The sequence below is a fragment of the Azolla caroliniana genome, unplaced genomic scaffold (assembly GCF_043228905.1).
Source record: "Azolla caroliniana isolate FFs.n. ecotype wild unplaced genomic scaffold, voAzoCaro1.0.p SCAF_16, whole genome shotgun sequence".
In the NCBI taxonomy this organism is placed as follows: Eukaryota; Viridiplantae; Streptophyta; class Polypodiopsida; order Salviniales; family Salviniaceae; genus Azolla; species Azolla caroliniana.
Genome location: NW_028230451.1, coordinates 15,968,290 through 16,040,378, shown reverse-complemented (window position 1 = coordinate 16,040,378; position 72,089 = coordinate 15,968,290). Strand labels below are relative to the sequence as shown.

General features: G+C 43.3%; 2 protein-coding genes and 1 long non-coding RNA gene across 3 annotated transcripts; 2 read left to right on the top strand and 1 right to left on the bottom strand.

Moving 5' to 3' along the window:
• Positions 1-50,795: 50,795 nt before the first annotated feature.
• Positions 50,796-52,109, bottom strand: LOC147854077 (uncharacterized). Its single transcript, XR_015531159.1, has 3 exons — positions 51,980-52,109; positions 51,804-51,888; positions 50,796-51,046 (listed from the first exon to the last, which is right to left on the bottom strand). It is a non-coding gene; the product is annotated as an uncharacterized LOC147854077 (long non-coding RNA).
• Positions 52,110-53,097: 988 nt separating this feature from the next.
• LOC147854076 (G-type lectin S-receptor-like serine/threonine-protein kinase SD2-5) lies at positions 53,098-56,333 on the top strand. The gene is made up of 2 exons (XM_087332026.1): positions 53,098-53,995; positions 54,107-56,333. The coding sequence occupies exons 1-2, from the start codon at positions 53,586-53,588 to the stop codon at positions 56,211-56,213; spliced, it is 2,517 nt and encodes an 838-aa protein (XP_087188152.1). The 5' UTR covers positions 53,098-53,585; the 3' UTR covers positions 56,214-56,333.
• A 5,860-nt stretch (positions 56,334-62,193) lies between these two features.
• Positions 62,194-65,785, top strand: LOC147854075 (G-type lectin S-receptor-like serine/threonine-protein kinase SD2-5). The gene is made up of 2 exons (XM_087332025.1): positions 62,194-63,378; positions 63,478-65,785. The coding sequence occupies exons 1-2, from the start codon at positions 62,291-62,293 to the stop codon at positions 65,468-65,470; spliced, it is 3,081 nt and encodes a 1,026-aa protein (XP_087188151.1). The 5' UTR covers positions 62,194-62,290; the 3' UTR covers positions 65,471-65,785.
• The last annotated feature ends 6,304 nt before the right edge of the window (positions 65,786-72,089 follow it).

Genomic DNA, 72,089 nt, shown 5'->3' with positions numbered 1-72,089 from the left:
TGGGGTTTGTGAAGAATTGAGAGAATTGAGAAGGTATAAGGCTTATTGTTAATTATTGGAATGAGAGGAGCGTTTCTTTCATTATTTTTTGGCTCCACCATGCCACCGCCACTATTGACATCATTACGATGAGCCACCTCTATGTTGCCTTCAACTAGTATGTTGCCACCAACTTCTCTAGCATCACCATCTACTTCTCCAACATCGCCACTAGCTATGCTTGTGGATGTGCCCTTGGTATTTTATTTTTATTTATATTGTCTAGTGAGATTATTTTGTAAGGATGTGGGATATTTTGAGGATAGTGTTGTTTATAATAAAAAATCGGCTACAAATAAATTACCTATTTTGTGTGTTAAATCATTTATATCCCTTTATACCATCGTATTCACCATACACTACTCATATACATTTTATACTATGAGGATCCAATTTCATTCACACATTGGGAGTGGTATCAAAGGTAGATCATAATGTAAGCATTTGACAAGGATAATATAGATAAATAGATAAGAGAGGAGAGGGAGAGAGAAAGAAGGGTGTCGATCCATCCCACCACCAATGAGCGAAGGGATCAATACAGTCTCAAGCCTCGATAGGCGTCCCATACCACTGTCGTGGCGTCGAGTCGTACCTAGTACTGGCACTCGCTACAAGAGTTGATCTACCACAAGGACAGAGTCTCGACGTAGTCAATAGATGTCAAATGAGGGTATCTAGGCCTCATATTTATATCCAAACCTAAGGCCCCTAGGCAAGTTCACACTTTGCCTTAATGGGTTGTCTCAATCCCAAGGATTAAAAGCAATCCTTCCCTTCTTTACACTCTCGTTTAACCCTCACACTTTATCCATGTGTATAGAATACTACGGTACAATCTCACGAGATATTATATGGCCATTATTATTGGTTTAGGGTTAGGGGTGATGATGATTATGATGAACGGTGTGACGATGGAGATATTGTGGGGGGATGGAACCAAGATTGATAAGAATTGTGGGTAAGGAGGTGATGCATAGAATGGCTCCACCCAACTCCCAAGGGGTTTCAATGTAAGGGGGAGATAGATAGATAGATAGATAGATAGATAGATTATACTATCGTCTTCGGAGGTCAAATATGACCTATGAGACCAAAAATATTACATTTCATGTGATACGTGTGAAAGTGAGTAGGAACTCTCGATGTTCAAGAACTTTACCAATGAATGTTGCAATCGAGAGTGCACATTGTGGTTGTGAGAGGAATTCATGCAAAGATTGGGCTCGGTTGAAGAGATGTGGAAAGCATGGGCGACTATGATCAAAGGCAGAGCATTGTATCAAAGTGTGATACTCAGACTCACGAACTTGTTTAGGGCAAAGTGTGCATAGCCGACCACTCTTATCACTTGTGCCCCAACGCCCTGTTTCACATCGCAATGCATGTGAGCTAAGTTTCATGGAAGCAATGGTTCGAATGGCAGATAACGGTATGGGCTCTAACATGTATCTATGTGTACGATTTCCCCGTTCCACAAAGAATATGGTTTTGTAGTTAGGTGCAACATGTGTAGTATAATGTGTGAAGCGTGAGCCTCCACATTTGTCCCATGTCATGATACATTGGCATTGCAAGAAGGCCTCATTTACAGAGGAATCTAATGATGCATCATAAAGCAAGTGTCTCGCATCCCATCTACAAAACCATTTTTCAATATCTTGCATCCAACCGGAACACAAAATTTTGCTTTTATGCGTCTTTTGGATCTTTTTTCTTGCTTCCCACGCAATTCTAGGAAGTCGATGTGAGGGACTTTTTTGAACCTTAAGCATGCATTCAACAATCCTTTCGATGGCCATGATCTCAATGGGAAGTGATCCCGTCTCAAGGAGGAGGGTGTAGGGCATTTGTTTCTTAACTTGTAGAAACTTTGTAAGAAAATGTTTTTGGACATTTTCAAAATCTTTCCACATAGATTTAGGGATGCTACTGCCACATACTGCCACCCCATAGAGAAGAACCATTGTTACCAAAGTGTCGAAAAGATATTTCTTGAGGACCCAACACTTAATATCTCTAAGATTGCATGTGTTCTCAAATGCATAGTATGCTCGCTTACCCGCCTCTAAGCGGCGTGTAGCACATTTATTCCATCTATGATTTGAAGGAACTTCAAGGCCAAGATATTTGAAGTTTTTCACACATTCAAGTGGCTCATTGTTGTACATAATGCATGGTTTATCTCTTTTTTGGCTCTTCACAAGGATAATCTTTGTTTTAGAGCTATTGACACTTAATTTAGTATGCATGCAAAAATTTTCCAATGCCTTCATAAGCTTTTGTTCATCTCCTTAAGTATTTGCAAAAAAGCACTACATCATCTGCATATAGCAAAAGCATAATCACAACATTCCCAATGGCAACTTCTTCAACACATTCTTCCTTTGCAAACTTGGTAACCATTTCTTCCAATTCATCAATGCATAGACCAAATAGTGTTGGTGAGAGTGGGCCTCCTTGCTTAACACCAATAGTGCTTTTGAAAAAATCTGAAAGTTTATCTCATGCACACAGAACATATAACCTTCTCATAAATTTGGGAAATTGCAAGCATATATTCACTTGGCACCTCAAGTTCTTCCATTCGCCTCCAAAGATGCTCACGAGGTACCATATCAAAAGCTTTCTTGAAGTCTACAAAGCAACAATATAAACCTTTACCTCTAAGGCGACTTTCCTCCATTAAGACTCGAAGGGTGATAAGGTGAGAGAGAGAGAGAGAAGTCTCAAGAGAATAATAAAGAGAGCACTTCCTTATGTTTCATTCATTCCCCATAAGGGGGTTAAATAGTTACAAAAGGGGTATATAGATAGGGGTGCAAGCACCCTTGGCCATTCACATTAATCACTCACTCACACCTTTTCGTATTTGTCAACATGCACACACATGTCAATGTGTTCACATACGTATCTACTCACACTCACAATTACACAGGTGCACATTTATACATACACAATAACAATTTACTTTTCCATGCTTGTCACACTCAACTCTATGTACAACAGTAACACATTATGGCACACCCATGGGACAGTGCCTTGCACGTCGATCCAACATGCCTTCATCATCTCTAATTGACCGGAAACTTCATCGCCCTTCTCATCGGTTGACGCCCTCGATCAGAATGCTTGACTTAAACATCTCCATCTATTAGTGTATCTGCCTCGACACGAACGTTCCCGTTCTTTCGGCACTTTCACATTCAGGTATCATCCTTCTTCTGGTCTTTAAAAAAGCGTTGTGTGTATGTGTGTTCTTCCTTTAATTTTTTGTGATTTCTCGTAGTCTATCACGTCCATTTCTTTCAGGCTGATGAGTTTTAAAAAGGATGTATTACACCCTCAAGTTTTTCTAAACTTTTGACAATGCCCTTAGTTTTTTCAAAATTTTGTCAAATACCCTCATGGCACTCGGTCGACATCGTTCTGGTTGGCATTCGGCCTCAATCTAGTTTGGCTATAGAATTTCAGATTCCCATCTTGCGACTACAAGTGCGTGAACGGTTAAGCGAGCAGTAGTCAAAACGGGTCTAGTTGGAGACATTCTCCGAGCTCGAGGAGCACTGGATCCTGAGTTTAATGCAATTAGAGTTAGAGCATTGTCGACTAACACCAACAAGGCAATGAGAAGGAATTTCAAATTGGCAAACCGATGTTTCAGACATGGATGGGGAATATGTCGGGAAAGCTCTTGTTTCGCTGGACATGATGGGGAGTATGCCGGGAAAGCTCTTGTTTGGCTGGACAGGACCATACTAGATTATGAAGGAGTTCAAGGGGTCGTACTAGCTAGGAACATTAGCCGAGGAACTACTAGAAAAATGGGTAAATGGTTTCCGGCTTACACCATACAAGGGACCCATGCTTGCAAACCCATTCAAAGCACCAGAGCAAAATAAAGAACAACAGGCTACCGGGAAAGCAAGCATTGGAGATCAACCGGGCGTGCCTACCGTTTGAAGTGAGGATGCCCCTGAAAAAGAACCGACCGCACCGGGGCCGGAGAACCGACACGACCAGACAAGGTCACAGGAATCAATGACACCCGGGGATAATAAGTAGATTATGTCGTACTTTCAATGTATAGCTGAAAGAAAAATAGTAATAGTGTTGAGAATCAAGCTCAACATAGTGCAACGTGTGAACACACCGTTTGAGAATCCATGATTACTCAAAGGTAAAGAGTCACACCACTACTCTCTACACATTAACTATGTGTCATAGAATCATATTCTATGATACATAACTAATGAGTTACATATTCCCCATGACTATGAGTCTTCAGATTCGCCAAGAGAGAGAGTGGTTGTTGTAAAGTTAATGAAGAGAGAGGGTGACTCTATATAAAGCACCCTCCTCATACTTCATACTAAGTCGGTTGTGACTCCTTATTATGCTACATTTTGTAATTCTTATTCTACTTGTGAAATATACACCTTCTTCTTGAGTATTTTATTTCTCTTGTCTATCTATCTAGTGTTCTCTCATCTCTCCTCTAATTCCTCTCACACATACACATAACACACATCTCTTCCGCTACACAAGAATCATACCCGATTCTTTACATGGTATCAGAGCGATTTGGTACCTCAATCTAGCCCAATTGCCTCATCGTGATCGTGTGTTGTGCTCTACGTCGATGTTCAAGAAGAACTGGCTCATCGCTATCATAGTGCGACTACATAGCTCGTGTTCGAGAGAGAAGGAAAAGGGAAGAAGGAAGAAATATACGTCGACAATGCATACTCAAATGGGGAGCGCTCTCCCTAGCAAGAAGTTGGATCGCAACAACTTTGCATCTTGGCAATACAAGATGCACCAATACCTTGTCGGCCAAGGCTATTGGAGCTACATCAAAGGAGCACAAGAAAATTAGCCCAACCTGGAAAACGCCGACTATGCTACGTGGGACGAAGTGGCAAGCCGAGTGATGTATTGCTTGGCGAAATGTGCTCACGACCACATGCTCGGGTACACTCGAGAAGCCAAGACGCCGAAGGAAACGTGGGAGAATCTATGAAAGATTTTCCTCGCCAACACTACCGTGAGAAAGCTTCAACTCCGCCAAGAGTTGAATAATATCCAACAAAGGGATATGTCCATCACGAGCTATAGCTTGAAGATCAAGGAGCTTTGTGATTCGCTCGGCTCGATAAGCGTAAACATGGAGGATGACGAGATGGTGCAAATATGTCTCGGCGGCCTTGCACCACGATTCGGCGCGATGCGGACTGCCGTACTAGCACAGGAGAATCCACCCTCCTTCAACCTTCAATCCATGTTGTTGGTCAAAGAGTATCATGTTCGAACAAGGAACAACGCCTCAAAAGGCCAAGCGCTCTACACGCATTCGGACGGAGGAAGAGGACGTGGCCGTGCAAGAAGAGGCCGATTCAGCCAAGGACGCGGCGGACAAGGCGGACAAGGCCCGATTTACGAAAACAACTCGCAATTTCGGCATCAAGACGGAAGCCATTGAGGAACCTTCAGAAGAAGGGGGAGCTTCCATTCCGGTCCGAACCGACAAAGCTCGGTCGAATGCGGATATTGCGGAAAAATCGGCCACCACGAAGAATAATGCCGTAAGAAGATATGAGAGTCGGCTTCCACTTGCCGACAACTCACCAACTATGCCATCAACTCCGATTATGACGATCACGGCGGAATGTTCGTGATTAGACATAGAGTGAATTCTATGTCGGCCTCTACCTCTACTAATGCCTCCGGTCCGTAAGACGTATGGTTCGTCGATTCTAGTGCCTCGAACCATATGACGTTGCATCAAGAATGGTTCCGAGAACTTCGAGAGCCGGACCAACCCGGCTATGTTGAAACCGGAGACGATACTACGCACCCAATTCGGCACATCAGAAATATTCCATTCAGAGAAGAAGGTAAGCAAACTTATATTAAAAATGTCTTACATGTACCAACTATCACGAAGAATTTGGTCTCCATCGGCCAAATTGTAGAGCAAGGAATGCAAGTACGATTTAATCAAGGCGGTTGATTCATCGAAAAAGAGGGCCTACTCATCGCACGCGGACGAAGGCAGGGCCAAATGTTCATTCTCGACTCACACGAGATTAAATCGGCCATGTTCGAAAGCCGATTCCGACATAGAGTTATGGCACAAGCGGATCTGGCCATATCAACCTCCAAAAGCTCAAGGCAATGCAATCGAAAGGAGTCGTCATCGGGCTCCCGACATTCACAGAGAAAGAGATTGAAGGCGTGTGTGCCGCTTGCCAATTCGACAAGCAACATCGGCACCCATTTCCGAAGGAGCGGAACCTGAGCAAATGCGTACTCGACGTAATTCATTCCAATGTATGGGGTCTAGCTCAAACGGCGACATTCGGCGGATGCCGATACTACATGACCTTCATCGACGACTTCTCTAGGCACACATGGATCTACCCAATGCGACAAAAGAGCGAAGTGTTCGGACACTTCCAAAAATTTAAGAATAAAGTCGAGAAAGCCACGGGCCGACATGTATGATGTCTTCGGTCGGATGGAGGCAAGGAGTACTTCTCCGACGAATTTTCAGCGTTTCTACTAAAAGAAGGAATACGGTGAGAGTTTTCGTATCGACATACGCCACAACAAAACGGAGTGGCCGAACGCAAGAATCGGCACATCCTCGAAGTGGCATGGGCTATGCTTAACGAAAATCACATGCCGAAATCGTATTGGGCGGAAGCAGCTAACACTGCCGTCTATCTCATGAATTGGTGTACGACATCGGGTGTGCACAAACTTACTCCGCACGAGAAGTTCTTCAGAAAGAAGCCGGACATATCGCATGTTCGGATATTTAGCTCCATTGCGTACATGCACATCCCCGATGAGAAGCGTCAAAAGCTTGACCCGAAGTCAAAGAAATGTATCCTCGTAGGATACTCACTGGAGCAAAAGGGTTACAAATGCTACAACCCCTCAACTCGAAAATCTTGAGTAAGTCGAGACGTCGTTTTTGACGAGTCCGCATCCTGGTACGCACCAGAGACAACTTTGACTCCGATTCTGCTCGACCCGGAATCCGCTGAACAAGAGATAGAGGATGAAGATCGTTTTACGCACATGTTTGAAGAAAGTCTGATCACGACCCGACTGAGCGGACCACAAGAGCCTCCGAGCGATCAAAGCACATTTTGGCCGAGTCCGAAGCTAGACAAAGGGAAGGCAAAAATGCCGGAATATGAAGACGATCACTTCGACAACAATGAATCGACTCACTCCCTCGATAGTGAGTTCGAAGGCCTTGAGATCTGGACAAATGGAGCAGAGAAAGTTGTAGTATCCGCAAACGAGAAGCTCCGCCGATCCACCCGTGAAAGGAACCCCGTAAGCCGATTCGGCTACAACGATTACATGGCATACCATTACGCCATTATGATGAAGGTTGCAACAGTACGGGAGCCGGAAACCTTTTCCAATGCCGCGAAGGACCTGCGATGGATCGAAGAAATGAACAAGGAGATCCGTGCACTACACAAGAACGACACATGGGATATCGTTCCCCACTCACCACATAGGAAGGCCATCGGATGTAAATGTGTCTACAAGGTGAAGTATAATGCCGATAGCTCCATCAACTGCTACAAAGCTCAACTCACAGCGAAAGGATACGCACAAACACATGGTGTCGACTACGAAGAGACCTTTGCCCCGGTGGCAAAAATGACGACGGTGCGAACCGTGATCGCACTTGCAGCGGCAAAAGGGTGGCACCTCCACCAAATGGACGTCAAGAACACCTTTCTTCAAGGCAAATTAGACGAGGAGGTGTACATGGTACAACCACCCGGCTTCGAATCGCGCATTCATCCAAACGCCGTATGCCAACTCAAGAAGCCTCTCTATGGCCTCAAGCAAGCACCGCGTGCTTGGCATTCAAAGATTATGCAATACCTTCTTCAAATCGGCTTTCGAATGTCGAAATCCGACAACTCCCTCTACATACGACATGACTCTAGAAGCTTAATTGTCATCATCCTATATGTGGATGATCTGGTCATTGGAGGTGAAAGTCTAGTCGACATCAACAAGGTCAAGTCCCTCCTCTCCGGAAAATTCGAGATGACGGACATGAAGGAGCTCCATTACTTCCTTGGCATCGAAGTAATTCGGATTCCGGCCGGCATTATGATCTCTCAACGGCACTACATTCTCAACTTGTTATACAAGTTCCAGATGACTGAGTGCAAATCGGTCGCTACGCCTCTCGATCGAAACCTCAATTTAGATGCTAACTCCGGCACAGATGAGTGCGAGCCGACCAGATATCGTCAACTGATCAGGAGCCTCATCTATCTCACGATCACTCAACCCAACCTTAGCTATCCAGTCGGACTCCTCAGCCAATTCATGCAAAAACCACACGACATTCACTTGGATTGCGCTAAGTGAGTATTACGATACGTGAGCGGCACAATGGATTAGGGCGTTCTCTACGCATCGGCCACACCAATACAACTTGAAGGGTACACAAACACGGACTAGGTAGGCTACAAAACCGATCAACAATCGACCTCCGAATTTGTCTTCTCGCTCGGTAGCGGAGCAATATCTTGGAGTAGTAAGAAGTAGCCTACCATCACCCTTTCGAGTATGGAGCCCGAATACAGGGGTGCAGCCGTAGCCGCATGTGAAGCCGTATGGCTCACGAGGATTTTGAAGGATCTGGGTGTCCCCATCCAGGATCCAACTCCCATTTACTATGACAATATGAGCAGTATATATTTAGCTCGGAACCCGGTGTTCCACGCACACACAAAACACATTGAAGTGCACTATCACTTCAATCGAGAGCGCGTACAGGCCGGAGATGCTGACCTTCAACACATCAACACGAATCTTTAGACGGCGGATATCTTCACCAAAGCCTTAGGAGCCGACAAGCTTCGGCAATTCATGTCAGGCCTTGGATTGACGATCCCTGACTTGCCAAGCCTGAAGGGGAGTACAAGCGAGAACCGGATACCGTTCGAACCGGATACCGTTTGAACCGGGTACGAGTTGAAGCGGACACCGGAGATCGTTCGAACCGGATACCAATCAAAAGGAACCAACCCGAGTTGAGCTTGAGGGGGCGTGTTGAGAATCACGCTCAACATAGTGTAACGTGTGAACACACCTTTTGAGAATCCATGATTACTCAAAGGTAAAGAGTCACACCACTACTCTCTACACATTAACTATGTGTCATAGAATCATATTCTATGACACATAACTAATGAGTTATATATTCCCGATGGCTATGAGTCTTCACATTCGCCAAGAGAGAAAGTGGTTGTTGTAAAGTTAATGAAGAGAGAGGGTGACTCTATATAAAGCACCCTCCTCATACTTCATACTAAGTCGGTTGTGATTCCTTATTATGCTACATTTTGTAATTCTTATTCTACTTGTGAAATATACACCTTCTTGAGTATTTTATTTCTCTTGTCTATCTATCTAGTGTTCTCTCATCTCTCCTCTAATTCCTCTCACACATACACATAACACACAACTCTTCTGCCACACAAGAATCATACCCAATTCTTTACAAATAGTAATAATGATATGATAATAATAATAGTAATAATCATAAGAATAATAATAACACTAATGGAAAAAAAGAGATACACGAGATTTCAAACGGTAATGATGCAGAGATGAGTGGAACGAAGTGACGTTAGCCAAGCATTTAAGAAACACCACACGTCATCATCATACTATAATTGTCCATGACAGGGAAGCAGATGAACCAAGAATAGATGGTGACACATGGATTGAAGACTTAGAGAAATGGGGATACAAAATTACCGAGAAGAAGAACAAGTCTCATTTCGAGAAAGGAAGCTTTCAAGAGTACAAAGCGCACAAACGACGCAGAATACTAGAAAAGCACAAGCAAACCACCTCCGGAATGAGCTAGATGCAGAAAGCACGGAACCAATGGCACTCTCCGCAGAAGCAAAGGATTGGCTCCAGAGGAACTGGCTCGAAGGATTTATCTAAGTAGTAGAATGATTTCCCCACAAAGAATCAAAGAAGGTCGCAATGACCATTGACATCGAAGGCATATTAGAAGTGATAGTGCATGGTGCAATTGAGCTCCCATTCGGAGGATTACAATCCATCGAGAACCCCTCCACCAAGGTTTCTGACAAATTATTTCGGGGAGTTTTCCATTACAAGCAGGGCATATGAGATGCCGGACGGAGAGAATTCCTTATTCCCAGAAATAGCTAGAGTTCGGTTTGAGTACGGGTTCGTGCCTCCCCGACCACTCGCCATGCCAAAGAACTATACAGGGTTTATAATCGCGCCTTTCCAAGGCTTGCCGGTGGATTGGCCCTTGATTGTTGTAGGCTCACTCCCGACGGTGATCTCAGCAGTGGCGGATGGAAAGAAGGCGTGGACCGGTGTCGCGTTGTGGTTGATGGTTTTGGTGTCTCTGCCGCCCATCCAGGGAATCAAGGAAGGAAAATCAACCAAGAAATCAAGAGAAAGTTATTAATCCAGCTAGCTTATTTGTGAAGAGTCTTGTGTTTTGAAGTTGGAGACAAAGGTTCAAATCTAGAGTTCAGCAAAAGAAAAGTCGTATCTCGCAATCGACATTGTAACTTTGGTAAAACCTTGTATTGTTAATATAAAGCTTGTTCTTATAAAACATTTTTGCTTCTTAAATCATACATTTTCTCTATCTCTTATCTCTACTCGTCTCTCTCTCACACATTACTTTTCTCTTCTTCTTCCTATCCTTAAATCTTTCTAGCATCGCTGCACAAGCCTTATTAAAATTTATCCAACTCCCTTTAACCTTAGTCCCTGTGACTTCGCCAGAAAAACCACAAGTACCCTGAAATATTTGGTGAACTTGACGTGAAGGTGGCTACAAGGACAAATGGAGGAGCAAATGAGTCTTTTGTGTACGATGATGGAACGAGTGATGCGAGAGCAAGGGATGATGGCAAGCATCCACAAAGCTATCAACAATATTCTTGCACAAGTAGGAATCTTTGAAGGTATGAATTTAACAAGGTTTTTGAAGATTTACAATAAAGATATGCTTGAACGTGGTGTCGACGAAGCTGCAAAAATTAATAGCTTTACTCGAGTTGTTGCGATTGAGTTACAAGAAAGGATCCAGGAGCTACAAAGGGAGCATCTAACATGGACAACTTTCGAAAGAGCATGACTGAATGAATACAAACTCAACGATATGTTAAGGATGACAAGGCGAGCTTTCATGGATTGGGTAGAGTCTAATAAACATTTAAGTGTTTTGGAAGTCTTAAAAGAATTTTCAGAAAGATTTGAGCAATTAAATGTTATGTATAGAAATGCAATAATGCCAGATAAAATAATATTATTTTGACAAACCACTAATATTAAAGACAAGAAGGACTTGGGAATGCTTCTGGAATATCATAATAGTCCAAGTGGAATTACCGAAGATTGGGAGGAGGTGAAAAGGGCGTGTGTCCATTTCTGTAAAAGAAAGTTATGGTTTATGGAGTTGCCTGAGAGGAAGGGAAACGAGACGGGGAATGACTCAGGGGAAAAAAAAGTAGAAGAGTCCCTCTTGCATGAATTGATGAAAGGCATGAAAGACTTGTTGATCAAAGTGACAAAGCTGGAATCGGGACAAAGCTCAACTTCGTCAAGGCAAGGAGGTGGAATGGTCTGAAGGTGTATAAGGTATGATAATATCGACCACCACAAGAAAGACTGCGAGGAACATAGGGATGCTCTTGAACATGATAAAATATACTACCAAGATGGCAAGATTCACTTGATGGAGACACGACAACCACTTCAACTCAACTTCGGGCAAGGTGGAATGAAAAAGCTAATGAAAGATTGTTACGGGCATGAGGTCATATAATATCTCGTGGTGAGAATGTACTATATTGTTCTATACATGTGCATAAAGTGTGAGGATTAAACGAGATTGTAAAGAAGGGAAGGATTCCTTTTAATCCTCGGGATTAAGACAACCCATTAGGCCAAGTGTGAACTTGCCTGGGGTCCTTGGGTTTAGCTATAAATATGAGGCCTAGTTACCCTCATTTCATCATTTATCAACTACGTTGAGACTCTGCTCTTGTGGTGGGTCAACTCTTGTAGCATGTGCGCCAGCACCAGGTATGACTCGACACCACAACGGTGGTATGGGACGCTGATCGAGGCTCGAATCCATCTCAATCCCTTCACTCGGGGGTGGTCAGGTGGACCCACCACAAGAACGGAATCTCGACGTAGTCGATAGATGACAACATGAGGGTAGCTAGGCCTCATATTTATAGCCAGACCCAAGGCCCCCAAGCAAGTTCACACTTGGCCTAATGGGTTGTCTCAATCCCGAGGATTAAAAGTAATCCTTCCCTTCTTTACACTCTCATTTAACCCTTACACTTTATCCTCCTGTATAGAATACTACAGTACATTCTCACCACGGGATATTATATGGTCATGCCCGTAACAATCTGTCATTAGCTTTTTCATTCCACCTTGCCCGAAGTTGAGTTGAAGTGGTTGAAATAAAAAGAGCAAAGAGAGATGGAAAACGATGCTCCTGAGTTTAAAGGAGGTAATAAAGTAAAAGGGAAGACAGACCCAGCTCTCAAGCTTACTTCGAACACAGAAGCAGTGATGCATATAAAACATTTGACGAAGGAAGCTACGGGAGGGTGTGCAACAACACCCCAAGATTTGGATCGTGGCACAATTAATGTTGCAGATGTAAAGAAGATAAATGATGTTGGGATTCATGAAGGGGATAGGAGTCACCATACAAGGAAACATTGGGCTCGAGGAACAACAGAGGCACCTACAAAGATTGGGGAACAACACATTCCATGCGTTTCTTTCATTGATCATGGATTAGATATTAACATAATGTCGGAGGATCTATTTGGGACATGTTCCAGTGTGAAGGTAAGAATTGGAGATGTGTTGGTGGATCAAAATTTCTTTGTGCAGGATCAATCAACCTACCACGTCATCCTTGGCCAGCCATACATCACAGTAATAAGGATGGAAACAATGGTGATTGATGATGGTTCGGCTTTCACGAGGATCAAGAGTCAGGATGGAAGCAAGAGGGGCCGGTTCTTAACTGTGAGGCCTAACCATGAAAGAAACAAAGAATGCTTGACGGAACATCAAGTTTGAGAGGTGAATGAAGAGTTTTTTCAAGATTTCAGATGAACTTTGCACATCCAATGTGCAAGTTCAGAGGGGGTGGGTGTCATGAAGGATTTGCTTCACGATATAAAAATAAACTTGAATATTGTATTTAGTAGCATTTATGAGACTCGAACCCATAGCCTTATACACCAAGTATGAAGCATATAATTGCTTATACTTTCATAATCATACCTATGACAAATCAATTTTCATACATGGGAGCTTAGATGAGATGGCTATCATGCATCATATGTAACGCATGTGCCCCAAATGACGATCATGCATCAAATGCATTTCATGCATGCTATGCACCCACACATTACCATTTTCATGAGAACATTTATACAAAGAGGGGGAAGGAATAGAAAGGAATCAAGCGATTAATGAGGCAAAGCGGGCAAGGAATCAAGAGAAAGCTAGAAAATTAAATAATCAATGAGACAAGTTAGCTTATTTGCAAAGAGTCTTGTGTTTTGAAGTTGGAGTCAAAGGCATAAATCTAGAGTTCAGCAAAAAAAAAGTTGCATAAATCGACATTGTAACTTTGGGTAAACCTTGTATTGAACTAATATAAAGCTTGTTCTTATAATACATTTTCACTTCTTAAATCATAGATTGTATCTATCTCTTGTGTATGCTTGTCTCCCTCTCACACATTACTTTTAACTCTTCTTCTTCCTATCCTTAAATCTTTCTAGCATCGTTGCACAAGCCTTATTAAAATTTAGCCAACTCCCTTGAACCTTAGTCCCTACGACTTCACCGCACGAACCACAACTACCTCGACAACGCTAAGGTGAACATGTCTCGGAGCCAAGAAGTGAAGAACTAGCCAGGCCGGCAAAACCCATTCGAATCAAGCTGCGAAGGCGAGACAAGGAGGAGCAACCAGCCACGACAACCCACCAGGAGACCGGGGAAGAGGAGGAATTGGAAGAAGAAGAAGAAGAACCCCCCCAAAGACATCCTAGGAGACGTGACCGTGAGCAACATGGGGAAGGATTGGGTCCAGGGAAGGACAGTACATCGACGACCCGCTTAGCGGTGGTGGAGCCAAGGCTGGAAGAGCATGCAAGGGAGAGACCGCTTCTGCCACAAGGTGATATCCGATTCGACTCTCAACCCTTTCATGAACATAGTGGTGCCTACGTCATTTTTCTTGAGGATAAACATCCTCCCTTCTCAGTGCCCTTGCGCAATTATCTTGCCTTCTTCTTTGATGAAGCACTCGAGATGAGTAAATTGAACTTGCATACGTTGATTGACAATTTTTCAAACCGACACCAAGTTCTTGGTGATTGTCGGCACATGCAAGACCTTTCTCATGATACCCTTTTGGTTGGCATGGCTCAGAGTAACATTTCCAATATGTTTAATGGGGTGAGGGGTGTCATCGTCAGTTTCGACGACCCCTAGCTACTCTGGCTTTTCTAGAGTCAAGAACCACTCCTTGTGATTCATCATGTGGTTCGATGCACCTGAATCCAAATACCACACCTCATTCGACCTTGAGGTGTTCACCGCCATCGAGTTGGCTTTGTGCATCATTACAAGGGTTGGGCCCATTTTGGCTCGCCCTGAGCCTTCGGCATAGTGCAATATCTGACGCTTATCTGCGTCTCCTCGGCTCGATCTGGATTTGTCCAAATCAACTTCTTGTAGCGCTAACTCTCTCTGTGGCCCTTCCAACCACAATACCAACAATCTATTGCAACCTTTCCTTGCCGACCTCCGTCGCTACCTTCACTTCCCTTACTCGTGAAGGGTCTAGAACTATCCGTCGTCTCCATTGCATGCCGACCCACCTCATCCACCACAACCACGGGGCTTCTCTACCTTCATGTACAAAATTTTCTTGTCCGTGTGCATACTCGTCGACGCACCCAAGTGTTTTTCTTCTACGAGCAACATCGATTGAAACTCAAAAAATAAAGGCGTATTCTCTCTCATGCAGACCGTCGTTTAGAATGCTCCGAACTTCGAGGCCAACCCTTCAAGGAAAACTTGTACCATTTCATCCTCCTCGAGATTTATGTTGACGGAGGTGATTGGGTTATAGATCTCCTAGATCTTGGAGGTGTACTCAGCCACCGAGATATCTCTTTGTCAGACATTTCTCAACTCTTGTGTGAGTTGAAGCTTGCTAGTTATGGTGTTCGCGGTAAAAATCGTATTCAGATTTCCCCAAGCATCCTTCAGCGTCATGGCATCCCAAATGTAGCTCAAAAGTGGATTGCTCACACAAGACGCAAAGCAATAGAGAACTCTAATTGTTACCATAAAACATATGCTCCATTGGTATTAATAAAAAGCCCGGAGGCAGTATACAAATAGTACATAATATTGTGTCATCTCCACCAGTATATCTGAACTCATTCTAGCATTTGTAAAAACTGTTGGAAAAAAAAACTGCCATAAAACACAGCATTGATTCCAGTGATCTGCTGCAGAAAACAAAATTTCGGGCTCTTAGAACAGAACTCCATAGAAAACTTATATTTCACATGATATTCCATGTCCTCCGTCTTTCCAATCATATGTGTCAGGTGTGGAGTTGTAAGAAGATTCACCATCCCAACAGAAACAGTTGCAAACAGATCTGAAGTGATTCCAACATTTGTAAAAACTATTGGGGAGAAAAAAACAGACCATGAAAATGAAATGTACTATACTAATCTCCACCTCTCACCCCATTTGCTTCGATCCCCACAACTTATTCACTCTCCCTTCATGATGTGCTTCGGCCCCCTCACCATCATCACTCCTAAACACAACCAAATTGCTTCATTCAATCCACCTCCACCATCTCGCCGAATGCCACCAATGTCCTGTGGAATTAACAACAAAATAAGTAAAAAATTCTTCATCCCCTCATGAGCTGCTTCAATCCCCCCCACCATCATCACTCCTAAAACAAACACATTGCTTCCTTTAGTCCACATCCACCATCTCGCCGAATAGCACCAATGTCCTGTGCAATGAATCAACAAAAATGAGAAATTGTTCCTCATTCCCTCATGATTTTCTTCGTTCCCCCACACCATCGTCACTCCTAAAAACAGAGAAATTGCTTCAATCAAACCACATCCACCATCTCGCCGAATACCACCTCTGACCTATACAAAAAACAACAAAAACAAGTGAATAATGGTTCCTCATCCCCTCATGATTTGCTTCTATCCCCCCCACCATCATCACTCCTAAAAACAAACAAATTGCTTCAATCAATCCACATCCACCATCTCGCCGAGTACCGCCAATATCCTATGTAATTAACAACAAAATAAGTGAACAATGATTCCTCTCCCCTCCTGATCTGCTTTAGCCCTCGCACCAACACCACTCATCCTCACACCATGACAAAGTTGCTTCAAATCCCACTGCCATCATCCCGCAACCTATGAGAACCATAATATCTGTCTTAAGTTAGCCCATATCTGGGGTATCTTGCTTCCCCTATTCCATCTCACCGATTAACACGGCCCTGTAATCACAACAAAAAATGAGCGAAAACCATTCCTCACCTTCTCATAATAATCTGCTTCAGCCCCCACTCCAACATCACTCATCCTAACTCTGACTGTTACCTATTCCCAGGTCGGGAAATCCCTATGTGTCGACTCAGGTGCTACTTCATTAGCTGGTTCGAAATAACTCTAGTAACCATGCCCAAGTAGGTACTAGTGCATCTTGTATGACCAAGATGCATAGTTGCTCCTATCGAGCTTTTCTATTGGAAGTGAGCTTCCCATTCCTTTGTCCATGTTCTTCTATGTTTGCCCGTTCGACATAACTCATCAAGTGCTCTGCTCATCGAGTGTTCAACTCGTGGAGTGCTTTTCTCTTTGAGTGTTCTCCTCATCGAGTGTTGAACTCATCGAGTATTGCTCGAATGGTTATATTTTATTTGAAAACATTTTGGCGTCGGCTCAAATTTTGCGCCAACGGACAGATTCATTGACAGTCGACTTGAACGCTTGTCGGCTAGAATCACACCGACTGTCTTATGGATTGTAACGATTAAATATCAAAGGTTATTAGTGATAACCTAACGATTAGCATCCTAATGTCCGGCTATGATTACAAGAAGGAGAGGAAGTTTAGAATACTAATCACTTCAGGGATTCTCAAGAATGAAGAAGAACCTAAAAAGCGACATCTTTTATAAACCCCTTATACGTATGTTTTGACTATTTTAGATACCCTTTTATAAAAAATTGGTTAATAAAAATACCCCTTAGTGTCAATATATATTTTGACAACAACTCATTTTAAATGCCCTTACATAAAAGACACATTCAAGTTTTATACATGTGTGTATATGTACATAGTGTTGTATTGCATATGTTCATATGTATATATTGTATTGCATGTATGTATTATATTGTATTCCATGTTTATTTACGTATGTATTGTATTGTATGTGTTATATATCTTATATCTATGGCAAGTGCGTATGTATCCATTTATTATGCATATGCAACCTCTAAAGTTAATGGATGTAATATGTTCAATGATCTTGACATTGCCCCATGTGCACTCAAGACAACAACTCACCACTTTAGTATTAAAATCTAGATCATGTGGGATCTTGCAAAATATGGTGTCATAACTTGAAGGACCTTTATCTATATTTGTAAGTCCAAGTCTATCTTGCTCTTCTATATTTGAAATTACTCTTTTAGAATCAAGTCTTGACATTGCCTTAACAATTTATTGTATAATACAAGTGCTTTTAAGATAATTAAATCAGGATAGATTTCCTCATACTCAATATATAATCATGGTGAGACCAATTCGCCAAGTTCCTAGTTTTGCTTTCACTATGATCCAGAATTCTACATCCATCACCAATTTCCATACATATTCTGCCAACACTTCAGCCATTGATGATATACTCCTGTACTTTGAGGATTTCAGCTATTAATCTCATAATGAAGGGTGTCCACTTCAGACACCTATTCATCTATGCTCCTAGATCTTCTAGACTAATCCATTGAGTGGTATCATAAATTTTCTTATATATACCCTTGATGGCATTTCCAAATCACATCTTCTACCTAAATTTCATGAAAAATAAGTCAATTTCTAGGTAAAACAATTTCTCAGATAATAAATTGAACAGTAAGCCAACTACACTAAAGGAAATTAGAGAAAACCTATAGCTGAAGTCCCACATGTTTGGAGCATATTGATGGAGAAGGTCAAGGACAATTGGCAATGAAGGCAACACACTACTTGATAGTCCACCAAAGAGATCATTTGCTTTCTTCAATGCCTCATGCCTAGAAAGGATGTCTTTAGGACGTAATATCTGTTGAGTTATAGCAAGATTTCCTGTTGATGTAGCAGAGGTGACACTTCTTAAACAAATGTGTTCATATACAATACATTTGCATTTCTTACTCCAAATCTACCTTCTCTTGGTGCTTGGATAAGATTTTCCCACACTTTTTTGTATTGCAAGTTGCGATGACAAGTCCTCTTTATCGTTGCTTTTGGGAGAGTTCAAGTCAACAGTCAAATTACTATACGATGACAGGCCAGGTACAAATAATGCATGATGAAATGAACACCTAATGATAAAAGATTTAGTGTCAATATTGAATAGACCAAACCAGCTATAAATTGAGATTCCATTGAAACATGGAAATTGACATACCAACATTAGTACAAAACTTACGAACATGAGAAAGCAACAACTCAGAATCTCGTTGTGGCATACAATTCATTAGGAGAACCTGAACAAAAGAAAGAGCACAATTAATTCATCTAGCTAAGAGATTTGAAACTAAAAAGTAAAATTAAAGCAACATCTAAATTTACAAGCAATCAACGCACTTGGCCAAAAGAGAAATGGACCAAGTTAAAGACAAGATTGGTATGCACTTCTCTTGAATTTGTCTTAGAATTGTGCATATTCCTAAGGAATAATTATCATTGATTTTCATCAATTTGGTTCCCTAGGAGGTTTTAACTCATGGATGAGACAAACATTTTTCAAATATGATACCTTTTAGATCTCTTACACCATTCCGTTCTTTAAAATATGTTATTTCATCTTTCTTTCTTCCTTATAATTTCACCACACGGGTGACCTATATCACACCAAGAGAGCCTCTTCCCATCAAACTAGAGTGTTCCTATTGAACAGATTACAACCTTCAGTTAGTTGTGAGGAGATCAACCAAAAGTTATACTAATTGTTGTAGAATACTTAGGATACAATATGCATAGAATACTTGTGTTAAGTATTCTAAAATATTCTACCCCTTTTTTTAAGTACTTAGAATACATATCTATAGGTAAAATGCATAAAATACGTGAAAAACAAGCTAAATCTTTTGTGAATTTTAAAGCTTTAATAATAATAATAATAATTTTTTAGCTTTTTGGAATGTTGCAAATGCATGTGTGCATGTGTTCATACATGCATACAAACACACATATACAAACACAGCCATGCATATACAAATACACATACACACATGCACACATATGAACATGGTTAAAAACTTGGCCATACCAAATCCCTCCTTCGTCCTCGGGCTCCGATTGTGCCTCTTTCTCCATAATGGGAGAGAGAACCCTGAAAGAGGCTCAACAAAAACCCTAGAAGACACTTCTCTCTCTCTCTCTCTCTCTCTCTCTCTCTCTCTCTCTCTCTCTCTAATACAAATGATGTTAAACATAACTAGAGATTAATGGGTCCACATTGATATGGTCAATAATGATCACAGCATTGTAAGGTATTGACTTACTAAGTTCTTGTCTAAAAATCTCATATAGTAACATGTCTTTCAATTTTAAGTTTACACAATGTCCATCAATCTCACAAACATATAGATCTTGGAACATACATCATGTTGAACAAATTTCTCAACCCTGAGATAAACACTTCTTTCGAAAAACAATAGTGAATATTTTGTAATTAGAGTAACATTAAGTAGCATTTGGAATTGATTGGACATCCATTAATCTTCAACATTAAGTCCAAGTTCACAATGTTACCTTTGTTGATAATCTTTGTTATGTGACATTCCAAAGAAGTTAAGTGATGGCAAGGTCGTCGAAGGAGTTGAAGAAATCGGAGTCAAGGGGTCGAGAATCAGGGATGGAGTCAGAGAAGAAGTCGGTGGCGGCGGCGTTATCGAGGTCGAGCTCCATAGCCATAGTAGATGTTAAGGCAAAAGAAGAATAAGGTGCAACACAAGGAGGGATTATGGAAACAACGTGGTGGCAGAAGAAGAAGAATCTTTCATCCCTCCCAACGATAGGGGCTTCATCTTTGTCCTGCTTCTTCCATTCTTCTTCTTTCTACTGCCTCGTCTCAATCAGTCATGTCTTCTTCTTCTTCTTCTTCTTCTTCTCTCTCTCTCTCTCTCTGCCCCCTTCCTTCCTTTTCCTCCTAACTTTTTGCCAAAACATAACACACATGTATATATGTAAATTTGTAATCTTCCCCCGTTCTTTCAAACAATTAGCGTCGATTGTATGTATTGTATGTATGTATTGTATGTACATGTATGTATGTGTTATGTGTGTGTGTGTTGTATATATGTGCATGTGTAGGTGTGTTTATGTGTATGTCTTGTGTGTGTGTGTGTATGTACATATTGTATTTGTTGAGCGGCAAGCTCAACCGGAGCCGGATCGGCTGAATAAGCCGGAGCCGGTAAGCGAGACGGATCGGGCGAAACGGATCGGTATGACGGTGAGCAACCGAACCGGCAAGCAGTGGAGGCCGGGTGCAATCCGTAACCGGCAGTCCAATCGGAAGCCTAGTATAGGATAGACTACTAGGTAGCTATAGTCTCGTAGTAAGTGTCAGATGCTCGTGTGAGCATTGAAGTACATGGTACTTCTGTCAGTCCCAAGAGGACTTGTATAAATAGTGCTACTTAGCATAGTGTGTAGTGACAGAGTCTTGATATAATTTTGGAAATTACGTTCTGCTCTGTGTGTGTGTGTGTGTGTGTGTGTGTGTGTGTGTGTGTGTGTGTGTGTGTTGTTCTCTGTTTTACGCTTCCGCAAACACTCACGTTTACATGGTATCAGATCGCGAGGGTTGAGAACCTCTGCTGTAGACATTTACTCTTGAGAAGAAAACCCTAACAGGTCGAAAACAGACACAGTAGAAGACATGGATAGAGGCATGGCTACGTCGCTCCCGGTGGAAAAGCTTGACAGGAGCAACTACGCATCCTGGTCTTACAAGATGCACCAGTACCTGCTTGGACACGGGTACTGGAGTTATGTCGAAGGAGCGAATGATGCGGCGCCAGACTCGGCACACAAGGACTTCCCGGTATGGGAACAGGCGGCAAGCAGGGTGATGTACTGCTTCGCATCCAGTGTCAGCGATCAGCTGCTCAGCCACATCCGTGACGCCAAGACACCGAAGGATGCTTGGGGGAACCTGAAAAAGGTTTTCGCCGCAAGCACCACTGCCCGGAAGCTGCAACTCAGATAGGAGTTGAGCAATGTTCGACAGAAGAACATGTCCGTGGCAGACTACACGGGCCGGATAAAGGAGATTTGCGACTCACTCGCCTCTATCAATGTTACCGTAGAGGAAGACGAGATGGTGCAAGTATGTCTCGGAGGCCTGGCGTCCAAGTTCGGAGCGTTCCGAACTGCGGTGTGTACAAGGGAGAATACCCCCTCATTCTTCGACTTACACTCGATGCTCCTTGTAGAGGAGAACCACGCCGGTGCATCTACCAGTGCATCCCCGGACAGCCGAATGCTGTACATGGGAACGGATTGGCACTGTGGGCGTGGTGGAAGAGGTGGGTCGGCACGCAATGGAGGCGGCCGGCAAGAGTAGGAACGGAGGCACTATGAGTGTGCCGACAACAGTTCCAGGACTTCCACAAGCAGGGGGAGTCAAGGCGGTGCTGGAGGCCGGCAAGACAAATCTGCTACGGAATGCTGGTACTGTGGCAAAAAAGGCCACAGGGAAAGCGAGTGTTGGAGAAAGCGTGCCGATTCGGACAAATCCGGATCCGGCAAGACCGGTAAGGATGGTCGGCAAAACTCGCACTACGCAAACGGATCAGGAGGATCCGGAACCGGAAAGGCCGGTAAGGGGCCAGCCTTGGTGATGAATCACAAGGCAAACTCAATGAAGAAGACCACTTCCAAAATGGAGGAAGTGTGGTATGTTGATTCCGGCGCGTCGAACCACATGACGAGCCACAAAGAGTGGTTCTCCTTTCTGGAGAGACCGGATCAACCAGGAGTAGTCGAAACCGGAGACGACACTCCTCACCCAATCGTGGACATTGGAGAAGTCCCTCTAAGCCACGTTGAACAGAAAGGGAAGCTGATGAACGTGTTACACGTTCCGACGATCACGAAGAACCTGGTGTCCGTCGGTCAGATTGTCGACCAGGGGATGCAGGTGCGGTTTACGCACCTCGGGTGCTTCATTGAGGATGAGGGCGAAGTCATTACGCAAGGGCGCAGAGACTGGAGGATGTTTATCCTCGACACCAATGACTTTGGCACCGCTCTGTTCGCGAAACGACAGAAGGTCGAGTCGGACATCGACCTATGGCACAAGCGGATAGGCCACGTCAACTACCGGAGGCTTCAAGATCTGCAAACGAAACAAGTCGTTTTCGGTTTGCCGAAGTTCAGCGGCCGGAGAGCCGAAATTTGTGAAGTCTGCCAACTTGGGAAGCAACACCGGCTTCCATTCCCCACCGAACGGAACCGGAGCCGTAACAAGCTCGATCTCATCCATTCGGATGTGTGGGAACCGGCACAAAGTGTAAGCCTTGGCGGGAGCCGATACTTCGTCTCCTTCATCGACGACTATACTCGGCATACTTGGATCTACCTCATTGAGCGGAAGAGCGAAGTCTTTGACTGTTTCTGGAGCCTCCAGAAGATGGTGGAACGGGAATCAGAGAGGAAGATCAAATGCCTTCGGTCGGATGGCGGAAAGGAATATTTTTCCGGCCAATTCACTCGTTATCTGCAGCAGAAGGGAATTCGGCGAGAGTTCAGCTGCAGATACACACCGGAGCAAAACGGTGTGGCCGAAAGGAAGAACCGGACACTCGTCGAAGCGGCAAGGGCAATGCTGGAGGAAAAGAGCATGCCCCGGTTCTACTGGGCGGAGGCGGTCCATACGGCCGTCTACATACAAAACTGCATCGGTGACAAGGTGTCAGCTCATGAGCTGTATTTCGGGCGCAAGCCGAACTTAAGACACCTTCGGATATTTGGCAGCATAGCGTATGTGCATGTGCTGGATCAGAAGCGGAGAAAGCTGGATGCAAAATCGGAAAAATGCATCCTAGTCAGCTATGCTCAAGAGCAAAAGGGGTATAAGTGGTATAACCCCCGCACGAAGGAAGTCCGAGTTAGCCGGGATGTCGAGTTCGACGAATCGGCATCCTGGTACTCCGTACCGACTCCGACTTCCGATCCCGACCCAATGCCGGAAGATCAGGCCAGTGAGCCTGAATCAGCCCTGGCAGAGGATGATGAAGTCGGGACTCAAGATGAGAGTCCGGAATCATTACGGTTGAGTGGACCGAATGAGCGACTGAGTCGGTTGGACCAGTCGGATGAAGAGACGGCAAGTGGTGGAGACTCTGCCGTGCTCTCCCCGCGCAAGGAACCGAGGAAACGGTTCACGCGCAAAGAGAAGGGGAAGAGGAAGATGCCGGAATTCGAAACCGGCAACGATGAGTCGGATCGGTGCGTATCCGACTCCGGAAAAGAAAAAGGCGGATCTTCGGCAATGAAGACCGAACTGGCCAAGAAGGGACTCAAACCAGGTGAGGATGCGTTACGCCGATCAACCCGCCAGAAGGATCCCGTCATGCGATACGGGTACAATGAATACATGGCGCATCATTATGCGTACATGACTAAAGTGATAGAAGTGCGTGAGCCAGAGAGCAACGCAGAAGCGGCAAAGGACGCGAATTGGCGTGCCGCTATGGACAAAGAAATGCGGGCACTCGATGCCAACGAAACTTGGGACCTAGTTGATCCTCCCCGTCACTGTAAACCGATCGGATGCAGGTGGGTGTACAAGGTCAAGTACAACGCCGACGGTTCTGTTAACCGATACAAAGCCCGGCTAGTGGCGAAGGGATACGCGCAGACCTACGGAATCAACTACGACGAGACCTTCGCTCCTGTGGCGAAGATGACGACGGTTCGTGTGGTACTGGCGGTTGCTGCGGCAAGGGGGTGGCATCTTCACCAGATGGATGTGAAGAACGCCTTCCTTCAAGGAAAGCTTGAAGAAGAAGTCTTTATGACTCAACCCCCCGGATTTCAATCGAAGATGAACAAGTCAACGGTATGCCGACTGAAGAAGTCGCTTTACGGCTTGAAGCAAGCCCCCCGAGCTTGGAACGCGAAGATCACGCACCGGTTGCGTAAGCTGGGGTTTGCTGTCTCTAAGTCGGACTCTTCGTTGTTCATCCGGCAAGGCTCTGACGGTCCGGTATGTATACTCTTGTATGTGGATGATTTAGTCATCACCGGACCGGGTCTTCCCGAAATCAACCGCGTCAAGTCCCAGTTGTCGGACGCATTCGAAATGAAGGACCTGGGGGACCTTCATTATTTTCTTGGGATCGAAGTGATCCGGACCCCCGACAGCATATTGCTCTCACAACGACATTACGTCTTGAATATGTTGTTTAAGTTCGACATGACGGATTGCCGACCTGTCTCCACACCCTTGGACCGAAACCAGAAGCTCCGTCCCAACTCCGGACCGGCCTGCAATGAGAAACGGTTCCGACAGGTTGTCGGAAGCCTGATCTACTTAACCATCACCCGACCCGACATCAGCTATCCGGTCGGGATGGTAAGTCAATTCATGCAGAAGCCGACCGTGGAGCACCTTCAGTGCGCGCAACGAATATTACGGTATGTCAGCGAGGTATACCCGAAGAGCTTGTCGGTTACACAGATGCTAACTGGGCCGGCGATGCGTCTGATCGTCGCTCCACTTCCGGATACATGTTCTCCATAGGTAGCGCGGCCGTTGCGTGGAGCAGCAAGAAGCAGCCCACAATGGCTTTGTCAAGCACTGAGGCTGAGTACCGGGCCGCTACCATTGCCACTTGTGAAGCCACCTGGCTTCGGCGACTGCTGCGAGACTTGCGGATCGAGGTACCGACCTCGATCCCGATTTACTGCGATAACATGAGCAGCCTCCAGCTCGCCAGGAACCCTGTGTTCCATGCTCGCACAAAGCACATCGAGGTGCACTACCACTTCGTGCGTGAGCGGGTCCTGAGCGGTGAAGTTGACCTACGGTATGTTCATACAGATCGGCAAATTGCCGACATCTTCACCAAGCCGCTCGGATCGGACAAGTTGCAGCACTTTACCGACATGCTTGGTATTCAGCATCTCGACGTGCCGCACTTGAGGGGGAGAAGCAAGGGCAAAGTCTCTACCGAAACGGGCAAAGGCCAAAAACCTGTTGAACCCGTCGGTAAGAGGAGAGCCGGAAGAAGAGGAGACAAGAAGCTGAAGGAAGCCGAGTCGACGAAGGAAGTCGACACATCTGAACAGGTCGGAGGAAACCGCTGTGAAGAAGAGTTGTGCACTCAGGAAGAGAAGCGCATGTTGTGCGGAGGTCATCACGATGGTACTGACCATGATACAGAGTCGAATGAAGAATTCGATTTCGGTTCACCAGCTGAAGAAGCCGAGGGAAGCATGGAGAAGGCCAAGACTCGGAAGTGGTCCGATGTGGTGAGAGGCCTGACGTCGGAAGTCGAATCGGAGTGTACCGATTCAGACAAGAGCTGGAACGAGTCGGAGACAGCTGACTCGGATCAACAGATGGATCCGGATGAGACGGATCGACTGAAGGCCAAGGGGACACGGACATAGCGGAAGTCGATGCCATCATGGGAGAACCGACGGATCGGCAAGCGCCGGAGTCACAGCAACGTGAGTGCTAAGATGGGCCTATTGAGCAGACATACCGACCGAGAGGGTCGAGGCACGCAGAACCAAAGGGGTCGCGACAAACGGGACCGGACCGGACGAGGAGCGCGAGCAAGGCGGAGTGACGCCAGGAGAAGTCGGTTGGAAGAACCGATTGTTGTTGTCTGTCTGGCCGGACTAGCCTCAACACAGGTGTCTATCCGACACTTCTCCAAAGGGGTGGTAAGGATTGGATGCTAGGTTACACGCATAAGATGATTACAATTAAGCACGGACGGCAAACAATACGAGATACAGATAAATACGCAATAATCACTATTGTATTACTTCCGTCAAAACACTTTACAAATCATCGGATCCTTTTATAGGCATCCGGCAAGGTTACAATCGGTGCGCTTAGGCAACCGACATCCGAATCGGTCCGGATCCGGATCGGTACAACTGTACCGGATCCGTCCCTCCGAATAATAATTTTACTATTATTTACTTCCTATTATCCGATCCGATTCCGCCTTCCCACTTGTCCTTGCTCTTCTGACCGGCCAACACATGGCACGCCCGTGGGAAAGTGCCTTGCACTTCGAATCCACTCCCGGCCTCAGTCTTCCTCCAAAATATCGAGCACACTTTGCTCGATGGTATCAAGTGGTGCTTCTTCCTCCTATTCCTGTTCCTTGCCTGCCTGGTCTCCGACCTCCGGTTGGGTAGGCTGTTCCGTAAAAATTTGTTGCTCCGGCTCTGCTAGATTCTGTGGTGCCGGTGCTTCCTCACCGCTTCGTCCGGGTTCTTCCTGTTCTCCCTCCGTTCCTAGCTCTGTTCTATTACCGGTGTCGCTTTCTCCGGTCTCGACTGGTCGACTCAATATGCCTCCTTCCTCTGCTCTGGTGTCTTCCGGGCTCAGCTCTTCTTCTTCTCCGGCATCGGTCTGCTCCTGCTCTTCTTCAAGTTCGTCTTCGGGTATTCCTCGTCGAGGTCGTTCGGTGTCGGTTGGTTCATCTTCAGCCGGTCGCGTTCCCTCACCAATAGTGGTTGGCGTCGTTCTTCCCTTAGCTTCCTATCGTAACCGGTCCTGCTCGTATCTCTCCAACTCCAACTGAGTTGCGAGCTGCCCGTCATCCAACCTCTCTACCAATCCTCGGATTTCTTTGAGGTGTTCTTCTGCTAAAGTGTAGAAATCCTCCGACAATTCTTCCCGAATGGCGACGATACTTTCTTCATCCATCTTGTAGAACCTGTCACCGGTCTTCTTCCGATTCTCGGCATCCGCTCGGAGTGTCTGCAGCTCGGCTGCCTGTTGTGACCACTCCTTCCATAGCTTTTCTGTACTTTCGTTGATGCTTGCCTGAGCTCGGGTACTCCATCTTGACATGATGAGCTTGATCCGGTCAACCCCTGCCTTAGCATGCGCATAAGCTTCCTGCTTTTCCTTCCTTGCCCGTTTTATAATGTCGGCCATTATCTAAGCCTGGGCCTCGTAATCTGCTTTCTGCTTTTCATAGGTACTCTGCAGTTTGCTGATCGTGAAGGTCGATTTTTCCTTTTCTTCATTCCTGATCTTGGTCAGGTCCAGCTTTTCCCGCCTTACGGCCTCTAATTCCTTCCTTCTCTCCGTTGCTTGGGCTATTTCCGCCGACAATGCTTCCTTGTTGGCACTGACCTCATCCATCACCTTAGCCAGGTCTAATCGGGTCTCTTTGAGCTGCTCTTTCAGCTTCTCTATTTGCCGGTCGTAGTCTGCTGCCCGTTTTTTGTTGTCCGACTCGGCCTGCTTGTGATCTCGGTAGAGAGTCGAAGTCCTCCGTCTTCTGCTTCAGGCGTCGGGTTGCCTGAGCTCTTAACCGATCGTCCCGGTCCTTCTGTTGTCGGAGTTCTTCCTGCAGTCGTTCTATCTCTTGCTCGACATGTCGACGTAGTCGGTCCTTCTCCTTCTGCAGCCTCTCTTTTTCTTCTTGCAGTCAGTCATTAGCGGCTCGACCTTTCCGGAGGCCTTCTTCCATTTTTCGTCTGTCGTCCTCCACCGCTTTCCGCTGCTCCCTTTCTCTTTCCCTTAATGCCTCCTGAGCTTGTAACTCCTCTCGTAAGGTTTCTATTATTTTTTCGGTCTCAGGGCCGGTTTGCAAGGCTACCGGTTCCGGTTCCGGTTCTGGTTGCTTCCTTGTTGTCCCGACCGGCTCGATGACAGCTTGTGCTTGTTGAATTCCTTCCCTTGCCTGCAACAGCTCCCCTTGCATTTCCTCGATCTGTGTTCGGAGCGCGGCCAACTCCTGAGTTGTTGTATGCGTCAGCTGTTGCCTACACGTTTCTTCTTTCTCTAACTGGTCCGCTACTCCCGATAACTGCTCCGAAAGCCATCTCAGCCATTGTGGCTTTGTTCTTCCGGTGTCGGGGTGGCCTTGCTCACTTAAGTCAGGCTGATTTTCCGGCCTCTTCTCTGGCTCCGGCTCCGGCGCTTGTTCCTTCTTCTTCTCTGGGATGACCGGTTTTCTGAAGTCCGGCCCAACCGATGTCGGTGCTGCTTCCCTGGGTACGGGTTCCGGTGTTGTTTCCGCCTCGGCTACTGGACATGGTCCTTGCGCCCTCTGCTGAGTTCTGTCCACTGGTGGAGCCGGTCCTTTCACCCGTTTCTCCCGACGTTGTCTTGCTGGGAGTCTTACCAGTGGTTCGGATGAGTCTTCTGTTTCAGTTTCCTCCTCCGGTGCGGTTACCAGACCGACCTTTTGTCTAAAGATCTCTGGTTCCGGTTCCGGCCGTCGCAGCGTTATATGGATTGGTTTGCGCGCTATCGGTTCCTCCTCGGCCGCTTTCCCTTTGCCTTTACCTGCCGGTTTTGCCTTTGTTGCCGGCTCCTGTTGCTGTCGGGATGGTCCTTCCCCCTGCTGTTCTGCTTCTTGCTGTGTCCATCCGGGGGTGTGTTTCTCCAAGATCTGTCTGTTATGTACACATAACGTTGGTGAGGGTAGGTCACTAATATTTACATTAGTGAAGGGTATGTTCACTATTATTAAAAGGGGACTAATGATTGGATAGAATGAATGATATGTGCATGCACTATCATGATTTAGACAACCAATGAATAGAGAGCCTTTTAGAAAGGCACATCTATTCAAGGGGCCTAGGAAAAGGTATAAATATGAGGCTTAGCTACCCTCATAGGGATCATCACGTCGGAAGGCTGCTGTCGTAGACACCGGTGGTGCGGGCTAGGCTTTCGTCTCGACGATCGTGTTTATCTCTTCCAAGGTATTAGTCATCCTAATATCCGGCGGTATGGGACGTCGGTGGTAGGTTGGCTATGTCTAGATCATAGCTCGGGGGTGGTCGGGTGGAACGGGTTCTTCTATCCAATCTATTTTCTTCCTTTTTACTTGATTTGGTCTATTGATTAGTAATAGACTCTTAACAGTGGTATCAGAGCTTTTACTAACAATTTTTTTGTTGTTTTGATGTTTTTTGCGTGTGAGCGAGGGGGATCTAACAAGGCTCGTCATGCTCTTCTCAGGATCAAAACAACACTCTAAACCCGGTATTCTTCTTTTTTGATCTCTTCTCTTTTTCTATTATGCGTTCTTTATGGTCGAATCAAATTGGTATTACGTTTTATTCTCTTTCTTTCTACCTCCTACTACGCTACGATTTTACTTATTATTATGCATCGGGCCGAGCGTGTTTGCACTAATCGCACATGCTCAACTCATGGCCTTTTGCATATTGCGATATATATCCCACTCTCTCCTCTCTTGAACTCTTACGATAATAATTATTCTTGTGCATTGGGTCGAGCGTGTTTGCTCTAATCGCACACGCTTATCTCATGGCCGTTTTGCATATGATGTTGAGTATACCACTCTTCCCCTCTATTGAGCCATCACTTGGCCGATTCTAAGGGATGATGTGGCCTTGACGAGGTGTATGTTGCCTACCTATGCCACTCTACTCTCTATTAAGCCATCAATTGGCCGATTCTATGGGATGTTGTGGCCTTGACAAGGTATATGTAACTTACATATGCCACTTTCCTTTTTAATTAGCCATCAATTGGCCGATTCTAAAGGATGATGTGGCCTTGACGAGGTATATGTCACTTACCTATGCCACTTTCCTCTTTAATTAGCCATTACTTGGCCGATTCTAGGGATATGTGGTGGTCTTGAGGAGGTGCATGTCAACTACCCTAGGGTTTCGTATCTTAGGGCATGTTTGATTCCATACACCTAATTGTTGATTATTCTAATTAAATTTTAATTTCATAAGTATTGTTTCACTTATATGATTTTCTAGTAATTATTATTTACCCGCCCACAATTAACTCTCCTTTTTCCACTTCCTTTTCATGTATAAAGTATTTACATCGTTTATTTTAATGTAACCTTTACGTGTAGACTATTTTTTCGTATGGAGTGGCTTGTTGAACGATTTTTTTTTTTCAACGGGTCATCTAGGTTTAACTCTTATCATCAAGCCTTAGAAAACGAGTAAAACCATATGAGTTCCCTTATTGATGTTTTACTCATGGATTTGAGTATTACATCTTTGCGCACAACACCGTCATCACTTGTATCAATTTGTGGCTTATGTCACAATTGTGCAAGTTATAACAATCATATTGGGATGTATATGTGCATACCTTGCACTTCCCATTTATTTGTGACATTGTTTTTTTCGTAGGTAACACATGGGTTCTTTTTTTTTACCCTTGTTTTCGTCACTACTTAACTCTTATGAGTAGTGCCTTATTTTATCATTTTATCATCACGTTTGCTTATTGCTCGCAAGACTAGAATATTACTTGTGAGTGCACTTGTTTTTTCACGTAATACACTTTCTCGACCATATAATACATGATGGGTTGGCATTAATATAAGGCTATCTAGGAAATTTCATTGATGTAAGAACCATGGTTGAGCCTCGGGGAGCCGCCATGATTACTCAAGATAGAGATCCGAGAAATACATCTTAGCTATGTTTTCCCCCATGGTTTTTAAAACACCATAGTGTTACCATAGTTATCGGATCTCGAATCACATCTCATATGTCTAGAGGGGTAAAGACATGAGATACTTTCTTGGATAAAGTTCTTTCAATCAAAATTTCAAGCATTCATTTTGCTTGTGTATTTTCTGAACCTCCTTATTTTATTGCATACCCACAGCGTGCATCATGGAACAAGTTTTGAACGCAGTTGGAACGATCTCTCCAAATGAGACCTCTCAACCCCAATCCGCATCTCGCACACAAGCTGAGATCACTATTGAGCAATTGCTCACTACTACCTTGAATCAATTGGCCGAAATGAGACAGGCCAATATGGCATTGGAAAAGAAATTCCAAGAATTAACTATTGAGTCCAAGAAAGAAGGTGAACCTTCCTTCGTAGTCACGCCTTTCAAGGGAGATAAGAAAGAAAGAACCGAGGAGGCTATTAGCACTTGGCTTGGTCGTTGGGAGTCTCACTTTGAGCTTCATCCCAAGCCCGATGCAGTAAAAATTGGTTATGTCGGTCGTGAGTTAGGTGGCCGAGCTGCTGCTTGGTGGCGTGGCCTAAGGACCGCAAAAAACTTACCCACAACTTGGGAAGGTTTCGTTGATGTTTTTAAGAAACAATTCTTGCAGCCACCTTCTCAAACCGAACAAGCGCAACACTTGCTCACATTGTCTAGTAAGCCATTTACCTCTCTCGAGGATTATGTGCATCACGCTCGGACCCAGATCCAAAAATCGGGACTTACGGGTGAGAAATGGTTTGTCGCTTGTTTTTTGAATGGTATTCCCAATGGGGATTATCATTGGATTGTCCATGACAACGACCCCACAACTTTCGAGGAAGCCGTCAACATTGTGCTGCGATACCATAGGACTTCCAAGAAAGACCACAATAAACCTGAGTTCGCCAAAACTCCGAATGTCAAGTTCATTGGGAAACGTAAGCAATCCAGTGACACTCTTGACCGCGACTCAAAGAAACCGAACCTCTTCTGTGCATATTGCAAGAAGCGGGGCCACACAAAGGATACCTGTCGTCGTCTTGAGAGGAAGTCAATGAACACCCCTCCTCAAGACAAATCTACGAGTCACACAGGTGAGTCTTTTGATATTGTTGAAGTTCATACCAATCACTTAAGTTTATGTGAATGCACTTTTCCTTCACATTTACTTGGACCTAATGATTTACTCCGAGCAGTCGGATATATCAATGGAACACAAGCACATTTCTTGTTTGATTCCGGTAGTTCTCACAATTTTCTTAATGATCACTTTGTGCAGCAAATGGAGCTCCACATAAACGCAAGTGATCATATCTATCAAGTTCACATGGCAAATGGAAACGTTCAATACATCAGTGGCATTGTTTGTCAACTGCCAATTCAAATAGATACTTATTTGGAGAAGCTTGACTTTCATGTTATGAAATTACAATCCGCAGATGTCATTTTAGGATATCCTTGGTTTTTTAATAAAAACCCTTCTTTGTCCATTGATTGGGTTAATCACTCAATCACATTTGAACTTAATAATTGTAAACATTTTATTCAATGTTCCAAACTTCCTTCTCATTCACTTGTGTCTTCTAAATCTTTAAGTGAGTATTCTAGTTCATTAATTTATTCGTGTGTAATTGATCCTGCGGTTCAATTTTATTATTTTAATATTGACTCCACACAATTACCACATTTTGAGCAACGATTACTCGACTCTATTTTAGAGGATTTTCAAGATGTGTTTCCTACTGAATTACCGCTTACTTTACCACCTAAACGTAATGTGGACCATCAAATTGAACTCATCCCTGGGGCTGCTCCTGTGAGCATTCCACCTTACCGACTTAGTCGATTAGAAGAGGATGAGATCGCTAAACAACTTAAGGAATACTTGAGTATGGGCCACATTAGGTATAGTAAATCACCTTGGGGTGCGCCAGTTCTATTAGTCAAGAAGAAGGAAGGTTCGTGGCGAATGTGTATCAATTATCGCCGTTTGAATAAAATGACAATTAAGAATGCATATCCATTACCTCGTGCCGATGATTTGATTGATCGTTTGCACGGGGCTCGATATTTTACGAAAATTGACTTACAAACTGGTTATCATCAGATTCGCATCGCCGAGGATGATATTCCTAAAACCGCTTTTCGTACGCGCTATGGCCATTATGAGTTTTTAGTCATGCCATTTGGGTTGACTAATGCTCCAGCCACATTCCAACAAGCGATGAATGATGTTTTCCGAGATCAACTCGGTGATTTTGTTGTCGTCTTCTTGGATGATATTTTGATATATAGCCGTACCTTGCAAGATCATGTTCAACATGTTCGATTTGTTTTGCGAAAGTTGCGTGACAACTCTTTCTATGCAAAACATTCAAAATGTGACTTCTTCCAAAAATCTATTGTGTACCTAGGTCATTTAATTACAGAAAATGGCGTTGAAATTGAACCTTCTCGTATTGAAAAGGTTAAACTTTGGCCCATTCCTCGTAATATTCGTGAACTTAGATCATTCTTAGGGTTTGTTGGATTTTTACGAAAATCAATTCGTAACTATTCCAAATTGACTACGCCATTAACTGACCTTTTAAAAGGTCATCCACGTAAGTCTGTCAAACCAATTTCATGGAATGAACAACTTGACAAATCATTTGAGACACTCAAGGAGCATGTGTGTCAGGCTCCCACTCTTCTATTACCAGACCCTTCTAAGCCTTTCTCAATTGAAACCGATGCTAGTGATTATGTTATTGGTGCCGTTCTTTATCAAGGTGGTCACCCTATTGCTTTTGAAAGTAAGAAGCTTGATGCTGCTCAATCTCGGTATTCGGTTCAAGAGAAAGAGTTGTTTGCGGTGATACACGCACTTAAAACATGGAGGCACTATCTCTATGGAAATAAATTTGTGGTTACAACAGACCATCAATCATTAAAGTATTTTTGTGACCAGCCCGATCTTGTTGGTCGTAAAGGCCGTTGGGCTGACCTTATGCAAGATTTTGATTTTTCATACGATATCGCAAGGGTTCTATGAACACCGTTGCTGATGCTCTTAGTCGCATTAAAGAAGTTAACATGCTTAGCTTCACGGAAATAAAATCTGATCTTTTAGATCACCTTCGAGGGAAATACCTTGATGACAGTTATTTCTCAAAATACTGGACGAAAGCCGAATCTGGTTTAGATGCCGATACTAGCACCCTACCCTCGAAGGCGACCTTTCACATTACAAACGGTTTGCTCTACCGTAGTGGAAAGGTCTGTGTTCCAGATTTACCAAATGTTAAACAGAAAATTTTTCATGAATGTCATGATGCACCATCTGCTGGTCATCCTGGAATACAACGCACACTCGTTCTCATCTCGTGTACTTTTTTCTGGCCTAAGATGCGCTCTGACGTGCATAAATACGTAACTCAATGCTTACAATGTCAGATTAATAAGTCGGAACGACTTAAAGCTGCTGGTCTTTTACATCCCTTAGATATTCCCAACAATAAATGGGAAAGTATCTCGATGGATTTTATTGTTAGTTTACCTCGTACACAGAGGGGTCATGATGCCATATGGGTTGTCGTTGACAGGCTAACAAAATTAGCTAGATTTATTCCTACAAAAACCACGGTAACCGCTCAACAGTTGGCTTATCAATTTGTTGATGAGTTATTTCGTTTTTATGGATTACCGATGGATATTGTTAGTGATCGAGATTCCAAGTTTACTAGTGACTTTTGGACTCAGGTCTTTAAGAAACTAGAAACTACGTTGAGCATGAGTTCCGCAGATCATCCTCAGTCTGATGGACAAACTGAACGAGTTAATCAAATTATTGAGGACATGCTTCGAGGTTATGTAGCAAAAACCCCTTCTAAGTGGGAGCAATACCTTCCTATCTTAGAATTTGCCTATAATAGCTCTAAACATACATCCACCGGATATAGTCCTTTTATGTTGATGTATGGTTTTCAGCCACGTGCCCCAGTTGATGTCACGATTCATCGTGATACATTAGACAGTACACGCAATTTTTTGCAAGACATGAACCAAATGTTGCATATTGCCAAAGAAAATGTCAAGACAGCTCAAGATCGTGCTCGATTTTATGCTGATCAGGATAGACGTCCTCGTGCATTTACTATTGGTCAAAAAGTTTTTTTGCGTGTCCCGACTGATTCTACGTCATTATCTACGGGCAAGTGCGCTAAGTTAGCCCCACGATATTGTGGCCCATTTGAAATCCTTAAGCGAGTTGGGTCATCTGCTTATCACCTTGCCTTACCTCGTAACGTTGGTATTCATCCTGTTTTTCACGTCAGTCGTCTAAAACCATTTTTAGGCTCTGGTGATAACACCATCACAATCCAAGATCTTGTAACATTAGAGGATTTTTCTTACAAACCTCATGTTCCTGAACGAATTCTTGATTCTCGTACTAAACGTTTACGTTCTAAAGAGATTCGGCTATTCAAGATCAAATGGATGGATAAACCTATTGATGATGCCACATGGGAACGCGAGCATTCGCTTAAGGCACAATTTCCTCACTTTATATTGCAAGAGTGCAATCTTTTGAAGTAGGGGAGTATGTTATGTACACATAACGTTGGTGAGGGTAGGTCACTAATATTTACATTAGTGAAGGGTATGTTCACTATTATTAAAAGGGGACTAATGATTGGATAGAATGAATGTTATGTGCATGCACTATCATGATTTAGACAACCAATGAATAGAGAGCCTTTTAGAAAGGCACATCTATTCAAGGGGCCTAGGAAAAGGTATAAATATGAGGCTTAGCTACCCTCATAGGGATCATCACGTCGGAAGGCTGCTGTCGTAGACACCGGTGGTGCGGGCTAGGCTTTTGTCTCGACGATCGTGTTTATCTCTTCCAAGGTATTAGTCATCCTAATATCCGGCGGTATGGGACGTCGGTGGTAGGTTGGCTATGTCTAGATCATAGCTCGGGGGTGGTCGGGTGGAACGGGTTCTTCTATCCAATCTATTTTCTTCCTTTTTACTTGATTTGGTCTATTGATTAGTAATAGACTCTTAACACTGTCGGCGCTTTGTGACCTTTTTCGGCGTCGTCTCCTGCCGACCTCTTTTCTTTTGTGTGATGGGGAGCACCGGTGGGACTAACACCGTTAGCCATTGTGCTATCCCGGCCCATGGCTTTTTTCCTTCCACAAGATTTCTGATGGCCTCCTTCAATCCTTCGGTTATGAAATGGAGCCAGTCTATTTGTAAGCCCTCGTACGCTGCTATCAAGAACGTTGCCCGGTACTTGGCTATGGCTGGGGGACGGGGATTCACGAATCCGTATTCCATCATAGCGCGGGCCACTTCTCCGAACAGCAGGTTCTCTCCGCCCTGCGTTCGGTACGCCTTGCTGCTGATAGAGTATTCCCCGAAATATTCGAACAGGATTTCACTGGAAGGGTTTTCGATTGTTTGCAGTCCTCCTGCTTTGATCCCCGTGAGTGCCTGCACCGCTCCTTCCGTGACTTCTAATATATCGATCGATGTTGCCGCCTGCTCTGGTTCTGCGTGTGGTGGAGCGTCGGCGATCCGCAGCAATCCTTTTAACCCGTTCTCCCTCATCCATTGGCGTGCCTCTTCCGACAGTACCATTGTTTCGAATTCTTCGTCTGCTGCCTGTTGTTCGGGATCGCGCTGTGTGTGCTCTGTGCGTCGAGTCGCTCTTCTGTGCTTCTGCGCCTGTATGTAGGAAAATACGTAAAAAGTGAGCCCTTCGCAGGCCTGTGTCTTATATAGTGGGTTGTGCCTCGAGCCGCCCTTTTTCGTTTCCCGCGCATGTTCCTCTCCCGCCATAATTAGTATGTCCTTTCTTGTTTGCCGCGTGTGAGTGCCCACGCTCCATGCTTTAAATAGCAAGTACGCGCACGTCCTTCTTTAATGCATGGCGCCTCTTCGTTGCATGGTGGCGCTCCCACCTCTTGTGATCTCCCCATCATTACGATGATTCGCGTCGATTTTGCCCACGTCTTTTTTTTTTTTTTTTTTTTTCCTTTGCTTGGACCACGTCATTTGCTGGTCCCCCCCGATTTGTTCGGGTTGGTTCGTGTGGATGCAGCGTCTGTCGGTGTCAGTTCTTCCTCGGTCCGAATATCTTCAGCAGCGTCTGTCGGTGTCGGTTCCTCATCTTGCCGGATTTCCGGGTTTCGCTTGAACGGGTTGGCTGGCATATTTCCCTTATACGGCTTTAGCCGAAATCCATTTGCCCACTTGCCGATGACATCTCCAAACAACGTGCCGAGCTGATACGACCCATTGTACTCCTTGGTGACCGGTCCGGTCCATCGAAACCGCAACTTTCCCGGCATGTTCCCCATCCGTGTCTGGAATAGTAGTACCGGTTTCCCGACTTCGAACTCCTTTTCATTGCCACGCCGGTGTCGGTCCATGAAGGCTTTTCTCCTCCTTTGCTCCAGTTCGAGTTGTAGTAAGCTGGCTATTCGGTTTTCCTCTAATTCCAACAACGTTGCCAGCCGGATTCGTTCGGACTCGTTCTCACTTAAGCGCTCCTTCACCTGAATCCGTAAGCTGGGGATCTGGAACTCTACCGGCATGACCGCTTCTAACCCGAATGCTAGTCGGAACGGGGTTGTCCGGATGCTGGTTTTGTACGTTGTTCGGTACGCCCATAGCGCGCTTTGCAATTTCGTATCCCAGTCGGTCCGGTTCTCGTTGACGATTTTTCGTAGGATGTTCTGCAGAGTTTTGTTCGTTGATTCCGCTAGTCCATTGGCTTGAGGGTAGTAGGGTGTACTCTTTTTATGTACCACCGTGTAAAATGACGTCAGGCTTTCTACTACCTGCCCGAGAAAATGTCCTCCTTGGTCACTTATAAGCTCGATCGGGCATCCATACCGGCACCATATGCATTCGTACAGAAACTTTGCCGTGGACGCGGCCGTGTTGTCCCGTAAGGCCTTTGCTTCTACCCATTTGGTGCAATAGTCGGTCGCCACTATGACATACCGATTTCCGGTTCGCATTGCCGGTGGTTTGAAGGGACCGACAAAGTCCAACCCCCACTTTTGAAACGGTTCTAAGGGCAAGACCGGGTGGTGTGGCATCCGGGCCTGCTCTGTGGGTTGGCCCAGTCGTTGACACAAATCGCATTCTCTGCTATACTTCACGGCATCGTTTAGGGTGGTCGGCCACCACAGTCCGCTCTGCCATATTTTCCGAGCGGTTGCGTCGCCGGCATAATGCCCGCCGGCAATTCCACAGTGGGCTTCCCTGAGGATTAGATCCTTCTCATCGCTCCGCACTACTCGTCTCCAGATGCCATCTGCCCCCTTGTGATAGAGGTTTTCTCCAACCAAGCAGAAATGTCTACTTCTTACTGCTACCCTTTTCCTTTCATCGCGGTCCATGTTCTCCGGGGGAACTCCGGTGCTCAGGAACTGATGCATCTCAGTTAGCCATGTCTCTTCGTCGGCTACCGTTGTATCCGTTGCCGGTTTCGTCGTGATCCGGAACAATTCGGCGTCGGGAAACTCATCCTGGACGCCGTCCCCTGCTTCTCCGGATTCGAGTCTGCTTAGATAGTCCGCTACCGCATGCTGCGCCCCGGGTCGGTGGAAAATGTCGAATTCAAATTCCTGTAGTAGCAGTGTCCACCGTGCAATTTTTCCCGTCAGGGATGCCTTCGAGACCAGGTAGAGTAGTGCCGAATGGTCGACATGGAAGGAAAACTTCCTTCCGAGCAGATAGTGCCTGTACTTTGTGACACTATACACCATTCCCAATGCCTCGCGTTCCGTTGTAGAGTAATTCCGTTCGGCTTTTGAGAGTTTCCGGCTTGCGTAGTACACCGGTCGGTACCATTTCGGCTCTGTGAGTTGCATCAGAACGCTGCCGATTGCTACGTCCGACGCGTCGACGAAGACGTGAAAGCTTTTACTCCAATCCGGCGGTTGCACCACCGGAGCTTGCGACAGCATAACCTTCAACGCTTTGTAGGATTCCTCCTCCGTCTCTGCCCATAGGAAGGGTACCCTATGTACGGCGGTATGTAACGGTGTAGCGAAGTCCGCGAGGTGCCATATCATCCGGCTATGCCACCTTATTTGGCCCAGGAACCGGCTTAAAGCCTTTGCGTTACTTGGTGCTGGTGCATCGAGAATCGCCTTGACTTTATCCGGATCTACCGCGATTCCTTCCTTACTCACCACGTGCCCTAGCAAGTTGCCGCTTGCCACTCCAAAGACGCACTTGGCCGGATTCAGGCTCAATCGGTACTCGCGGCACTTCTCCAAGCACATCCGGAGGTGATCGAGATGCTCTCTGTGCCGACTGTAAACCGCGAAATCGTCAAGGAAGACCTGCATAAAACCGGGGATATATTCCCCGAAAATTTCCATTATTATCCTTTGAAAGGTCGTTGGAGCCGTCTTTAGTCCGAACATCATCACGACCGCGACGAACACTCCCCATTCCGTCACGAACGTTGTTTTCTCTTGGTCGGCCGGGTTCATTCGTATTTGGTTGTAGCCGCTAAATCCATCCAGGAAGCTGTAAACTTCGTGCCCGGCTACCGCATCTAACACCCCGTCCGTAAATGGTAGTGGAAACGCATCGGTCACTGTTGCGGCATTTAGTTTTCGGTAGTCCACGCATACCCGGATTTTTCCGTTCTTTTTCGGGACCACCACTATCGAACTCAGCCAGGTTGCCTGCTTGACCGGTCGGATAAATCCGACCCGGAGGAGCTTATCAATTTCCTCCTTCACCTTTGCCGCATAATTCGGATTCATCCGGTACCTGCGTTGAGCAATCGGTTTCGCGTCCGTACTTAGGTGAATTTGGTGCTGATAGAGCTGGGGGTCCAGCCCTCGCATGTCTTCGTACGACCACGCGAACACATCCTTGAAGTCTGTTAACAATGCTACCATTGCCTTCTTTTCTTCCTTTGGTAATTCCTTTGCAACATTTACCGGTCGGGGCTTGTCTGCTGTGCCGAGGTCCACCTCCTCGAGTTGGGATGCTTTTACCCTCTGGGATATCGTCATTTCCCTCTCTAGGGATTCCTGCGCTTGTCGCAGTTCCCGGATTGCCGCTTGGTCCGGTTCTTCCAGCGTCGTAATGTACGGTTCTACTGCCGCCGTGATATCCACCTCAAATAGTGGGACGATTCGTGGGTGTTCCTCGAGGTACCGCTCGACTTCCTCGTCCGGTAATCCCTCCAACATGTTAATGCTTTCCGCATACAATGGAGTTGCTTCCTTACTGGTGATCACCCGTGGTTGCGTCGTTACTCGTACCTTTGTTTTTCCTCGCCAGAATGTGATCATGTTCTTTTGCCAGTTCTGCTTGATATGCGTCGTTCGCAGCCATGGTCGTCCTAGCAGTAGGGGGTACGTGCCTTGTACATTCAGCTGGAGCACCACGGCCGATATCCGGAATACGTGGCCTCCGATCGTTATTTCCAAATCCCGGATAAGCCCGGTCAGTCGGACTGAGCTAGTATCCGCCATGCGTAACCAGAAGGGGCATGGTTCCCATTCCCGGATGCCCAGGTCGTTGCATGTCTGTTGGCTGATGACATTTACCCCGGAGCCTCCGTCAATAATCGTTCCAGCAATTTCCTTTCCTTTCACGATTGCCGTGATCGTCGGGCTACTTGTATCGACCACCACTGGTCCTTCCTCCGGGTTGGAGAAGAATGTCGGTGCTGGCGTCGGCTTCGGTTTGCTGACGGATGCCTGTAGGTCTGCTGTAAATCGTGGCACTAACTGTAGTAGTCGTGCTAACGGCAGCACGATTTGACAGTCCTGTAGCGCTTGCCACGTCGGGTTTTCTCCTGGCTGTATGATTTCTTCGTCTTTTGGCATATTTTGGTCTCTTACTTCTGCCGCATTCTGTTCATTGACCTCCTTGATCCATTGTGTCGCTTGTTTTCTGATTGCCTCCTGGGCTTCCCACTCAGCGGTCTTTCCCTTTGACCGGGTTGTGACCTGCTGTACTTCTGTTATTTCGGTTGTAACCATGTTGACTTCCGGCTGCTTGTCATAGCTTTTGCTTGGGCATTGGTTACTATAGTGGCCTTCCTTGCGGCAGTAATAACAGTACACCTTGTGACTGTTGCTTGTTTCTGCTTTGTCCCCGGTTTGGAGGGTGGGTATGCCCCGGCGGTCGTCTTCAGTTTTCCGGTTATCCGGTACCGATACCGGGTTGTCATTCCTTGCTGCCTCCCGACGTTCCTCTCTTCGGAAAAATCCACGCTTCTGATTCCGTCGGAAATTTCGGTTCCCTTGTCGCCTCTCTTCTCTACGTCGGTCGTATTCCGGGGCTTCGTTTCGGTCGTACCGGTCCCGGGGGTAGCTATCTTTGCGTCTCTCCTCTCGGTCATAGTTGTCGCGTCTTGTATCAGCGTATCCTTGTCGCCTCTCTTCTCTGCGTCGATCGTCTTCCGGGGATTCGTCTCTGTCGTACCGGTCCCGGGGGTAGCTATCTCTGCGTCTCTCCTCTCGGTCATAGTTGTCGTGTCTTCTATCAGCGTATCTGTTACCGCGTTCACGTTGGTAGCGGTCGTCTCTCCGGAATCGATCCTCGTCCGAGTTCTGATTGCGCGGTTCTATGTGTCGAACCGGTGTTGCTTGCCGATTTAACAGGTTATATTCGCATCGGTCCGTTGTATGGGCTCGAGAGTTGCAGATCACACATTGTGTCCGCAGGGTGCAGTCCACTGTTGAGTGTCCCGAATTTAGGCATGTTGTGCATTGTAAGGCCTGTCGGAACCTCAGGTCTTCCTCCTTTGGGAGTGCCCGGTGTAACATCCCCATCGACAAGAAGGGGCTAGTCTTGTCCATTTCTAAAACCCGATCAATAACTTGGTCCATTGTGCTGGTTTGGAAATCAAGGACTCCGCACATTGTTCGAAGTGGCTCTTTCAGTGCAGCCAGAAAGACTGCTTTGGCTTCGTCTTCGGGTGGTGCTCTTGTCAGTTGGTTGTGCAGGGTTTGGAACCGAATGATGAATTGTGGCATAGTCTCGTTCTCTTCCTGCCGGGTGGTGTAGAACTGCCCGACCAATTCCCTTTGCTCAAATTGTCTGTGAAAAAACCTGAGGAATCTGGCCTTCAAGGCATCGAATGTGGCAAAGGTGCCTGGTAAGTGCTTTGCGTGCCATTGGGCCGCCGGCCCTTCTAAGGTTATGCCGAATTCGGCGATTTTGGATCGTTCGGCTTCGGGCTCCGTCAATCTTTGGGAGACATGGTTGGCTTCCCATGTTTGGAGGAATGCGTACACGTGTGCCTCCGCGTCGGCCTCATCCCGGTACTTTGGGTATGGGTACGGCATCGTGTCGTCCAACTGACTGTCCTGTTCCCTCCGCTCTCTGTCCGCTGTTGGCGTTGGTGTGAGAACCTTTGGTTCCTCCGCGGGTGTTGCCGGTGTCCGGTCCGTTGGTTCCTCCGCGGGTGTTGTCGGTATCCGCTCAGCCTTCCTCGGCGGTTGCCGATCACCGAATTCCAGGGTTATTTCTTCCTCTGGCGCCGGTGTTACTGAGTCGTCCGACCCCTCGTCCTCCCGGTCGTTTGGTGTGTCGTGGCTACTTTTATACCGGGATGCAACGCTTCCATCGCTTTCTGACTCCGCCTCAAGTGTTGCGAATGCTTCTGAGTCCCCGTCGCCCGTGGCGAGCGTCTGCAGTATCGTTTCCGCCTCTTGCAGGCTTGTTATGCTACTGCCTTCGTCGGGGATTTGCAGAACCCGGAACTGCAGTGCTTCTTCTGCGACTCTCCGAAGAGTTTTGGAGAATGACCGATCCCGCCGGATCTCGTCGACGGCTTGCTGCAGGGCTTCCCGTCGTTGCTCGCGTTCGGTGTATCGTCTCCCTCGTTCGGTGATGTGGTCGTCGTTTGGTCTAGACATCCATCCCCCGGTTGTCCTCTGCACTTTGCAGGAATCGTGGTCGCCAAAATAGTGTTGTCTGTCTCGCCGGACTAGCCTCAACACAGGTGTCTATCCGACACTTCTCCAAAGGGGTGGTAAGGATTGGATGCTAGGTTACACGCATAAGATGATTACAATTAAGCACGGATGGCAAACAATACAAGATACAGATAAATACGCAATAATCACTATTGTATTACTTCCGTCAAAACACTTTACAAATCATCGGATCCTTTTATAGGCATCCGGCAAGGTTACAATCGGTGTGCTTAGGCAACCGACATCCGAATCGGTCCGGATCCGGATCGGTACAACTGTACCGGATCCGTCCCTCCGAATAATAATTTTACTATTATTTACTTCCTATTATCCGATCTGATTCCGCCTTCCCACTTGTCCTTGCTCTTCTGACCGGCCAACAGCTGCCACAGAGGTCGACACTACGACCCCACCTCAAGTTGAGCTTGAGGGGGAGTGTTGAGCGGCAAGCTCAACCGGAGCCGGATCGGCTGAATAAGCCTGAGCCGGTAAGCGAGACGGATCGGGCGAAACGGATCAGTATGACGGTGAGCAACCGAACCGGCAAGCAGTGGAGGCCGGGTGCAATCCGTAACCGGTAGTCCAATCGGAAGCCTAGTATAGGATAGACTACTAGGTAGCTATAGTCTCGTAGTAAGTGTCAGATGCTCGTGTGAGCATTGAAGTACATGGTACTTCTGTCAGTCCCAAGAGGACTTGTATAAATAGTGCTACTTAGCACAGTGTGTAGTGACAGAGTCTTGATATAATTTTGGAAATTACGTTCTGCTCTCTCTCTCTCTCTCTCTGTGTGTGTTGTTCTCTGTTTTACGCTTCCGCAAACACTCACGTTTACAGTATTGTATTGTATATATTGTATGTATGTACATATTGTGTTGTATGTATTGTGTGTATGGCATGTGTGATTGCATATGTGTATGTTGCATATGAATGTACATATGTGTATGCATATGTAATGTATGTATGTATGCGTATATGCATATGTCAATGTACATGATTCAATGTGTATGGATTTGTGATTGTAACGTGTGCATAATATCTATGTAAATATCTAATGTATGTATGTGTATGTATATGTAGCAATGTATAAATGAATATATGTATGTCCATGTGTTAATGTACATATGTCCATGTACGAATGTACATGTGTATGCATATATACATATGTCAATGTACACGATTCAATTTATATGGATGTGTGATTATAATATGTGCACGATATCTATGTATATATCTAATGTATGTATGCGTATGTATATATGTTCTATTATAACGTGTATGACCATGTGTGTGTGTGCATATGTGATGATATCTATGTACATATGTAATGTATGTATATATGTGTATGGATGTATGTTTGTAAAATTTATGTGTAGCATTGTAGGCATATGTACGTATATACATGTAGCAATGTATAAATGAATATGTGTATGTACATGTACATGTACGAATGTATGTATATGTATATATGTATGTAATATGTAATGTATTTATGTATGTATAATTTCAGGGTATTTTTGTGTTTAGTATGTGTATGGCTCATATAAGGATGTATGTTTGCAATATACACATAATATATATGTATATGTCCAATGTATGTGTAAGTATACATATATCCAATGTGTGTGTATGTATATTGCATGTATATATATGTAATATGTATGTACATATGTAATGTCTAAATGTCTGTGCATATATGCATATGTCAATGTGCATGGATGTGTGTTTGTAATATGTATGTATATATGTGGAATATGTATGTACATAGTAACATATGTAAGGTATGTATGTGTATGTGTATGTGTATGTGCATATATACATATGTCAACGTGCATGGATGTCTGTTTGTAATATGTATGTATATATTTAATGTATGTATGCATATATATATATATATATATATATATAATATGTGTATATGGTGATATGTATGTACATGTATGAATGTATGTATGTATGTGTATATATGTAATGTATTTATGTATGTATATTTTCGGGGCTCATATATGGATGTATGTATGTAATATGCATGTATATATCCGATGTATGTGTAAGTATACATATATCTAATGTGTGTGTATATATGTAATGTATTTATGTATGTATATTTTCGGGGCTCGTATATGGATGTATGTATGTAATATGCATGTATATATCCGATGTATGTGTAAGTATACATATATCTAATGTGTGTGTATATATGTAATGTATTTATGTATGTATATTTTCGGGGCTCGTATATGGATGTATGTGTAAGTATACATATATCTAATGTGTGTGTATATATGTAAGTAATGTAGTTTGCATGGTTTTGTATTATCTATATATATGGTGATATGTGGAATATGTATGTCTATATTTAATATATCTATGTATGTATGTATGTGTATGTAAATTTGTTTATTGTGTAATATATATGGACTATATGATATCTAATATCTAATTTATTAAATTATCTGTGTGTGTGTGTGTATATACATATATAATATATGTAACTTGTTTGTATGTGTTATTTGTAAGACATATAATATGTAATCTTATGTATTGATATGTATGTGTATGTATATATATATATAATATGTAATTTATTTATTTGAGCATATTTTTTGTGTTTGGTATGTATAATATATGCAGTTGCATATAATTGTGTGTATAATGATACATGTGTGTAATATGTACTATATAAAATATGTTTGTAAAAATGTGTAGTATATATATATATATATCAATATATATGGTTGATTCTGATATATATATATATGGCTGATTTTACATACATACATATATATACATACATGCATACATACATGCATATGTATGTATGTATGCATGTATTTATATATGTAGTATGCAATGTATTTATGTATGTGTATGTAAATATTTACACATGGTAATATATATTTGTACATATATTTACGTAGTCAAGTATGCATGTATAAATCGGTGTAATGCATGTATATACATATTCATGGATGTAATGTTTGAATATAGGTACATATGCATACATGCATGTATATGTATGTATGTATGTATGAAAGAGTATATGTATATATGCTACTCCAAATTTGAGTATTGTTTGCATAATACTTGTTTACTATCTCATTAAAATATCTAATATTTCATGGGCTTATGTAATTTTTTTTCTAGTATAATTGATAATACCTTTATCTAAATATATATTTCAAATATTTATTAATACCCTTATATATATACATTCTGTACCTGAATGGCTCATTTAAACCCTTTTTGATGAACTCACGTGCTATCGTACAAGTTTTAACAATGAAGCCCCCGGGCTAAAAAGTCACCACAAGGTAGATTTTATCAATTTTACATTGTGAGTATGCTCATTTCACACTAGGCCGCCCATTGGTTTGCCTTTTGTTGAGAGACAAGCTCAATATGGGCTGAATCAATTGAAGAAACCGAGAGCCAAATCAATTGGAGATCGATCGAGTAGGCCCGAATCGGTTAAAGAAGCCGAGAGTCGAGGGCCAAGAGCCGACTAAGTGAAGTCAGAAGGATTCCAAAAGGCCATTGAGGGCCTATATTCTTATTATAGTAAATAGAAATATTGTAGGCAGAATTAGTGTCTAGCTCATATATGAGTATTCAAGTACTAATGGTACTTGTGTCAGCCCACTCATCAGGGCTTGTATAAAAACTGTGCACTGAGCACAGTGTATGTACAGAGTGTTCATTATTCGAAATAGAATTTTGTTTTCTGCTCTCTCTATCTCTCTCTCTCACCATTCTCTGTGTATACTTAACTATCGAATTTCTGAACACCGACTATGTACTCCGTCCATGTCTTTCACAAACGCTTCCGCAAATGTAGTCTTTTACATGGTATCAGAATGCAAGGTTGAGACCTCTCTACGGCCGACAAAAAAGCAAGCGAACAAGACAGAGACCAGGCTTCTCGTTTACGGAAAAACAAAGACAGGAACATGGACAAAGGAATGGGAAGCTCGCTTCCCACCGAAAAGCCCGACAGGAGCAACTATCCATCAAGTTGGTCTTACAAGATGCAGCAGTACCTGCTTGGTCATGGTTACTGGAGTAATGTCGAAGGAGCTAATGATGCATCACCGTAATCGACATAGACAGATTTCCCGACTTGGGAATAGGCAACGAGTAGAGTTTTGTACTACTTCACATCATGTGTGATGAACCAGCCAGACCTAACACGGCGGAACCTCAAGTTGAGCTTGAGAGACAAGCTGAACATGGACCCAATTGGCTGAAGAAGCCGAGAGCCGAGAGTCGGGTGAGTCAAGTTGGAAGGATTCCAAGGCCGTTGAGGGCCTATATTCCTATTATAGTAAATAGAAGTATTGTAGGAAGAATTAGTGTTTGGCTCATTTATGAGCGTTCAAGTACTGATGGTACTTGTGTCAACTCACTTGTCAGGGCTTGTATAAAAAGTGCTCACTAAGCACGGTGTATGTACAAAGTGTTCATTATTCGAAATAGAATTTTGTTGTCTCCTCTCTATGTCTCTTTCTCTCTCACCATTCTCTGTGTATTCCTTACCGTCGAATTTCCGAACACCGACTGTGTACTCTCGGTGTCTTTCGCACACGCTTCCGCAAACGTATTCTTTTATACCTTTCCATGTGTTGGCTTCTTCTTCTAGTGCACTATTGTATGTCTCTTTAGTTACTCGATGTCCTTTGTGGATGCGTTCTTCTTCGTGACCGGTGTGGTGTACTTTCTAGTTCGTAATAGATTTTGCTCAACATAGCAATGACATGTCGATTGCATATCACTTGGAATTTAGCAAAATTTAGAATCTGCAAAAGTTCCAGACTAGAAAATTTTGCAATTTTTAGGTTATATACTGTATGCACATACTTTTGGATCCTTAATTCTGCAATTTATTGATTTGGTATGTAATGAGAAATTTTGAAATTTCAAGACTTACAGTTAACATTATAACTAGTTGGAAAATGGCTAGTTAAAATTTATTAATTTTGGTTAGGATAATGAGAAACATGAAAATTTCTGGCATGGATTAGACACTTTGCTCAACATTTTTAATTAGATCAATGAAGTTTCATTTTGTAACATTTTGTTTAGTTGGTACAAAAGTACGTTGACATATGCCCCTTATATAGGAATGAAAAGTAAACAAAACCTTATACAAGAGATGAGATTTTCTTTAAATAGAGCTTCTACTGAATCGCACATGGAAGTGGCATAGAATTTAGTAATAATCTCAAAAGTGGGTATGATATGTAAGGCATCCTCTTCATTGAGTGCAAAAGGTATCTCATATGCCAATGTCAATGATGGTGATAGGTAGTCCTTTAAGGCTCCCAATAATTGCCAATGTCAACCTTGGAATTAGGTAGTTATTTAAGGCATCGTCTTTTTCCGAAGTCAATATTGGGAATACAATAGTTTCTTGAGGCATCTCCTATTTCAGAAGTGAATGTTGGGTATATTGTAGTGCTCGTCACTATTCGACCTCAGGTTCATAAATGTGAAGAGAGAGTGAATCTAGGGCTTGGACGACCCTGAACTGTTCTTGGGAATCTCGGATGATCAGGGCCGTCCAAGCACAGAAAAAAAGATAAAGCAAAAAAAAAGAAAAAGACCTCGAAGAAAGTAAAAAAAGTAGAAAAATAGAAAAAGAAGAAGAAGAGAGAGAAAACTTTTTGGGGGAAATTCAAAATTGTGTGTGAAAATCCCCTCTCTCTCTATGGTTTTCTATTTTTATTTCTCTATTTCCCTTGCATTTCTCTGCATTTTCTTTTCTCTATTTTTATTTTTCTCTTTCCCTTCCCTTTCTTTGCGTTTTCTTTCTCTGAGTTGAAACTCTTTCTCATGTTCAAATCCCTTTCTCTCTTTCCCTCCCCCAAATCAGAGTTGAAACAAGCAAAAGAATGCAGCTCTTTCTATATGCATATAGGGCACTTGAAATCTCTTTCTCATGTTCAAATCCCTTTCTCTCTTTCCCTCCCCCAAATCAGAGTTGAAACAAGCAAAAGAATGCAGCTCTTTCTATATGCATATAGGGCACTTGAAATCTCTTTCTCATGTTCAAATCCCTTTCTCTCTTTCCCTCACTTAACCGCCCATCTTCATGATGCTTCCCATCCTCATCGATACCCCCTAAATAACCTTGGAATAGAGACCACTCTACCCATGAGCTCCCTTAGCTCATTGAGGAAACGAAGATGCATCGACACATCCTTGTTTTAATGAGGAAGCCGTGACTGACTGTTCTGAGTTGATGAGCTATTTTGGTTGTATTGTTGTTCAACAACATCTCGTATGTCTCTTGCGTTCTAACAAGAACAGGGCTAACCTCTGTTAGTCTTTGTATTTTATTAACTTAGCGCAGTTAATCAAAGCTCTGTTTGAAGACGACACAAGAGAAAACATGGTTCTCTCCTGACTCCAGTTCCCAACTATATGATTGGCAGATCTGTTCTATAGAGGTGTTCTGTAGACCTGCATATCTGGCTAAATCTATTTCTATTGGATGTGAAGAGGTTTTGAGCTGCCATGTGATACATCATTGAAAACATTCTTGCATGAGTATACCAATAATGAGTACCTACATACCTAGCATTTTGTTTTGATTATGTAAGCGCCCATCTTGAGTACCCTTGCATAAAGATCTCCCAAATACATTGGACACCAATCACCATGGTCACAATAGGGTCTGCTTTCATATATGCTCAAATAATATCATGGGGCATTGATGTATCGCTCCTTATCATGAAGGCAACCATTCCCCTATATTGTCTAGTTATGTATCCTATGAAGGCTCGGTCCCCAAATTTCTATTCAATAGAAAGAGTCGGTGTTACAATTGTAAGCAAACAAACATAATTCAGTTCATGGTTCTTGGAATGGGAGATGTGCTCAGTTGTCATCTAAGGACACCAAAAGCAGCATACCATGAGAATGTCAAGCATAGGCAGCTTCCATGCTCTCATATATTTTTTCAAAGAACAAGCATACCTCTGCTTTAAATTTAGCCAACATGAGAGAGAGAGAGAGAGAGAGAGAGAGAGAGAGAGAGAGAGAAACGGAACCCAGGTTGACATCATTAGCACTTCCTAAAGCAACATGGATGCAAAAGGAATTTGTTTTGCTTTGCCACAATTACAATAATGAGCTCTCACAAATTTCCTTCCTATGCAAGAGTCCTATGCAAGAGTTATAATGCAATCAAAATTCAAACTGTGTTAGGGTGCTGCAAATTTGTTGATTGTTTCAAGGCCCTTCACCTGTTGATAAAGGTTCACCCTTACAACACTATAATTTCTGAAGGTTGAACAATAGAAAGAGTCCTTTATCATCCCTTTGTGTCTTAACATCATTACCATACATTTCATACAGATGATTGGTTGCTTCAAATGGATCTCCAAAGAACAACCTCAAACAAGAGTTCAAACATTAAATAATCACTATCAAAAAAGCATCCTTCTGAGCTTCACATATATAACATAGACATTAATAAGACTTAATGATGCATATTACGTAGCTCTCCAATGAATCGATGCATGAAATTTAAAACTTTAACAAATTGTGTGCCTACCAAAGAGATCATTTCAGGAATTAGACAAGACCATACTACATATATCTCACGCAATGCATCATTGCATAAAACCATACATGACCACACAACATAAATATATTCAAAAGTGAAGATACAAAGTGAAGAAAGTTTACGCAAATATGTCATTAACGCATGAAACCATTACATAACACTCAATACACAATATTCGAGTTTGAGTATTTACAAAAATTGTAATTGAAGATACAATATGGCAGATTGTGTATTTATAGAAGTTGAGACTGAAGATACACTATTCAGAGTTTGTGTATTTACAATATAATCCAAAATTTAAATTGTCGATAAATATCCGAGTTGGAAAAAGGCATCCAAATTTTCTCATGCCCATGAACCTACAAAAGGCACCAAACAAGGTTACCAGTCAACAATGTACAAATACGAAAGCTGCAAATGAGAAACAATATAGATTTAGGAATGAGAATCAAACCTGGCAAAACTGAATCACACCATAGTCTGAACAGATCTCATGCATCATGCGAAGCATTCGTATCGTGTTCCTCAATTGCATAAGAGGTAGAACAATGTGATGGACTTCTATTTAAGTCGAACATCGTTCATGCCCCTAAACACACATAATATTCAAGTTTGACATTAAAGATTGAAACCACGAAAATAAAAGCAAGAGTAAGTATGCAAACAAAATTTGGTAAAAGGGAATATAAGTGCATGTTTTACTCAATATCTTTCTAGTATGTGCTCATAGTGCTCATTTCTCCTATCTCTCTTTACCAATTTTCTGTTTCCCTCTTTATGTCTCAATATCATGTTTCATATATCACTTCTCCTATCTCACTTTACCAAATTACTATTTCCCTTTTTATGTCTCAATATCATGAGATAATAATGAAAACATATAATGTTTGGTGACATAATAATGAAAACAGAGAAAAAAATAGAAATCATTCTTCTATGATTTCTATTTTTTTCTCTGTTTTCATTATTATGTCACCAAACATTATATGTTTTCATTATCTCATGATATTGAGACATAAAAATGTTCAAATGAAAAAACAGAAAAAACATAAATATGTATGAGGTAAAACAAAAGAAAATCATAGAAATAAAAAGAGAAAAGTTTCATTTACATACCTGTGATTCTTGCTTGCAAGTTGCGATAGAGAAGTGGTCGACGAGGAAAGAGAGAAGAAGACACAGAATATGTCGATTTTGAACCCTAAATGAAAAAACAGAAAAAAGCATAAATATGTATGGGGTAAAATAGAAATCCATCATGTTCATAAGTGGAGAAAAGTTTATTTGCACACCTGTGATTCTTGCTTGTGATAAAGAGAAGAAGACACAGAAATTAGGTTATTCTTGCGTATGATAAAGAAATCAGGGTGCTCGACGAGGAAACAGAGAAGCGAGGAAACAGAGAAGAAGACACAAAAATTCACGATTTTGAATTTCCCCCAAATAGACCCCAAAATAGTTTTCTCTCTCTTACTTTTCATTTTTGTTTTTTAATGTTTTTTTGCTTTTTATTTTTTTTTATTTGTTTTTATTTGTTTTTATTTTTATTTGTGCTTGGACGGCCTTGATCATCCGAGATTCCCGAGATGAGTTCAAGGCCGTCCAAGCCCTAGATTCACTCCCTCTTCACATTTATGAACCTGAGGTCGAATAGAAACGAGGATATTGTAGTTTTGTAAGAATAGGAAGTGTAGACCACTTGAACTCATGAACAATGAAGTATGGAGATAAAGAACAACAAGAAGAGAGTATAAAGAGAGTGGGGAGATCGTTGAAACATCAAGCTTTATCACCATTGTGCCATTGTCAACATTTCCAATAATAATCATTTCTCAAAGTCAATGCTCATAAACACAAGAAAACTATGATTTTGCTATACGACAATAATATGTTGGCTTGATCTACTTCATTTTCTTCTCATAGTTTAGTCAACGTAGAAGGAGCATATGTACTCCTGGTGATCACCGAGTACTTGGAACCATAAGAGAAGGAAACGTGTTGGCCCTTATAACGTTCGTATCGACGGAGAGGTCGTCAATCTTCTTACTACTCAAACATGTGGATAATTAGACACACACACACACACAAGAGAGTTGTCCATGTTCTTGATATAGCTCAAACATGTGTGTTATACGAGAGAGACAAAGAGAGAGAGAGAGAGAGAGAGAGAGAGAGAGAGAGCATTACACATGTGGGTGTGATTATGAATCATGATATGAGAGGCAGATGTTGATAGAGGGCTTGGCTTATAATAGTAAGGATTCGCATGGAGGCTTAATTCATGGCATTTTGAGAAGGGGCGGCTGCTCCTACTTCTGCTGCTGTATGGCGGCCACGTCTTTACTTCTTCTATTATTGATAACGTTCATTCCTATCGTTGCTGCCGCGGAGCCGTATCAGTTCCCCGACTCCAACGAGAACGACAGCCTCTTCTCCTACTCCAATGATGTGGGCTACTTTACCCTCACCGGGTCCACGATTCGCTCCTGCAACAACGGTTCCCTTCTACAAGCATTGAGCAGCCAGGACAGGCTGTATGGTCGCCCAGCTGCCGTTCCGTCCGGACATTTTAAACTCAACTACACTCTCTACTTCCAGCTCTTCTTTGTCATCTCCGCGGACGAGCTGTGCAGAAGGAGCAATGCCAGCACCCCTTCCTACTACCTCTCCCTCATCGCCTACAAAGCCTACGGGAAGGCGGCGCAGGTCACGAGCAAAGGCAAAGTCGTGTGGACGGCCAATGTCGACAGCCCTGTGGGCGAGAACGCCTGCCTCCACCTCTCCCCTGACGATAGCAATCTGCAGCTCGTGGATTACGACAGGAATGGATCTGTGGTGTGGCAGACGAATACGTCCGGTCATATCAATGCATCCCTGACCATCACCTATGAGGGAAACATGGTCCTCTACACTAACGTTTCTGCAGTCAAACAGCAGATATTGTGGCAATCTTATGAGCATCCCACCGACACGCTCATGGTGCTGCAAGCTCTTCGATCCGGGATGAATCTCACCACCCCCACCACGGAATCAGGCAATAAAACAGCCAGCCACACGCTAGCCATAGACAACAACGGGACTCTTACACTCTACACCAAGATTCAATACAAAGCCTTAAATAACAAGAATACCTCTAATAGTTCTACAGATTACAGCGGATATGGATATCCTTATTTCGTTTGGCCTGTCAATCATACACAGGAAATGAATCGCTCCTATGATCATGCAGCAGCAGCAGCAGTATTGTGCTGGTATCCGGGCTACCACAGCAGTCTCCAATTGGATATTGTTCCATCAGCAATCAACAGGTTAGTATTAATCATTTGTAAAGAATTGCCTCCAGATTCCTCATATATGTATAGTAGTTAGGAAATGTCATTGACATACAGATTTGGACATGTTTATTCATACTCATACAGGTCGGAAGTAATTTCAAAATACAATCAAATCTCCCCAGAGAACTGCAGTAGCCGAGCAGAACAGTCGACACCAATCATATTCGAGAATGCTTATACTCGCGGGGACAAGTTCAACATAACATATGCCACATTTCTCAGGCTGGAGAGTGATGGAGACCTTCATGCGTACACGGTCAATGATACCACATATCCCAACAGCACTGCGGTCTGGCGAAAATTTGCCACTCTCTCCAACAGCAGTTCCATAATTCCATGCCAATTGCCTCTCTTCTGCGGATTTTATGGTGTATGTGACAAAGAGAAGCAGAATTGCACACAGAATTGTGGTGGGTCGAATGAATTAGAGCTTCAGGATTCCAACGATGCCAAATTAGGCTGCAAGTTCAATGCGGGCCATGGCAAATGGGAACCGTACCCTTCTTCTTGTGGCCATGGATCTAATCATAAGAAACCAAATGCTTCAATCATAGCTGGGGCCAGCTACTTCTCCAATGCTTTCTTCACTCCCAACCACAAAGGAATTGATGCTAAAGACTGCTGGGAGAATCATTGTAAGGACAACTGCGCTTGCACAGCCGCATTCTGGGAGTCAAAATCAAATGGTTCTTGTTTCCTCATCCAGGGTCCCGTAGCCACCATCATATTCAACGCTTCGGCAGCTAAGGAAGATTTCGTGGGATACTTGAAATTCATGGAGGACCCAGATACTTCTTCACCTACTACTTCCAGAGCCAATCACATCCTAATAGGAGTATCACTAGGTGTCTTTGTGCTTGTCATCGCAGTATTCGTGGGTGGAGTATATGTGCAGAGGAGAAGAAGATTACAAGCCAGAAAATTGGAAGATTATGAGATCGAAAAGGAGCTCCTTGGCGACTCACTTCTGGGCTCAAAGCCCAGGCGATTCACATGGAAGGAGATGCACGAATATACTTGCGGTTTCTCGGACCCGCTTGGGGGTGGTGGTTTCGGCAATGTCTTCCGAGGAGCTACGGAGGATGGCACGCCCATAGCTGTGAAGCAACTCATCGATGGAGGTCAACAGGGTAATAAAGAGTTCATAGCCGAGGTGTCAATCCTGGGCCGGACTCACCATCTTCAACTTGTGCGCTTGGTTGGCTTCTGCCTGGAAGGTGCCACGCACAAGCTCCTCGTGTATGAATTCATGGAGAACGGCTCTTTGGATGCTTGGATCTTCAGTAAAACGCCCAATTTTTCTCTAGAATCCGAGGAGACTAAGGCCGATAAGAAGCGGACACCGATCTTGTCATGGGAGCGCAGGTTTGTTATAGCCCTGGGTACTGCAAAAGGCCTGGCCTACTTGCACGAAGAGTGTGAGGACAGAATCATACACATGGATCTGAAGCCGCAAAATATACTCTTGGGAGCCGATTTCTTCCCTAAGATATCGGATTTCGGGATGTCACGGAGAGTCTTACGGGACGAACAGAGCGCAGTGGTGACCATAATGAGGGGTACCCCAGGGTACTTGGCGCCTGAGTGGCTAACGGATGGGGCCATCACAGAGAAGTGTGATGTGTACAGTTACGGGATTGTGTTGCTGGAGATCATAAGTGGGAGGAGAGTGAGAGATTGGAGGGCATTGCGGAAGACATTAGATATGAGATCGGATCCTCGTGAGGGTGTGATGGAACTCGTGGACGAGAGACTCATGAACTATGGCATCGGTGGTGGTGCGAAGATATACGATGAGGAGCAAGCGTTGAGGATGGTGGAGGTAGCCATGTTGTGTGTGCAAACCGATCCAAGGAGCCGGCCGAGCATGAGTAGTGTTGTGCAGATGCTCGAAGGGAAAGTGGCTGTCATACCCCATGCTCCCATTGATTATTATCAACAGATGGAGCTCTTTCCGAGTGAGAAGATGATGAGGGATGGGCTAGAAGAGCTAGAGCTAGAGCATTACAAACATAAATGGTCCCTCGATGGAGAATCTTGGAAATCCGTAAGCAACTCGGCGATGATGGGTAAGTCAAGGAGATCAATTTTCAATAGCAATACATCGTCTAGATATATGGAAATCTCCACTTCCGAGGAATACATGGACTCACTTCATCTCAGTGATCATACATATGGAAAAACTAAGTAAAACATGTGATTATCATGGACTATTCAACATTATTTAACAACATTTATGGATTCGTGGACGATATATGATAACCATGGATTTCTCATGTGTAATAATAACTGTAAAAAGTTTGTTCCAATATGTGAGAAATAAATGAGAGAGAGAAAGAGAGAGAGAGTCAATTATGTGTTGTATTGATTCTAAGATTGATCGTTTCTATGTTACATTTTGTTTGTTTTGGTTTATTAGAGGTTAGAGAATGTGCAGACCTCTTCTGGTGAAGGGATACAACGGAGCACATTTATTTTTCTAAAATTAAAATACTTCGCTTAATGGAAAACATTTTAGTTCTTCAAACTTTCGTAGATAGAGGCTAATTTTATTACAATAGTTCCAATGTTTTTGAAAGGACGCCCGTTTCTTTGAGAAATCTGTCCGCATTGTTGTTCAACTGTGATGTAACAATATTTTTTTAATCCTACCAATTCCCTTATCCAGTGATGTCGAACTCAAACTCCACCAATTATGAGTTACCTTAAATCCAAAACAATATTCGAGAGGTCGAAGATCATTCGTTGGGAACTTATCCTTTAATTAATTGATAATCTTGCATATGAAAGTTATAGAGTACAAAGCAATTGGTAAATGATCAACATAAATGTCAATAATGACATACATAGTTCCTTTAGAATGAAGATATTTGGCTTTGCTTGAAGATGATTGAAGCAGATGGAAACAACATAAGTGTGTAATTTGAAATGCCACATACGTGGAGACTATTTTAGAACATATAATAATTTGTGAAATTTGCAAACATAGATTGGGAATGTTGGATCTAAAATATGAATCAATTGCTCCATCATAAATTTCTTTGAGTTCTCCATGCAAAAAAATGGTTTCAATGTCAAGTTGATGGTGTTTAAGGTTAAGGCTAGAAGAAATAGAGAAGATTACATATTTCCTTGAAAAGACTTTTCTGTCTTTGGGTGTGCAACTAAGGTCCATATCTTATTTTGATTTAAAACATCAACTTCAGCTTGCATTACAGCATCCCATTGGGTAGCATCGAAACCATGAAGGGCCATCTCTGTGGTTAAGTAAAAAACATGAGCATGATCATCCATAATTTCATAATCAATATGATTATTTTCTACATCAATCAATAGCATTGGTTTAGTCATCTCCATGAGTTCGTTAATGTTCTTGCATTTTCTTTTGATCTTAGGTTTTTTTGGTATTAACTGTTCGAAGTACTCCTCTTCACCTTTTAAATGTGAGTTTGGTGAAGCGTTAAGATTTGTGTTCTTGGAGAAAGATGTGTGTGAGTCATCCTTATTGGTTCCTCCAAGGTTGTTGAAGTTATCACCAACTTTAGGGAACAAATTAACAGATGATGATGACAACACATCATGGCTAAATTATTGTTGTTTATTCAATGACGTTTGTCCATTAGTAAATTTGATTATATTTGACCATCTTCATGTTTACATGGTTGATTTGCATGTTAATGGTGAAATACTCAATTTGGAGAGAATTTGATGATGACAATGTATTACTTCACTTTGAACTATTTCAACACCATCACGATTTCACACTCATTCTCTAGTAGTAGAGCCTTTGTGTCCTTTCATATTCCAAATGTCCAAAGGCACTGTAAGTTTGTATTAATCTTCTGAAGAGAACATGATCTACCTCGCCTGGGAGATTTGATAAGAGCCCCTCCTCATCAAAAGTAATCCATTGGCTAAATAAAAATTCCTTTTTATTGAGATAAAATCATTTGTAATCTTTGACTTTGCCTAGTTTTCCATTGCCAACAAAAATACCCTTTTTGGTATTTGGATCTTATTTATCCTATTCTCTTGTAGATATCACCACATGCAATGGCATCAAATACACAAATGTGAGAAAGATTCGGTCTACGGCCAAAATTTATTGCATATGGAATGTGCAAACCAAGATCTTATGAGGTGATTGGTTTTGAATGTAGCAAGCGGTTGCAATAGCCTCTTGCGAAAATTGGACGTGAAGACCCACAACTTGTAGTAGACCACGACTAGCACCCAAGAGTGTTCAATTCGTTCGATCAAAGACTCAATTTTGTTGTGGACTGTAAGGACAATATGTTGTGTGACAATATTGAAAGTAGAGTGGCATCAATGATAACGAAAACTTTACTATCAATTAATGAAGCCATTGTTAATGGAATTATAATAGAATTTGCCATTCAAATTATGTTATTCTTTGACATCGACTACCAAATGGTGAAATCTTCAAAACACCAATCAATGCTCTCACAACATTTGGAAACCTCATCAGTGATGTAATTCTATTTTGTTTCTCTCTAAGAGGCATCCGTAATGAGGTTTCCGAATTTTGTATGAGTTTTGATTCATGTTTTACTCCATTTTAAGAGGAATCCGATAAAGGCAACCAAATTTGGACATGATGTTTTAAATGTCTCACCATAAGATAATTGGTATCAAATATTAGCATACTTTGAATGGAATTAGAGTTTCGTTAACTGATAATAATTTTTTCATTATACCTAGGTCATAACAAACATCTGGGATATTGATCGACCTTGTTTGATCGATGGAAATGTGTTGGGAAAACCGGTCCGTTCGGGTGGAAAGAAGACAAGTCAGATGGAGTTGATTGAGTACTGGCTGGTAAGATAAGCCAAATTAGTTGATGGCCGAAAAATCAGCAAATTCAAATATAATCGATCTGACCAATAACTCAATCAGTTGAAGCTGACTCAATGCTAGATTTGTAAATATTCATATATGAATAGGAGTATAAATATACATTGGGCAAGTAGTGAGGGTGGTATGATCATTGTTGAACAAGTAATAGTGTGTAATTGCCTTTGTAACTAGTGTGTGAGAGGGTTGTAACCCTACAACTATCTGTCAGATGAAGAAGAACTCAAGGTCATTGCCTGAGATTCTTATTTGTGTATTTTCTCTCGAGGTAGTGATTTTGATTGGAGTTTGTGGGCTCCTATGGTTTTCCCCATTTTAGGGTTTCCACGTAAACATCTTGTGTCCTCTTGTTTTGTAATTCATTTTCGTTCTTCCATTTCTACTTGGGAGTGATAATTGGTTGTGGCTGATCTTGTTCCCATATTCTACAAAACATGAGCAACATCCACCTGGCTCGCAACCCATTCTTCCACGCTCGGACCAAGCACATTGAGGTGCACTACCACTTGATCGGAGAATGTTTCCTGGCTAGAGATATCTACCTACAACACATTAGCACGAACATGTGGACGCCTGATATCTTCACAAAGGCCTTGGGAGTCAACAAGCTATGGCAGTTCGTGACGAACTTTGATCTCTTGATCACCAACCAATCGAGCTTGAGGAGAGTATGAATAAGGAGCTGCCTCACACGACATTATGAGGATGTCATTCGAAGTAGTACCGACCATCCAAAGCCGAAGCCGATTTAGCCAAATTGAAGAGACCAAACCAACTTTTTGATGACCAGAAGTTGTGTTTGAAGGGGCCTATTGAGAATCAAACTTATCGTTCTCAGTGTGGGAACACACCTTAGTGTGTGAACACCCCACCTCCTAGTATAGTAACTAGTGTAACATAGAACTATCAGATTTTGTGACACATATCTAGTGTAGTTAAGTCTTCATCTCTCTTTAGTAATTGGTCGTTGTAGAAAAAGAATATAGAGAGAAGGTGACTATATAAGCACCTCTCCTCTTGAATCCTTGTAAAGCGTTGGTTATTCTTGGTCCTTGTTAATACAATATATTTTTTTTGTTTTTATGTTACATAGATCGTGTTCTCTCTCTCTCTCTCTCTCACACACACACAGACACACACACACCTCTCTTGCTACACAGAAACACTCCCGATTCTTTATAATCTGATATTGGTATCAATGTGTTTTATGAAATGCCTAATAAATCCCTGAAATCAAATGGAATATTCATTATCCATCTGTTTGTGCACAATCCTTCCACTTGTGAACAAGGACGTGTTAATAATCTTTGCTCTAAGGAGGTTGTAATAAACCCTTTGTGTAATCTTGCTTAATCTAATGCTAATAAATCACCATTTTTGCTTGAGCTCTTTAGTCCCAACCATGTTTTGAGCTTGTTTCGAGACCCCCATGTTCTAGGTCCACAACAATAACTTTGTTGCTTTAACTAATGAGTGGAGTTATCTTACATAGTTTTGTATGTTCTTGCATTGGATATACTCCCTTCTTTCTCAACATCAGATACAATGTATGTTGAAAATGCATGAACATCTAGAATTCTTGGGAAAAAATTTGTTGCTTAAAATTGTCAACTTCAACTCAAAGAGGTTCATGTTGCTCTTTTCCATCGTTTACATGTTGCTTAAGCACACATCTATGAAGTTTATGAATTGTCATCATCTTGAAGGAGTTAAGATTAGGATTAGGGATCATGTACATATGGCTCATAAGAAGTAAAAATAGAGGTCACTTAGTCACGCAAAATTTTGGATTATCAATGTTCTAATCCATAGATTATCGGTAATTAGAAATGTGGGGCAAAGTCCTAGGAAGAGTGTTAATGATCTGGTTACGTCAGTAGTTTTTTCGGCTAATGTGGGGGACAATTGGAAGATTTTTCTGAAAACCAAAATATTGCCTGTTTATATTTTATAATCAGCCATAATTTTAGTTTTGTAAACGAAGGTACAACAAAATTGTTTTTATATTTCCTTATCTGACGAACTCATAAGTCTTTGAATCCCTCTCTCCCCACCTTTCCCATGTGTTTGACATTACCTCTGTCTCAATATTCCCTTCTACTCGTCACTCCCTTATACCGATTCTAGCATATGTTGACTTCATAGTGCTAGAAATTTAATAAATTTCAGAATCTCCAAATGTTCCACAATTGCAAATTTTCAAGTTAGTAATTTTGTTTTGGAAATATATATATGAATTTAAAAATTTCAAGACGTTTTGTTAACATTACCACTTGTTGGAAAATGACTGGCTAAAATTTATTAAATTGGGTTAGGATAATGGGAAATAGGAAAATTTCTGATACAGATTAAAAACCTTGCCCAACATTGGTAATTAGATCAATGAAGTTTCGTTTGCAACATTTATTGTCGTTTTGTTGGTAAAAAAGGAAGTTTAACATATGTTCCTTATGTAAGAGTGAAATGTAAACAAAACCTTACACAAACGATGATATTTTCTTTAAATAGAGCTTTTACGGAATCGCACATGGAAGTGACATGGAATTTAGTAATAATCCCAAAGGTGGGTATGATATCTAAGGTATCCTCTTCATTAAGCGCAAAAGGTCTGTCTTATTCAAAAGTCAATGATGGGGAATCGGGATAGGGTAGTTTTTTAAGACATTCCCAATAATTGCGATGGTCAACCTTGGAATAAGGTAGTTTTTTAAGGCATCACCTTGTTTGAAAGTCAATATATTGGGAATACAATAGTTTCTTGAGGCATCGCCTATTTCAAAATTCAATGTTAGGTATATGGTAGTTTTGTAAGAGTAGGAAGAGTAGACCACCTAACTCTTGAGCAATGAACCAAGCTAGACATTTGAAGCATCATGCTTCATCATCATTATGTGGTTGCCAACATTTTCAATAATAACAATTTCACAAAGTTAACCATCATAAACACAACCAAACTACGATTTTGCTATACGACAATAATTGAAGCATCATGCTTCATCATCATTATGCAGTTGCCAACATTTTCAATAATAACAATGTCTCGAAGTCAACCATCATAAACACAAGCAAACTACGATTTTGCTATACGACAATAATATGTATGTTGGCTTGATCTGTTTCATCATTTTCTCTTAATTTAGTCAACGTCGAAGGAGCATACGTACACCTAAGATCACTCAGTACTTGGCACCAAAAGAGAAGGAAACACGTTGGCCCCGTATAACATTCATATTGACGGACAACTCAAAAATGTGGGTTTATATAGACACACGCACAAGAGAGTCGTCCATGTTCTTCTTATAGCTCAAAACATGTGGGTTATATAGACACGCACGAGAGAGAGAGAGAGAGAGAGGGAGAGAGCATTACACATGTGGGTGTGATTATGATATGACAGGCATGGTGATGGAGGGCTTGGCTAATAACAGTAAGGATTGGCATGGACACTTAATTCATGTCATTTGGAGGAGGGCCAGCTACTCCTTCTTCTCCTGCTGTATGGCAGCCACGCCTTTACTTCTTCTACTATTAATAACATCCATTCCTAGTGTTGCTGCTGAGGACCCCTACCAGTTCCCAGCCTCCAACGCCAACGACAACCTCTTCTCCTATTCCAATGATTTGGGCGACTTTCCCGACATCAGATCCAGATTTCGCTCCTGCAACAATGGATCCCTTGTACAAGTGTTGAGCACCCAGGAGAGGCTGCAAGGTCGCTCGACCGACATTTATTCGGGACATAATCATTTCGACTACACTCTCATCTTCGAACTCTTCTTCGTCATCTCTGCGGATGAGCTATGCAGCACCAGCACCCCTTCCTACTACCTCTCCCTCGTCGCCTTCAAAGCCTACGGGAAGGCGTCTCAGGACGCGAACAAAGGGAAAGTCGTGTGGACGGCCAATGCAGACAACCCTGTGGGTGAGAACGCCTGCCTCCACCTCTCTCCAGATGATGGCAATCTACGGCTCGTCGATTACGACAGGAACGGCTCGGTCGTGTGGCAGACGAATACTCCCGGTTTTACCAATGCATCCCTCACCATCACGTATGAAGGAAACCTGGTCCTCTTCACTAACACCACAGGTCCTAGCGACTCTACTCTGAAACAGCAGATACTGTGGCAATCATACGATCATCCCACCGACACGCTCATGGTGCTGCAAGCCCTTCGGCCTGGGATGAATCTCACCGCCGCCTCCACGACAGAATCTACCAACAAAACTGCCATCTACACCCTAGCCATCGACAAGAACGGGACCCTAACACTCTATACCAAGATACAATACAAAGACTTCAATAACAATACCTCTAATAGTACTACAGATTACGGCGGATACGGACATCCTTATCTGGTTTGGTCTGTCAATGGTACACAAGAACTGAATCGCTCCTACGATTATGCAGCAGTATTGTGCTGGTCTCCGGATCGCCGCAGCAGTCTCCAATTGGATATTGTTCCATCAACAATCGACGGGTTAGTATTAAGAATTTGTAATGAATTCCCGCCACATTCCACATATGTATAGTAGTTAGAAAATCTCATTGACATAAAGATTTAATCAAACTCATACAGTCCCCATGTAATTTCAAAATACAACCAAATCTCGCCAGAGAACTGCAGTAGGCGACCTCAACAATCGACGCCCGTCATTGGCTCGATGCCCATCATATTCGAGAATGCCCATCATATTCACGGTGACAGCTTCAACATAACATATGCCACATTCCTCAGGCTGGAGAGTGACGGAGACCTTCACGCTTACACACTGACTGATACCAGATTACCCAGCACTGCAGTTATGACCGAATTCGCTAATCTCTTCGAAAGCCGCTCTATAAATCCATGCCAATTGCCTCTCTTCTGCGGATTCTATGGTTTATGTGACAATGAGAAGCAAGTTTGCACACAGAATTGTGGTGGGTCTAATAAATTAGAGCTTCAAGATTCCAACAATAACTCCAAATTAGGCTGCAAGTTCAAGGCGGGTTATGGAGAACCGTACCCTTCATCTTGTGGCTATGGATCTAATCTGCTTGGAAGTTCAACCATAGCAGGGGCCAGCTACTTCTCCAATGCATTCCTTCCTCCCGATCACACCGGAATTGAGGCCAAAGATTGCTGGGAAAATCACTGTCTGGGCAACTGCGCTTGCACTGCTGCATTCTGGGAGTCAAAACGGAATGGTTCTTGTTTCCTCATCCAGGGTCCCGTAGCTACCATCATATTTAATGCTTCGGCAACTGAAGAAGAATTCATAGCATACTTGAAGTTCATGGAGGACCCACATACTTCTTCACCTACTACTCCTATAACCAAACCCATCGCAATAGGAGTATCATTAGGTGTCTTTGTGCTTATCATCGCTATGTTCGTGGGTGGAGGATATGTGCACAGGAGACGAAGATTACAAGCCAGACGACTGGAAGATTACGAGATCGAAAAGGAGCTCCTCGGAGACTCACTTCTGGGCACGAAGCCCCGGCGATTCACATGGAAGGAGATGCACGAATACACGTGCGGTTTCTCGGACCCGCTTGGGGGTGGTGGTTTCGGCAATGTCTTCCGAGGAGCTATGGAGGATGGCACGCCCATAGCCGTGAAGCAACTCATCGATGGAGGTCAACAGGGTAATAAAGAGTTCATAGCCGAGGTCTCAATCCTGGGCCGGACACACCATCTTCAACTTGTTCGCTTGGTTGGTTTCTGCCTGGAAGGTGCAACACACAAGCTCCTCGTGTATGAATACATGGAAAACGGCTCTTTGGATGCTTGGATCTTCAGTAAAACGCCCAATTTTACTCCAGAATCCGAGGAGATTAAGGCCGAAAAGCAGCCACCGATCTTGTCATGGGAGAGCAGGTTTGCTATAGCCCTGGGTACGGCAAAAGGCCTGGCCTACTTGCATGAAGAATGTGAGGACAGAATCATACACATGGATCTCAAGCCGCAGAACATACTCTTGGGAGTCGATTTCTTCCCTAAGATATCGGATTTCGGGATGTCCCGGAGAGTGGTACGAGATGAACAGAGTGCAGTGGTAACCATAATGAGGGGAACCCCAGGGTACTTGGCGCCCGAGTGGCTAACAGACGGGGCCATCACGGAGAAGTGTGATGTGTATAGTTATGGGATTGTGTTGCTGGAGATCGTGAGTGGGAGGAGAGTGAGAGATTGGAGGGCATTGAGAAAGGCGTTAGATATGAGATCGGATCCCCGTGAGGGTGTGATGGAGCTGGTGGATGAGAGACTCATGAACTATGGCATCGGTGGTGCAAAGATATATGATGAGGAGCAAGCATTGAGAATGGTGGAGGTAGCCATGTTGTGTGTGCAAACCGATCCGAGGAACCGGCCAAGCATGAGTAGTGTGGTGCAGATGCTGGAAGGTAAAGTGGCTGTCATACCCCATGCTCCCATTGATTATTATCCACAGATGGAGCTCTTACTTCCAAGCGAGAAGATGAGGAGGGATGGGCTAGAAGAGCTAGAGCCAGAGCATTCCAAGCATCGATGGACCCTTTGGAGACTCTTCGAGATCCGGAGGCACATCGACCATGATGAGTAAGTCGAGGAAATCGATTTTGAATGGCAATACATCATATAAATATGTGGAAATCTCCATGTCTGAGGTATACATCGACTCAGTTGAGCTCAGGGATCATACATATGGAAAAACTACGTAAAACATGTGATTATCATGGACTATCCAACAACATTAATGGATTCCTAAAAAAATATGTGATAGCCATGGATTTGTCACGTGTAATAATAATTGTAAAATGCTTGTTCCTGTTAGAATAAAGAATAATATACAAACATTTTAAGTTATCTATTATTAGCCATTTACTCTTTGGGGGAAATAAATGTAGCCCTTTGGTTTTTTTTTTTTTTTTTTCCAAAATGAAGCTACTTTCCCATTAGTTAGGAAGGATTATTACAAAAAGACTGTACACGGGGCTTATATATAAATTGGGAAATCTCCCTCCGAACAAGTACAAGAAAATGAGATTAGTTACTTAGCATAACAGGTTGACTACTCAATATAAGCAGAGATACCTATAGCTAAAAATGGTGCCCGTCAATGTAGCCCTTCGTTTTAGTTTTAGTGGAAGAGGTGTACCTTTTGGTAATCTCTTGTATACATATTGAACGTGATGTATCTACATACTTTTGATTAATACAACACAGAAATTTTTGCTCTCTCTCTCTCTCTCTCTCTATCCCTCTCTTTGTCTCTCTCTTCTCTCTCTCTTTAATTTCTCACATAGTATCAGAGAGACATTCATCATGTTAGATAAGTAATCTATGAATAAACACATCACATTAGATTGATTCGGACAATCTATACAAGATGTCGTCGACAACCGATATGGAAAAACCAATTGGACTTTGGTGGAAATCAAATCAATGTTGCATCATCAAATCAAATGGTAAGAAAGTATGTGGTGGAGAAACTTGTTGGCATAAAAGGCCGACTCCTTCCAACTTGTATCCGCCCGAGTGTGAATTCGTCCGCATAGTTAGGGCTTAGTATATAAGCAATAACCTAACGTTGTAAAGGGTAATCCTCTTGATCATATTGTATGTTGTATCTCTGAGAGAAAGAGAGAGAATGTAATAGAGCTTCCATTAAAGCTTCGTTCTGTGTATATCTCTGCTTCCCCCTTTCTGTGTTGTTTTCTAAATATGCGAACACAGGTCCTCACATGTTTCCGCTAACATCTTTCCTTCAACTGATATCAGAGTGACTTGCTCCTCGGCGGCAACAGACAGCAGAAGAGGCTGAAAGAAAAGACAAGGTTAGTAAATCTCACTTTCGAAAGAATCATGGCATCAGCATTCGGTAGAGGAGTTGAGATCCGACAATTCGACGCCTAAAACTTTGCCCTATGGAAGGAGATGATGTAGGATGTGTTGATTATTCAATGATAGCTTGAAGCTATTCGACATAGCGAAAAGCTTGTTTCAATGTTAGCCGATGAGTAGAGATCAATGGACGAAATCTCTCCACCATCCGAATGCACCTAACCGAAAACGTCTACTTCAGCATGGCGAAAGAGACGACAACGTTCTCATTGTGGGAGAAGCTACAAGCAGTGTACAAGAAGAAATTATCATTTTTGAAACTGATTTTGATCAAACAGCTTTTCAACATGAAGATAAGAAAGACCGATCCGGCTACCTCCTACATCAACACCTTCAACTGGGAGTTGTCAGAACTCTCCTCACAAAGGATGAACTTCAAAGAAGAAGTTAAAGCCCTTGCCCTCTGATTGAGCTTTCCGGCGAGTTGGGAGGTATTCTGCACGACATACACCAATAGCCGACCAATCCTGAATCTGGATGAAACGATCAGCCAAGTCCTCACCAAGGACTCACCATCGATGAGTCAGCAGAAGCCCATCAATAACAGAGTCGATCGAGTGGCCAAGTCGACATTATAGTCGAACGAAAACAAGGGGAGAATGATAGCGGTCGAAGTCTAGAACATGCCGATCAAGCGAATTCTACACAAATTGCAGAAAAGTGGGCCACAATGTTTCCGAGTACTAGTCGATCAAGACGAAAGAGAATTGAGGAGGACCCGACTCGAACCACTCTCTAATCAGCAACAAAGTTAACATTACTGACACCCGATCTGGAGAAATCCTCTCCTTAGAGGAGTCAATGATCGGAGAAGTCCTCTACAGTGCACAAGATGCACACATGTGGTTACTGGATTCCGGTGCCACATTTCACGTGAACCCCATCATTGAATGGTTCTCAAACTATTTGGCGGACACTAGCGGCATAGTCCGGATGGGAAACGGGCAGGAGTGCAAAATAGTCGGAACCGGAGAGGTTCCCATTAGATTGCCAAATGACAACAATAACCCTGCACCAAGTCCGGCACGTACCTGATCTAGAAAGGAGTTTGGTCTCCATCGGTATGCTAGCCGAAGTCGGGTACTATACGACTCTAAATGAGTCAACATGGGTGATCAGCCAAGGAAACCTCAAAATTGGGAGGGGGTACAAGTACAACAACTTGTACCCATTAATGATGATCAACCTTGAAGGAGCCGTGAATGTAGTCGAGAAGACCAACCCAAACCTATGGCATGGCCGACTCTGTCATATGTCTCAAGCCGAACTTGATCGGTTGATATGGGAAACAAACCTGAAGTCCGCATTCTCTCCACTACGAGATGGTACGATAGCCCCTAGAGCTCGTGCACATAGATATATGTGGACCTATGCTAGAGTGATCACTAGGAAGCTCCCTGTACTTTCATTACATTTGTAGATGATTGTACACGAAAGGTCTGGGCCTACCCCATTGGGTCCAAAGACGAAGCACTCGAGGTCCTCACTCGATGGATAATTGAAGTGGAGAACCGATCCGGATATAGAGTGAAGACACCCCGATCGAACAAAGGAGGAGAGTACACCTCTAGAGCCTTCAAACAGTATCCGTCTGACAAAGGGATCCGGCATCAAAAGATTGTTCCTTACACACCCATGCAAAATGGAGTGGCAACGAGGGTTTGGGTGAATCGTGTGGTCGAGGAAAATTCAATGATTGAGAACTCGTCGAGGGTTATGGGGAAGCTTGACAAGTAGGGGACTCGTCGAATAATTGTAGAATGCTCGACAAGTGAGGATTCGATGAGTGATAGGGAGCACTCGACAAGTGAAAACTCGTTGAGTGTCGGTGAACGCTCGACAATTTGGCACTCATGGACTCGTGGAGTATTGGGGAAAGCTCGACAAGGGGGGACTCATCCAAGGTGAAAGAAAAGCTCAATGAGTTGGGACTCATCGAGTATTGGTGGAAAGCTCGTCGAGGGGGGACTCATCGAGTATTGTTTAATTCTTCAACTAGTGAAAACTCGTCAAACATTGGGTCCTCGGATGGAGTTTTCGAAACCGATAAGTCCAAGGTGGCGAAGTTAATAAGGGGGGTCAGGGTGGGCGGCGGGACATGATCGTGGGTGACCGCCGCCAACGGAGACCATTGGTTGTAGTTGTTGGGGTGTGGGTTGGGTTGGGGTTTCATATTTACATAATTGTCTTAAACTTAGTATGTCCGAGTGGGACAGTGTGAATACGGCCATTATACACTTGTATCCAACATAAACTTCATGATCCCATTGGATTGTTTGGCAATCATTAGCCCATTTGATGAACTATCCTATGCCTGGTTGACAGATTACCTCATTCGTTATAGTGTCCCTTATTTGCGCCATCGCACTGCATTTGTCGTGGAGGTGCAAAGGGATTTCAGTGCACTTCCAACCTTCGTGGCCTTTGTAATGAATGTGAGCTTCGGGGATGATATATGGCACCACTCTTGGTAACTTGATTGCACGAAAAGGGAGTTCATTGTATGATAAATGAAGGGTTTCACAGATATCAACCACCTTCAACTAGAATTCAATAGGGGGTGGCGTCTTCAAAGGCTTGCATGATGACGTTGTCTGTGTGGATCGTAGTTGGTGAGGAATTTGTTCACCAATTCGGGAAGGACTCCCCAAAGGTTGATATCGAGTAAGAACCCAAGTGCGAGGCGCGGGAGTGTTGCAAAGACGTCGCGGTTGCGATTCAATATGTGCACGTTGTCGCGAAAATACGACGAGGACACGTGAACTTGAGGCAGTACCCCGGGGCCTCTGACCAAAGGATATCAAATTCGTGTGTTTATGTTCTAAGAATTAACCGAAATAAGAAAGATTGACAAATTTCATTAACAAATAGAAAGAAAGATTACAATTAATCCAAAGATTGGGATTACAATTTTTTTAGCTAATGGAGATTGCTAGAGTAATAGATTAGAAGAATTTGAGATATGGATTCGATAGAAAATTATGGTTTTTTGGCTTTGATAAGAGATTATGGTTTATGAGTTGAATAACTTCCGGATGGAAATTTTGGAATTATGAGTTATTGCTTCGATAAGGAAATTCAGGGTTTTTAGCTTCAATAAGATAAGAGCTAAGAAGGAAAATAAAAAAAATAAAAAAAATAAAATTTATGGAGAGAGGATGAGTGTAGGAAAAGAAAATGGAATTTTATCTGGAGTTCCCCGTTGATCATAGCCTTCAATGTTACTTGCATGTCCACTTTTAGTTGCATGGCCTCTACTTTTAGTTGCATCCATTTTTAGTTGCATGGCTTTTTCTTTTAGTTGCATGTGACAGTCCACATGACCTTTACTTTAGTTTTCTTTACTTTACTTTAATTAGCAACATGATCTTATCATCTGTCCGTCTTGATCGCCGCCCATCCAATCTGGCTAGTCCGTGTCTAGTCTCGTCCGGTCGCCGGTTTCGTCGATCACCGGTTCCACCCAGTCGCCGATTGTCGGATCCGCGCGGTTTCTGACACCATCCGATTGCTGATTTCGCCGGTTCCAGTTTGCTTTCCAGCCGGTTCCAGTTTGCTTTTCTATCGGTTCTGGTTTGCTTACTGATCGGTTCTGGTTTGCTTTCCTACCGGTTCTGGTTTGCTTTCCTACCGGTTCCGGATTGCTTACCGGCCTGTTCAATTTTATTGCCAATCGGTTTTGGGAATTTGGCCACATTCATCCATCTAGACAAAGTGGCCAAAGTGCTCTTAGCACAAATGAAAAATAAGGGATCTCAATGTGCTTATATAGCCAGGGCCTTAAATTTTCTATCTATGTGGGATAAATCAAGCTACTAATCTAATCTAAAATAATTATTTCATTATTTTTTTACATAGTGTGTGAAGATTCATACGACATTCAACCCCACCAAACCTGCACATCCACCGACATGTGCCAATTTTGGTGAGGCTCCACTAAATTTGATTACTATACTTTTTCGTCGATGCTCAAGATAGAATTGTCAAAAGCTTGGAATCCAATTTCTATTCTATCTCTTCTCTTGAAGATCTTAATTCTTTTCTCAGCAATTGGCAAGGCAAGTGGTGTACCATCTAGTTTTGCTAAACGATATGTTGCATTATCTTCCACTTTCTTCACCACATATGGTCCAAACCATCGTTGTGAAATTTTTTTGAGCCGTACTATGTTGGTTGTCTAGGCTATTGTCATAGACCAGCACCCAATCTCCTTCAACGATTTTCCTCGGACGAAGTCGATGTTGTTTGTCGAAGTCTTTCTTGTTCTTCAACCTTGCATTCTTGAGCCGCTCTTTAGCCATATCTATATCTTCCAACTTCCGCTCCAACTGTGGAATCCTCAATGCTAGAAGATCTTCTCTACTTATCTCATCTTGCCATGGCAATGCGAACCATGAAACAATACTTTGTTCTATCGGCATTATTGGCTTTTGTCCGAATATGAGCTCTGCCGGCATGTATACCGTCACCGTGCTGTGAGTAGTCCTATCAGCCCATAGTGCAAATGGCAATAGTTGTGGCCATTCTCCTATTTTCCCATGGCAAGCTTTCACTAGAGCCTTCACAATTGGTCCATGGCCACGTTCCACTTTCCCATTTGCTTCCGGATTATACGCCATGGTAAGAGATAATTTGATTCCCATCCTAGAGAAGAATTCTCTAGCTTCATTGGCGTCTAGCTCGCCTCTATAAGCCACTATCTTGCCGACTCATCCATATCTGCAAATAACATCTTCAAGAAGGAATCTGCATACCGATGATGTCTCCTTAGTTCTTAATGCTCGCCCTTCAACTTGATTGGTAAGATCCTCTCTTGCGAGCACAAGATACTTCATCTGCCATCGCCCCATTGGCATCATCACGATGTCCACCATCCACTTGTAATGCATAGCCAACGGGTAAGTCGGATGAAGTTCATCTCAATGGCGAATATTCGAAAACATCTGACATTCCTTACATGTTTCCACCTAAGCTGCTACATCTTTGTAGATGCCCGGCCACCAATATTTCTCCTTAAGCTTCGCAAACGTAGCCCATATTCCTCGATGGCCTACAAAAACACTATCATGAAATTCGGACAGTAGTTTTTGTCGGTCTTCTAGCTTGCAGACAACTCTCATTGGAGTCCCATTCTTCTTTTTTGCATGCCTCCAAAGAGCTCCATCCTTAAGAAAATACTTCTATGCCTTCTTTTGAATTCGATGGAAGTCTTCTATCGACCATGACTCATCTTTTTGGAGAGAACTCAAGTATTTCCCGATCTCCACGAATTCGACTTCGTAATCCTCTTCTATGAAAGTCATCAACACCCGAGCGTA

Coding starts and splice junctions, on each gene's coding strand:
- LOC147854076 (XM_087332026.1), top strand. CDS start 53,586: ATGGTCCTCTACACTAACGTTTCTGCAGTCAAACAGCAGATATTGTGG. Junction 53,996..54,106: donor GTTCCATCAGCAATCAACAG/GTTAGTATTAAT, acceptor ATACTCATACAG/GTCGGAAGTAATTTCAAAAT.
- LOC147854075 (XM_087332025.1), top strand. CDS start 62,291: ATGACAGGCATGGTGATGGAGGGCTTGGCTAATAACAGTAAGGATTGG. Junction 63,379..63,477: donor GTTCCATCAACAATCGACGG/GTTAGTATTAAG, acceptor AAACTCATACAG/TCCCCATGTAATTTCAAAAT.